General features: G+C 45.0%; 3 protein-coding genes across 8 annotated transcripts in view; 2 read left to right on the top strand and 1 right to left on the bottom strand.

The window, feature by feature from the left end:
- The window catches only part of adarb1b (adenosine deaminase RNA specific B1b), a 110944-nt gene extending 88613 nt beyond the window's left edge, over positions 1-22331 (top strand). For both annotated transcript variants that reach the window (XM_079731595.1, XM_079731596.1), the window contains 9 exons: positions 771-839; positions 3976-4919; positions 9084-9198; positions 10634-10802; positions 11201-11352; positions 14078-14246; positions 17665-17846; positions 20082-20260; positions 21521-22331. In XM_079731595.1, coding sequence (XP_079587721.1) covers positions 812-839; positions 3976-4919; positions 9084-9198; positions 10634-10802; positions 11201-11352; positions 14078-14246; positions 17665-17846; positions 20082-20260; positions 21521-21697 — 2115 coding nt within the window. In that variant the 5' untranslated portion in view covers positions 771-811 and the 3' untranslated portion in view covers positions 21698-22331. The remainder of the gene's footprint in view (positions 1-770; positions 840-3975; positions 4920-9083; positions 9199-10633; positions 10803-11200; positions 11353-14077; positions 14247-17664; positions 17847-20081; positions 20261-21520) is intronic.
- An 8177-nt stretch (positions 22332-30508) lies between these two features.
- Positions 30509-35083, bottom strand: agr1 (anterior gradient 1). Of its 2 annotated transcripts, none has more exons than XM_079731212.1 (8): positions 35020-35083; positions 34441-34556; positions 33997-34060; positions 33573-33625; positions 33231-33307; positions 32803-32866; positions 32099-32182; positions 30509-30877 (listed from the first exon to the last, which is right to left on the bottom strand). In XM_079731212.1, the coding sequence occupies exons 2-8, from the start codon at positions 34544-34546 to the stop codon at positions 30828-30830; spliced, it is 498 nt and encodes a 165-aa protein (XP_079587338.1). In that variant the 5' UTR covers positions 34547-34556; positions 35020-35083; the 3' UTR covers positions 30509-30827. The 2 variants fall into 2 exon arrangements, with proteins under 2 accessions (XP_079587338.1, XP_079587337.1); XM_079731211.1 differs by lacking the exon at positions 35020-35083 and adding an exon at positions 34716-35008.
- A 794-nt stretch (positions 35084-35877) lies between these two features.
- Positions 35878-61682, top strand: traf3ip1 (TNF receptor-associated factor 3 interacting protein 1). Of its 4 annotated transcripts, none has more exons than XM_079733455.1 (16): positions 35878-36081; positions 39145-39213; positions 42373-42534; positions 44378-44512; positions 45951-46418; positions 46949-47020; positions 47365-47385; positions 47802-47877; positions 48219-48239; positions 48434-48521; positions 49081-49170; positions 49791-49926; positions 50131-50167; positions 50276-50352; positions 58472-58689; positions 59185-61682. In XM_079733455.1, exons 1-16 carry the CDS (start codon positions 35959-35961, stop codon positions 59348-59350), a joined length of 1959 nt encoding a protein of 652 aa, XP_079589581.1. In that variant the 5' UTR covers positions 35878-35958; the 3' UTR covers positions 59351-61682. The 4 variants fall into 4 exon arrangements, with proteins under 4 accessions (XP_079589581.1, XP_079589580.1, XP_079589579.1 ...); XM_079733454.1 differs by having other exon boundaries at positions 49078-49170; positions 49791-49923; XM_079733453.1 differs by having other exon boundaries at positions 49078-49170.
- The last annotated feature ends 10407 nt before the right edge of the window (positions 61683-72089 follow it).

Below are 72089 nucleotides of genomic sequence, written 5' to 3'. Positions count from 1 at the left end.
CATCTCCGCAGATAATCACCTCTTTAATTCAGACCGTTTTCCGTACTATGCTTGGCCACTTAATCCTGGTTGAGTGTCGCTAAATCACCAACCTGGAATGGATGTTTTTCGGTCACTGCGTGGACATTGCACCAGATATTTCCTTTTCTCCAGTGGTCTTAAGAAGTGTTAATCCTTCCGGGGCTGTTTTGTGGATTGAGCCACCGTTGTGCCGGGTTGTGCCTCCAGCTTTGATGTGAAATGTGTTTGAATCGCATGTTCATTGTGCAAAAAAAGGTCTAAACTCTGTTGAACTGTGAAATATGTGTGATGTTTGAAAAGCTCTTTATAATACCTCTCGTGTGTTTGCGTGCGTGTGCTTGCTTGTGTGTGTGGGTGTGGTTTCTATGAAATGTTATTCATGCTGATGGAGGGAATTTGCTCATGCGCATACTGAATAAATATATACTTGTGAAGTTTTTACATGAAACTGTGTCCGTGTGGGTGTGTGTTTGTGGGCGTGCGTGTGTAAGCTCTATAGAGAGCAGAGGCTGAGCCATGTGTGTGTGTGTGTGTGTGTGTGTGTGGGGGGGGGGGGGGGGGGGGCTGTGTCAGAGCCAGTATATCTCTGAGCAGGGGAAATGAGGTCTAATAGGAGGATATTAAAGTCACAATAGACTGCTTCTGTCAGTCTGGATCCCTCACCTTGAAACCTCAGCAGCCTCAAAATTACTCAATATCCGTGCTCTCTCTCTCTCTCCCTCCTCCCTCTCTCCCCCCCTTCCCTCCAGGTGGAGCAGCAGCCGGGCCAGGCCAGGCCAAACCCTTCACCATGGATGTGGACGAGGAAGAGAACATGAGTGAGTGTCTTCTTCGACTCCTCTTCCTCCTCCTCCTCCTCCTCCTTCCTGTCTGTTAGGCTGCATGTCTTCCCGTCCGGGGTCTGTGTTGGTTTGTCACTCAAGTGTTTGTGTTTAAATGGTTGTCTTGGCTTATCTGCCCGCCTGCCTCTCTGCCTGTCCTTCTCCTCCTTTACGTCTATCGCTTTCAATCCGTCAGTCTTTCTTTCCTCTCTTTCTCTCTTTCTCTTTTTTGTCTTTCTTTTCTCTGTCTCTCTCTCTCTCTCTCTCTCTCTCTCTCTCTCTATCTGAATATTTTATTTGCTGTCTATGTGTTTCCCTCCGACTTAAAGATTATTGTATTAGCATAATATAGCTAGAAAATGCTTCATTGTTTGGCGTGTGAATTCACAATGTGCGAGTAAAACCATAAATGCACGTGACTCTGCTTACAGTCCTTACATGAACCTGAAACACGTGCACACACCTATAAAAACACACACACTTTCTCTCAAATGCAGACACACACACACACAGGGAAGCATAGGCCACTTATATTCACACAGAAAGCTGAACTTTACTGTGCAGAAACTTTTATGGAAGAACTAATTATTTTATCTGAAAAGCAGCAGGTCAAACAACTTACCTTCCCCGTCTTCCTATCTTCTTCCATTCCTCCTCCCTCCCCACCCCCTCCTGTCTTCTGGGTGTATTGAGGTTTAATTGGATGTTCGGGGTAGGATCCCCTACATCAGATGAGTAGGGATCAGGGAAACCGTTCTTTCAGGACGAGCTATGATTTCCCCCCCCTAAGGAACCACCATCTTCAGTTCTTATTGAAACATGGCTGACATGAAGTCAAAGGGAAACGTTTCTATTGAAGCTTTGCTTCCTCGGTGCTGAGACTGCAGTGCAGTGTGAGTTTAGTCATACACACACACACTTTTTATGGCAAAAAAAAAGGTAATCTTAGATTTTGCCCCTCATACAAATATGTGAGGGATTTCATTTGCCAGACCTAAAATAAATGCTGATTATAAAAAGGCAAATGATCAGAAATGCCAGAGCCTCAATCCACTCCGAAGTATGATTAAGAAGCTTAAACTCAAGCTTGCTGCTGCAGCTTTGATCTAAAGGCAATAGCAGGAAAACTGCTGAATATTTTAAGGAACCTTACCTAAAGTCGCAATGTGTGACATTTCAACAAGCGTTGGGCTTAAAATAATCTTAACAGATCTGTACTCAGTGCTTATTGATAGTGATTTCCATAATGTAATCAGTAAAATCACATCATATAGGTGATCTAATATGCTGGTCAGCCCATACTGCAGTCTTTGTTTACTACAGCATACCTGTCTTTGTTTACAAGAATCATACCACCAAACCCCTCCCACTCTCCCCACCAAGTCAGCCAAGCTATGCTAGTTCACGTCACAGTTTACCGGCCAGTTGGAGGAGACAGAACACTGTTATAGAGTTTTTGAATTGTGAGAGTCTCCCAACTACTATGTTGTGGGGGCTCAAAACGTACACATTGCAACTTTAAGCTATTTATTCCAAAATAATTAATAATGTTTAACTGGAAAATATATTTTTTTCTATTCATGATCTATGATTTTTAGGATCATCTTCATTTTTAGCTATCAAAAGATTTTTTAGAATGAACAGATTTATTTGTAATTTCTTTATTGGTCGTAGGAATTGAATCTGCAAACATGAGCATGCTCCTTGATTTTCTGTCTGTCCTGTCAGCCCTGTCATTGGTTTCGTTATCAGTTGATTGCTGTGGCCTGTTGGTGTTGGCATTCTGCTTTTTTTATACAAACCAAACAAGTTTAATAACCTGACATTTGTTTCTGCCAATACTCTCATATCAGTTATATTAGCATAAGTGGTAGTAATAGTTTGCCTTTCCGCATTGTCAAATGTCCTCCTCTATGATCCCTGGCTGGCCTGTGCATTGACTGTATGACTATGTTATCTTTCATGACACTTTCACGACAAAAGTCCAATTTAGAATAGACTCGACTAGTTCATTCTGGGTCTTATCTCTGATGGCATTCAGAGGGTATGGGCTTGCCAGTGCATCGGTTTAACTACCGCATACGCGACGTTCAGAGCTTAAAGATGAAGGAGGGGAGGCTCTGTGGCCCATCACCATTAGATCAGGATTCTGTAGTCCTCCATGGATGTCTGGGTGGTTCCTTGGCCTGGAAACAACATCATGTAACAAGGGTTTGCCAGCACGTTGTTAAACACCTGAACCAAGTGGCCTGGTCGCTCCCAAGATCTTCTTCTTTGGTGGACGAAGGTTCCTCTCCTGTCTGCCTGGTCCTCGATTTCCTTCACCACCTCCTGCACTCCTCCCCATGCACCCACCAACCCTCCTCCTCTTCCTCCTCCCACGAACCCAAACATCTATCTAGGGCACCCCCCAACCCTCCTCCACCCCCCTTCTCCCTCGAGTACCGCAAGGAGTAACCTATTCAGTCTTTGCTGAAGGATGTTATAAATGGAAATTTTTGCACCACTATTCCATCCGCTTTGTTAACTGGACCTGGTGATATGTGTTTCCTACAATCTTAATCCTGAGTTAATATTCAATGCATAGTTATAGAGAACCTTCATTTGTACATTTGACTTTCATTGAGAAATATGCAAATTTGACAGTCAGGGAGAATTTATAGTATTATGTTATTTTAACTTATAATACATTTATTGTGCATTGTTTACATGCATGTTACATTACAGTATTTATTTAGATAAAGACATGATTACTTTTCCCAATGTTTTCCCCTTCTATTAAAAAGCTAGAATTTACCAAACTAACCCTAATTCTTGTTAAATCATAGCATATCCTCACTCACTTATTTACATGAAAACCCGAAATGGTAATCTATCCTCTATTCCTATTAACATGACAAAAGTGGTCAATCATAACTGCAATTATACCTTTTAGCGGTCCAAGGGATAAAGATTAGACTTAGAAAAAGGAGAGACTAATGTTGGCCAAAATCTAAACCTGGCTCCTTTTCTTATCATGAAGAAACACAAATCACTGGTTCAGTTCCAAAGAGTGATAAAGGAATCCATAAATTTTGCATTTACAAGATCCTGCAACGAAGGCGCTGTAAGTTACTCTTTCTGGGCACCGCAGGTTCGAGCAGCACCGAGGTTAAGGAAAACCGTAACCATGACAACGTGTCCTCCAAAGAGGGCGGGGCCGGGGCCGAGCCGCTCTCCAACGGCAGCGGCGGGGGGGGCGGCGGCGGCGGCGGCAGCCGCAAGCGCCCGCTGGAAGAGGGCAGCAACGGACACTCGCACTCCAAGTTCCGCGCCAAGAAGCGCAAGAAAACGCCGGGGCCCGTGCTTCCCAAGAACGCCCTGATGCAGCTGAACGAGATCAAGCCCGGCCTGCAGTACAAGCTGCTGTCCCAGACCGGCCCCGTGCACGCGCCCGTGTTCGTCATGACGGTGGAGGTCAACGGACAGCTCTTCGAGGGCATGGGCCCCACCAAGAAGAAGGCCAAGCTCAACGCGGCGGAGAAGGCGCTGCGCTCCTTCGTGCAGTTCCCCAATGCCTCCGAGGCCCACCTGGCCATGGGCCGCACGCTGACCGTCAACACGGACTTCACCTCCGACCAGGCGGACTTCCCCGACATGCTGTTCAACGGCTTCGAGACGCCGGCGCCACCCGACGACGCCTTCTACCTGGGCTCCAACGGGAGTGGGCCCCTGAACTCGCTGGGGGAGTACCCCCTGCCCGTGCCCCCCGGCAGCGGCCTTGCCCAGGCGCCCCTGCCCCCGCCGTCGGCCTTCAGCTCGCCCACCAGCGGGAAGAACCCGGTGATGATCCTGAACGAGCTGCGGCCGGGACTCAAGTACGACTTTGTGTCGGAGAGCGGCGAGAGCCACGCCAAGAACTTTGTGATGTCGGTGACGGTGGACGCGCAGACGTTCGAGGGCTCAGGGCGCAACAAAAAGCTGGCCAAGGCGCGGGCGGCGCAGGCCGTGCTGTCGGCGCTCTTCAACATGCAGCTGGACCAGACGCCGTCCCGCCAGCCCATCCCGCGAGAGGGGCTGCAGCTGCACCTCCCCCAGGTAACGCTGTCGCTCTATGCAGTGATCTAATGCTTTATGTACTGTTACACTTGTGATGCAGGGTTCCCTGCAGAAAATTGGTTAGTTGCGGTGGTGGGGCCTGCCGTCAGACTGGGTGGGTTATGAAGGTGATGGTCGGTTGCTTTAGAATATGAGGTGCGTTCGGGTTTGATCCGAAACCAGGTGATTCGAGAGCTTTCGGTGTGGCTGGTTAGGATCAGACCCGACCGTTATTGTCTTATTCTCTTTAGGTTAATTCCAATTTCATCTCTGTGCTTCGCTTTCACATTCTGTTTTAAGGATTCAGTTGAGACAAGCTCTTTAATTTTCAATTATATTCCCGGTCCTGTAGAAATGGAGCAATGAGATACTCTGTTAACCCTCACTGGACTCGAAGCAATCCTTCAAAATTAAGACGACAGTCTAGTATGACTGAAGATTTAATTAAGGGAAGATTACCTTTTAAAGTAGTGCTAATAGTTTTTGTAATTTGAAGTTCAAACTCAAAAAGTTTTCCATGGACGCTGCAAAGGAATGTTCGGAAACTAAGGAAAACACAATAAAAAAAAGGAATTTCTGCACAACCTTCCTTTGAACACTTTTTCAAAGGGACATTCTGTTAATGTTGCGCGTTGGCAGAAAAAATTTTACCTAAATATAGATTTGCACATACATTGTGGAGGAAACCACAGCATAAAGGGCCAGTTGCTCTTTTCAAAAGTTGACTGTTGGCCCGAGAAAGCCTTCGTGTATCTGTGTGTTTTCCTTCCCCCCTTGGACCCACAGACATGCAGAGCCGCTCAGTGTGTGTGTGAAGTCCTCTCTTTTGACAGCTCTTTTCAGTAAAGTCCTCATCCCGCTGGGAAGGGGGGGGGGGGGGGGGGCAGGCAGGTGTCTGCGTCTGCCCACACACTAGAGGTGATGGTCAGGGACGTGTCTCTGTGTGAAGCAAGATAATGGAGCTGGCGCAGGCAATCAGCGAGATGTACTGTCAACGGCGTCCCCACCAAGCTTGTCCGGCATTCCCCGTCCTTATTTACTTACGCTCTCCAGAGGTGCAGGTGATTTATTCGACGATGGTGACGACTCCCCCCCCCCCCCCCTCCCGTTTAGCGATAGTGCCAACACCCCCCTAACTAATTTCCCTTATTAATTCACGTCCGTTGATATTTACTTAATGTGTGTAAGTATTCTGGCGGCGGGCTAATAGGAGGAACTGTTTAAGTTAAACTGTTTCTACCGTGCTGTTCCATGTTCGCTCACGCTCTGTGTTTTAATGAATTCATCACCTAATTGTATTCCTGATAGTTTATGAGTTGAGTAGGTTTATTGTGCCCATACCTAAAAACCTTAAAATTATGTTTTAAAAAAGCTGGATTTTGACCCATCCATTAAGGTAGATGCAGTTGTTTTTAGTTTAACAACAAAATAAATACGCAATTTTAACCGACACATTTTCAACTGTTCACCGTTGACTAAAAGCATCTTAAAACTCATTTCAACTAGGAATGTGAATAACTCAAATTTTTCATGGTCGAATAATCGGTGGGTGGTATGAATGAATAATCGATTATTCGATGTGTGCCGAAGAACAAATCGAAGAAATCACTTAATATCTTAAACGCAAAAAAACAACTACCTGCTAAGTAGTTCGAGTCAAATTGTCTGTTGTGAAAAATGCATTAAACTGTGATCAGAAAACGCGGTTATATGCTATAGACCCTAGTATCTGTGGTATAAAGGCTGGGACGAATTTCAAATTATAAATATGTACACTTTATGTTGAAAGTATAGACCGTCGCGATCTCCATTGAAACGAATGGCGCCGTGATTATTCTTCAAAACAAGAGCTGGTAAATTGTGAAAAATGAATTAAACTGTAATCAGACAATGCGGTTATATTCTATAAACCCTAGAGCAGGGGTCAGCAACCTTTTCAACGTGCAGTGCCAGTTTGACATTTTCTCGTTAATGAGTGTGCCTTAAGCAACAATATATTAAAAATTAAGCTGAATTATGACACAGGGACCAAAAACATTTCCAGAAGACCTGGAATTGTACTATTTCCACATAGTCCACAATCATGCATCAACATTTTAAATGTTTTTTTGGTTGTTATATTTGCAACATGGGCTTACAAATTATACTTACATATCAGAAACATTCAGAAACTCATTCAAAAACATATTTGCACTGTGAGAAATGTAAAAAACGAGAATATATGAGAATGTTGGAACCATCCACATCAATATCTTTAAAACATGTACAGCTTTGCAAAACCATGTGAAGGCAATGCATACAGGCCACTTGCAACAATATTTTAAATATTTTATTCTCTATTACTCACAACATAGGTTTAAAAACTTTTAATTGATCCCATTTCAGAACACTGCTTTCTGTAACTAATTTAAACATATTTGCACTGGGAGGAAATGCCCAAAACAGAATAAAGTGCAAAAAAAATAAATGGTAGCAATGATTATGCTGCCCCATTGTGCTGTGAAATTTTTTAATAATAATCAAAAAAAAAAAATATATATATATTATTATTTTTTTCAAGTGTGCCAATGATTATGCTGCCCCGTGCCAGTGGTGGCAAGCGTGCCTAGGGTTGCCGACCCCTGCCCTAGGGTATCTGTTGTATAAAGGCTGGGATGAATTTTGAATTATAAATATGCATAATGCATAATGTTAGCTCTCTGGCTCATAGTTGAGCGGACTAGAATACCTCCCGTTGCCAAGTCGTAGCTAAGGTCCGTCCTATTTACTGGAGGAGTGAACAACGTTTACGTTGCATAAGAACCTTACGGGAAGGTAATGAATGTTCCAGGTATTAGTCATACCCTCAGGTGTTACCAGGGAAACAAAGTTATGGCTTGTGAAAAAAACTATATTTGAATGGGGAAAAATGTTAACGGTCCAAATGTTAGAAATCGATTTTGACCCTCGGGAACAAATAATCGAATATTCTGACCCATCCCTAATTTCAACTTAAAATGCAGGCAGATAGATAATGTTTACACGCATCTTACAATAGAGAAAACAGAAGGCACATACAACAGAGAGAGCCACATTCAAATAAAACTGACCCTAAAAGAGTTAGTTTGGGCAACTCAACGTACACAATCCTGCCCATTGATTCGCTGGCTAGTTGGTCTCCCAGTTGCCTCGCTAGAGGACAGCAGTAGCTCGGGAGTGAGTTGGGCGTCTGGCACCCAGAAGGATGCTGGTTCCCTCCCCGGCTCCTCCTCGCCAAGTGTGGCAGTGGTGTCCCTGAGCAAGACACCTAAACCCCTCCACCTAAACCCCTCCTTACGCGCCGGCTGCTACGGTTGACACCACACTCAGCGTGTGAACGGGGTGAATGCGGGGGCACTAATTGTGCCGCGCTTTGCGTAAAGCACCGTATTAACGCAGTCCATTTACCACCTCCGATTCAACGTGCGTATGCCACAAAGCACTTCGTCACAGCAAAGGGCTTCTGGCCGAGATTGTTTAATAATAAAGCTTAAACGTTTTTTAAAAGATGTGTTCGGCCCGGACCCTGTGGTTAAATGCACCATCGGTCTGCGACCTTGGCAGGCCACAGCGGCGCGGCGTTGCCGGGGGGGGGGGGGGGGGTCTCTGCTGATATCTCACTAATCTCCCTAATTTGAGGCCATCGAGCCGTGCGGTGCTCTCCCGCCCGTCATCATTTCCACCGCGTTAGAGGTGGACGCCCGGGGACAAGGTGACTGACCAGGGAGACGCCGCGGCAAGGAGTGGCTCGTTCAGTGTCTATGTGTGTGGGGGGTCTGTGTGTGTGTGTGTGTGTGTGTGTGTGTGTGGGGGGGGGGTGCGTAGATGGTTTTATGTGTGTGATTCTTTGTGGAGGCACGTGCGTCTGTCAGTGTTTTTGTGTGCTTGTGTAAATGTTTTGATGCATGTGATTTTCTTTGTGAAGGTAAATGTGGGTCGGTTGTGTGTGCGTACGGTACGGGTGCTTGTAAATGGGATGTGTGTGCGTACGGTATGTCTTGTGTATAATGGTATGCGTGTGTGTAAACGGTATGTGTGTGTGTGTGGGTGTACGCTATTTGTTTTTGTGTACTGTGTGTTCGTACGCTATGTGTGTGTTAACGGTGTGTACGTGTGTTAATGGTTTGTGTGTGTGTTATTCCCCAGGTGCTTGCAGACGCCGTTTCCCGTCTGGTGGTGGATAAGTTCAGTGAGCTGACAGAAAACTTCACCTCCCCTCACGCACGGCGGAAAGTCCTTGCGGGGGTCGTCATGACAACAGGTAGATGACAGGCATGCTGAAATGAGGCGTGTAGGAAGGTATTGACCTAACGTGTAAGAAAGTGTTGAAGTCGCCCCATGAAATCCTTTAGTTCATCCATCAGGGCTAGGACAGTGGACTGGTTCGGGTGTGACCCGGTCCCCCAATGTCTGCAGACTACCTGTACACATCCTGGGGGGATGTGTACCTCAAACCCCTACCTGCTTCTAACATGGATATTAAAAGAAATGCCTTTCAAGTCAGTATAGATAAAAGCATCTTCTGATCACTAAATAGTAAATATTCCCCTGTTTAACTCATTGATCCATCAAAAACACTTACAATTGTTATAGAAAAAGATTCCCTCTTGTTTTTAACCGTTGAAAGATGCTTTTGGAGAAGCCACTGGGATAAAGGCCATCAATCATAATAACAGTGTGGCACTTTGCTTTAAGTACAGGGGTTATATTCTCCTGGCATTAAATCTAAAACACCAGGCCTTGTACGGACCGTTAAACACACACTAGGTTGTCACTCTACATTATGAAGTTTACAAAAACAAAACTTATTTTTCAAATGCTTCCAAAGTGGTGCTTGTGGTTCCTATAGGTCGATATAACACATCTACATCCAGCACATACGGGTGTATTCAAATGCTGTAACCGATGGATGATATAGTTTGTTTTGCTTAGAGAAATTAGGTAGGTAGGTAGATTGATGAATGTATATAACTATATCAGTAATGAAGTGTTATATTTTGCTTGAGGTCTTTTTTCTCTTTTGACGTTCTGTCCGTTCTCTTTGAGGTTCTGTTTTCTGGACACATTATCAATATGTTGAGCCCACATGGATGGTTGAGATCCCGCTCAGTTCAGGAGGCGTAGCAGAAGCAGAACAGAGTAGCGTAGCAGGACCATATGCCCTGCTCTTCGCTTCTCTACGCTAGGAAACACTAGCTGGGGGGCAGCGCCGAGTAACTTTACTATTGATCCGAACCTGTGGCCAAGATACGTTTCAATATCACTACTACGATATTTGTCCGTTAATGTGAGAAAACTGGCTTTTTGATAGATGGATGGATGGATACATATTAAAAAAGTATGTTTGAGCCTTTTATTTGCGTAGTACATTTTAGCTCTTTTAGCATCACTAAAATCAAATAACCTGTTGAAACACACACCAGCAGACAAACTAGCTCCATCATCGATGTATATGAATGTGAATAGTAAAACACATCATTGTGTGTATTGCTCTGTATCACCATGGGGTTAAGGGGCATTCAGACTATTCGTCTGAATGCATTTCACACATAAACACTCACTGCCCATCACCAGATACAATGAGCGACCACGCCTCGTCTCTCAAGTCTGCGTGTGTGTCTGTGTGTGTCTGTCTTCGTGTGCGTCTTACTAACGTCCTTGTTCCTTCACCCCCGACCCCACCCGACTCCCCTCAGGCACCGACGTGAAGGAGGCGCAGGTGATCTGCGTTTCCACGGGAACCAAGTGCATCAACGGCGAGTACATGAGCGACCGCGGCCTGGCGCTCAACGACTGTCACGCTGAGATCATCGCCCGCCGCTCGCTAATCAGATACCTCTACACCCAGCTGGAGCACTTCCTGGGGTCAGTCTCTGGCTGTGTGTGTGTTTGTGTGTGTGTGTGTGTGCGTCTTAATGTGTATGTGTGTGTGCATCAAAGAGTGTGTGTGTGGTGTCACGGTTTTACACTGATCGCATAGAAATATATGTAATGAAATGTAAGGGCGAATAGAGTAGGTGCACGCGTAAGTGTCTGAGTTTGAGTGTTGCGTTTATGTATGTTTTTGTTTGAATACGGGAGTTTTCAATCAATAGTCTCATTTGGAATATTTAGAACACCTTCATTCTGTAGCCTAAAGAAATTTGGACTTGGACGTGGGACTATTCAGAATACGAGCCTCATATCTAACCTGCTTTGATCTGCTTCGTCTCCACCACCCCCCACCCCCACACACACACACACACACACACACACACACACAGGAACAACCGGGAGGAGCACCAGAAGTCGATATTCCTCCGCTGTGACAAGCGCGGCTACCGGCTGAAGGACAACGTCCAGTTCCACCTGTACATCAGCACCTCTCCCTGCGGAGACGCACGCATATTCTCCCCCCACGAGGCAGCAATGGAAGGTATGTGCACACGCTCACACACACACACTGACGACACCCCCGCACCAGTCAAATGAGACACTGGTTCAGTTTAGTTAAGAGATTTACAACGAGTCAGGAAGCAGACTTTGTTTGGAGCTCCATCATTAAGGTAGGGCTTTGGGCGTCTTGCTCAAGGGTGACGGCAGGTTAGACTGCAGACATTTGGGAATGAAACCCTGAACTTCACGGCTGGGAGGACTAACACCCGTAGCACTGGGCTGTCATGCCCCGCGTTCCGATTGGTTTTCAGCAGGGACAGAATAGTGTAGTAGTCAGAGTTTTCAGCCTCCAGCCAAAAGGTTCTGGGTTTGTTCCTGAATGTCCACAGTCTACCTTTAGCAAGGATGCTCTTAACGCCTACCTGCTCCTGTAGGACATATCTGAACTCCCAATGGATAATAGTGTTTGTCTACTAAATGGCTAAATAGTGAACAGCGAGTAGCTTCAGATAAAAGCATCTACTAAATGGCTAAATAGTAAAGCAAGTGGCTTCAGATAATAACGTCTACTAAATGCCTAAATAGTAAATAGGGAGTGGCCTCAGATAAAAGTGTCTACTAAAATGTTGTAGACGCTTTTATCTGAAGCCACTCGCTATTTTCTATTTAGTAATTTAGTAACTAAATTACTAAATATTAAATAGGAGTGTTTTCAGATAAAAGCGTCTACTAAATGGCTAAATAGTAAATAGCGAGTGGCTTCAGATAATAACGTCTACTAAATGCCTAAATAGTAAATAGGGAGTGGCCTCAGATAAAAGCGTCTACTAAAATGTTGTAGACACTTTTATCTGAAGCCACTTGCTATTTTCTATTTAGTAATTTAGTAACTAAATTACTAAATATTAAATACGAGTGTTTTCAGATAAAAGCGTCTACTAAATGGCTAAATAGTAAAAAGAGAGTGGCTTCAGATAATAACGTCTACTAAATGCTTAAATAGCAAATAGGGAGTGGCCTCAGATAAAACCGTCTACTAAAATGTTGTAGACACTTTTATCTGATGCCACTCGCTATTTTCTATTTAGTAATTTAGTAACTAAATTACTAAATATTAAATAGGAGTGTTTTCAGATAAAAGCGTCTACTAAATGGCTAAATAGTAAAAAGCGAGTGGCTTGAGATAATAGCGTCTACTAATGGCTAACTAGTGAATAGCTTCAGATAAAAGCGTCCACCAAAAATTTTGTAGACTTAATCTGAAGCCACTCGCTATTTACTATTTAGTCATTTAGTATATAAATGACTAAATAGTAAATAGGGAGTGGCTTCAGATAAAAGCATCTACTAAATGGCCAAATAGTAAACAGTGAGTGGCTTGAGATAAAAGCGTGTGCTAAATGATTAATACTAAGTAGCAGAATCACGTGGTATGCCGAGTCGCCTCCATGAAATTTGTACGATGTGCAATTCTGCCAATTTGTGGTCTGTTACGTGTCACAAACCCGTACACACATGCACATACACACATGCACAAACACACTTGTACATACACAAGTGCACATTTTGCTCGTGCGATTCAACACATTCTTGATAAGGGGCGTAAAACAAAGTCCCCATACAGTGGCTCCGCTATTATTCATAACCCCTTTCTGCTCCGTCTCCCCCTCCTCCCCACACCCTCTGACTCATTTTTAATTGAATCTCAAATTCAATATCGACATCTGTTTATTTTCATTCAATTAACTCTCTGTTTCCACTTTCTGTGCTCCGTTTCATTTAATTAGAATTGTGCTCCGCTGTCCGAATGCGCTTAACAAACACCTTTCAAATAAAGCTGAAGTAATTAGCATGTTTTGTCTAAATCTCTCTCTCCCTCTCTCTCTCTCACTCTTTTATCCCAACCACTCCAACTCCCTCCTGCCTCCATCTCTCTCTTTCCCTCCCCCTCTTTCTCTTCCATCCTCTCCCTTTCTATCCCCTCCCTCCCTCCCTCCCTCCCTCTCCATCAGTCTTCCCCATCTCTTGTGATTAACCACCCTCCGCCCCACCCTCTACAGTTTCCCCGTCCGTGCGTGCGGTTTGAATAGCGGCTGCACTGAATTAGTCGTTGTAGAGATAGCTGGCTTTGTATAGCGCCGGGACACATTAATAACGTTCCGCTGAATAATGGCTCCTTCTGATACAACCATCAACTTGTCTTTTTTTTTAAAAAAGATCAAATACGATTAGCTAATAGTTTTCAGGCCGCTGTGTCGTCTTGCGTCTCAAGGCTTGATTATCAGTGGTTATCACTGAAGCCTCCTTTGATTTGACGTAGTGTAGTTTCAGCCTAGGGAGTCCATCAAAACCCTGCGAGTTTCTCTCTACAGATCATCATATTAATTTCAAAACCTTAACCTAATTATATCTGGAAGGTCTCACAAGGCTATTTACTTACAGGCGATCATTAATAGGTTTGATATTTTGCGATATCCATCCATCATTATTGTAAAATGTATTGGGTCATCGTTTTTGTTTGTATGGACCGTCATTTCTGGACCAACAAATACATTGTTATTCAATTTAACCAAATTATAAATGGTTATTAACGGAACCAGCTTGTGTCAGGTTAACAGATTAAACCTTTTGTGTGATGATGCAAATCAGGTCTCTTCTGCAGAAGAGGTTAGCCTAAATGAGACCTGACCCTTATAATTAAATACAATTATTACCGTAATTATTAAAGTGGTTCAGGTCATAACTGGTTGCCGCTGTGCTTCCAGACCAGGGCGACCGGCACCCCAACAGGAAGGCGCGGGGCCAGCTGAGGACCAAGATAGAGTCTGGGGAGGGGACCATCCCCGTGAGGTCCAGCAACACCATCCAGACCTGGGACGGGGTGCTGCAGGGGGAGCGCCTGCTTACCATGTCCTGCAGTGACAAGATCGCACGGTAGGTCCAGTCCCATGGCTCCTGGGTTCGCTTCCTGGTTCCCCTCCCAAAGGTTTTGGTTTCATCCCCATCCCAGAGGTCCAACCCCATGTTATAGGCCCTGAGTGCTAACTGAAAAGGTCATGGGTTTGATCCCCCTCCTAACGTTCCTGGGTACAATTCCCGTCCCAAGGTCCTGGGTTTAATACCAAAGGTTGTCGGATCAATCCCCATCCAAAAGGTCAATCCCCATTTTCTAGGTCCTGACGATCTTCGTGCCGAAGGTTGTGTGTTCCATCCCCATCTCAAAGTTGTTGGGTGCCACCCAACAACGGTGGTTTGATACCCATCCAAATGGGTTGTTGGTTTAATCCCCATCCCCTTTCCAAAGGTCCCGGGTATCATCCCTGGCATTGGTCGGCTTCTGACTCAACCAAACTTCAGCACCTTTTTCTATTTCATTAGGCAGTTTGTTATTCGGATACATATATATTTTCTTATTTATCTGAAATTGATCAAAATTAGATAATGAGATGTCCTTTCAAAATGAATAAATAATTCTGCCTATTTCAGGTGCTTTGATTAAGCCCAAGTACAGGATAACTGAGTCTATCTATTTCTGTCAATTAAATGTGCCTCCTTCTACTCTACCAAATAACTAGAAGTTTGAAAAGGAACACTTTTCCAAACCAAAAACAAGAGTACAAGTAGTCCGTAAACACATCTATTTTTAATTAAATGAAAGAACGTCTGAATGTCTGAACGTTTGGATTTAATTCAATGAAAGACGTGGGCTCGCGTCTGAATGCATTTCACACATAAATCATTCAGACATTGTAGTTTTGTGTTCATTCCTCATTCTTTTCCCCCTCTCGTCACAAGGTGACATATTGCTTTACAGCTCCGGCACACACAGACACAGACACTCAAACACCGTCCCCCTGCGGTGTGTTCTAGCCTGGCAGGGACGGACCAGATTGATAGGCCCTGGGGTCCTTCAGGCACTTTTACAGGCAACTCATTGCGCCTTCAGTATCTGTCCATGTTCAAGGCAACGCTGTGTCTTACCTTCTGATGGGGGGATAAACGCGTCTCATAACTCCTCTTCCCTCACCACCTCCTCCTCCTCTTCCTCTCCTGCCGGTGAGTCTCCAGTCACACCCGGCGGTGACGGAGCGCTTGCTGTAGATCTCTGAAGAAGGTTCCTCTCAAACTAAGACGGTAGATCAGAGTGTGTTTCAGTACTAGCTCCCTGTGTCACATGGTACTGTGCTATAATAAGGGGTTTCTCTATCTTCGGTTCAACTTAAACTATGAGTCCAGGCACATTTTCAAAATACATTTTTGTAAATATGAAAAATGTACTTGAATTGACTACAATTCGACAAACATATACTCATCCAAATAATTTTGGTGCATCATTTCTTCACAACACAGTGAATTGAATGGTCATTATTGCAATCTCTCCCCACCCACAGCTGCGAGTTTGTTCAACCAGAGTGGTGATGGGACTACTTTTTAAGATCTCTCCCAGTAAGAGTTCCTGTTACCTGTTGTAGCTGGCTTAGGGAGGGTTGTGCAGTGGTGCAGCAGCTGTTTGGGTGGAGGTGATGGGGTTTGCTGTTTAGCACAACAACAATGTAGACACACCCACCCTTGTGTGTGTGTGGAGACGGAGAGTGTTTGCCGGAGACGAAATATATTGTGACGTTCTTTGTCATACTATACTAACTACCTAGCTTCAATGCCCTAGAGAGTGAGTTGCATTCTCTCTCATGGTGCGTATGGAATATTATTATTGGATGCTTCAGTTTGGTAGCCCCAGGTCTACAGGGCCTCATTTCCACTATCTACGCAACCTCTATGTTATTAATTTCACAATTTCACACACTCTTAGACACACAGGCACAAACAAACTCTTACACATGCAGGCACAAACACACTCTTACACACACAAGTTCAAACACACTCTTACACACACATGGCACAAACACACCCTTACAAACACTGGTTCAAACACACTTACACTCACAGGTTCAAAAACACTCTTACACAGGCGCAAACAAACTCTTACACAAACAGGCACAAACACACTCTTACATACACACATGGGCACAAACACACTCTTACACACACAGAGGCACAAACACACCCTTACAAACACACACAGGCATAAACACTCTTACAGACAAAAAACACACACAGACAAAAACACAATCTTACACACACACTGGCACAAACACACTCTTAACCACACAAACAGACACACAAACAAATAGAAACACCGACAGACAGCACAGCCTGGAGCCTGACAGCACCGAGCTCCTCATCAGTGATGTTTGTCACTGTCTTATTTCTGTTGCTCAGTAATGGTATTTTAGTGCTGCCTTTCCTACTCCCCCACTCTCCTCTCTCTCTCTCTCTCTCTCTCTCTCTCTCTCTCTGTAACTCCCTGGCCCTCAGCCTCTCACCTGCACTCAGTCAGTATCTCTTTCAAACTCCCCTATCTCTCCCTATGCTCTCTCTCTCTCCCTGTCTCATTCGTTCTTTTTTGTCTTTGTATTTTGCTCTCCCACCTCCCTCTCCCCCCCTCTCTTTCTTTCACTCTCTCTTGCAACCCCCTCTTTCTTTCCGTCCCCCGTCCCCCTCTCTCTCTCTCTCTCTCTCTCCCTCTCTCTCTCTCTCTCTCTCTCTCTCTCAACTCCCTCTTCCTCTCCTTCTTTCTCCTTGCTCCTCTATCTGTCTGTCTGTCTGTCTGACTCCTTCTCCTTCTCTCTCCTTCTGTGTGTGTGTGTGTGTGTGTGTGTGTGTGTGTGTGTGTCTGTGTGTGTGTGTGTGTGTGTGTGTGTGTGGCCGGTGGGGCTCCACCCGGGCCCAGGCAGGTGATGCTCCACAGAGCGTGTCAATGGGTTGGTGACTGGGAGGAGAGATGCTTAATGACACGGCCTGGAAATACACTGGAATGCCGGAGAGAATGAAATTGGATGCATCCCTGTGTACACGTGTGTGTATGTGTATGTGTGAGTGTAATGATATATTGAAATAGCTTGTGTCGCTCCGTGCGTACGTACCTTCTAGCCGCTAAAGGCAAAGCGAACAAACATCGGCAAAGGCTGGTTCGTCTGCTAGGACAGACGGCCTGTCCCTTTAACAGGCGGAACTGTGTCAGTTGATTGTATTTGACTTATTCACGCTTTCATTTCACTCATTCACACTTTGGAACCTGTAAAAATAAAAACGTGCAACGACCAGGTTTATCATCGCGTGGAAAAAGTGAACTGAACGACAACACGAGTCGACAGCCTCCCCCCCGCCCCCCAGTGGAGCGGGACGGTGCAGCGAGTGTGGAGGGGGCTGGTCCCACCACGGAGGGGAGCGCGCACGAGCACGAGTCCGGACCGCCTCGTAACACCCCTCCTCTCTTATCTCCCCCGGCCAGGTGGAACGTGGTGGGGGTGCAGGGCTCTCTCATGAGCTACTTCTCGGAGCCCATCTACTTCTCCAGCATCATCCTGGGCAGCCTGTACCACGCCGACCACCTGTCCCGGGCCATGTACCAGCGTATCTCGGAGATCGAGGAGCTGCCCACCCAGTTCAGCCTCAACAGACCACTGCTCAGCGGTCAGTGTCCCAGGCTCAGTATCTGCTGTTGTCAGTGGTTCCTTGGGAGTGGAGTCCCGGTTCAGCCCGGCCAGTCCCCCTTCAGACCGCACAGAGGACCTGATGTGATGAGATTGGATAAGGGGAGGGTGGGCTGGGTGAAAAGCGTTACTGCTCCTACTTTTAGAGTTCTACGATCCTTCTCTACTGTACAGTAGAGTCGTATTAGCTTTGATGTGTGTGTGTGTGTGTGCGTGTGTGTGCGTGCGTGCGTGCGTGTGTGGCTGCGTGCGTATATTTTATAAAATAAATTGAGGTTATATTAGAGTTGTTTGTGGTAAATATTAGGTTGGGAGTTTGATTAGGGAAGGAGATAAGGTTATGTCAGGTATTAGCCACAATGCATGACTGGTTCACAGTGGCTACCAGGAGAATAGATTAGATTACTTGAGAGCCAGGTGCAAGGGAATTTTAATCAGACGTCCAGACGCTAACAGAAGTTAATATTTAGCAGATTTGAAAAAATAATAATGCTTCAGATTATATACTCTGATTATTATACATTTTTATTTTTAAATCCATTTAGTTTGTTATTTTGACTCCAAATTATGCCTTTTACCTTTTTCGTTTTGGAATTATTTTCTCTTTCTAAATGTTCCACAGTGAATGGCTAATGGCCGTTAGATGGTCAGTACTCTCTCCAGAGCGTTCCCATGGCCATAGGAGACCGGTAGTGGTCCATGGTTGAACTCATTGATTAGCGGTGACATTTACATACTGTGACTGAGATGTGGTTCAACATGTTGGTTTATGCAAATGGTCAACATTTGCAAAGCGTTGTGTAAATGGTAAAAGGTAAATGGTAGATACAGGAGACAAGACTTGATGTCTAGATATGTCATTGAAGGCTGTTAGCTTATGTTAATTGGAAAGTTAAAGAACACCTATGTGATAATATAAAATAGTAATTATCTAAACCCTTTAAGAACATCTCAAATACAATTATTTCCCCCAAAATTGGAAAGACAATTATATAAGATAATGTGAAGTAGAGTCATAAAAAAGCGGCTAAGATTATATACAATGTAATGTGGATTATGAATATCTTATTAATTATTCATTATAAATTCTTAAATATGTACGAGTTATTAATATAATATGTGTGTTCATATGAATTAAACACCACATGAATGACCATCTACAAATGGAGGCCAGGTGAGCCCCCACTCTAGTCGTGGTCTTGAGGCGACCAGCCAGTGGACTCCATCAGAAGGAACCAGAGTTGAACCTCCCAAGGACTGGGGGGGGGGGGCATAAGAGAGTGGGCGGGCTGGGCGTCCTTCCCGCGTGGCCTGTGGATCTGTGGGTTGTTCGGGGATAATGGCGGGGGAGGTCGTTAACCTTTTCCGCTTTAGAGGGTTTCAGTGGCGAAGGGCACTGGCGTAGCGCTCCATCCTCTCCTCGTCCTCCTCGTCCTCGTCCTCCTCCTCCTCCTCCTCATCATCATCTGTCACCTCCCCAGCTAATGGAGGCAGAGGACTGGAGCCGTACTCACATGCATGCCCGCCTCTGTCTCGTTGAGTGCGCACGTACACATACATGCGTATGTATGTGTACGTGCGCACAAACACACACACTCGCTCTCTCCCTCCTTCTTTCCCGCACCATCTCTTTACTAAAATGAAGGAAAGGAGAAAAGACTAAATCATGCGCAACATTTGTTCCAGATGACATTGTCTTCTGCCTGAATGGTAGACAGATGAACCTGAGTCTCGCTGCCTATTATGAGGGCTGAAAGAGTGGGATGGATGCTGGATGACTGTTACTTTGACTGTTACTGTTACTTGGACTGTTCTAAAGGTTCTCTGACTGATCGCATGGTTCTATGACTGTTCTCTACCGTACCAGACTTTTCTCTAACTGTTTACTAGCTGTTCTCTACCGTACCAGACTTTTCTCTAACTGTTCTGTTTACTATCTGTTTACTAGCTGTTCTCTACCGTACCAGGCTTTTCTCTAACTGTTCCGTTTACTAGCTGTTTACTAACTGTCCCTCACACTTGTTTTCAAACTCTTCTCTGACTTTTTTCCATCTGTTACCTTCCCTGACTTGTGCTCTTAACTGTTCCCTGACTGTCCCTGACTTGTGCTCTAACTGTTCCCTGACTTGTGCTCTGACCTTCTTATCACACTATTTCTCAACTACTTGCCTCCTGTGTGTCTGACCACTCTCTGACCGCTCCCTCCCTCCCCCAGGCATCAGCAATGCGGAGGCACGTCAGCCGGGCAAGGCCCCTAACTTCAGCGTGAACTGGGCGGTGGGCGACCAGGCCCTGGAGGTCATCAACGCCACCACGGGGAAGGACGACGTGGGCCGCGCCTCTCGCCTCTGCAAACACGCCCTCTATAGCCGCTGGGTGCGCTTGCATACCAAGGTAACAACCCAAAACCCTCCCGCACCCCGCATCGGACCTGGACCTCAGCAGGATTTAGCATAGGGATTACATATTGAAGTCTTTGAGCAGAGGCTTTGTATCAGAAGCCGTTTAAAGTGAATACCGATGCAAGGCCAATAATATGCAGGCAGGGGTAAGGTTATCTTGTTTTAAGACGCTTAAATGTAGGCTGCAAACATTGGGGATTGAACCCGGTACCTTTTTGTCTAGGAGAGTGTACCTGTATGTCTTTATCTTTCTTTATTTTAAACCTGCTTGAACCTACAGCTGTGTCCCTCAATGGATACATACACACACGGAACACACACACACACGTACACAAAACTCAAACCTTTGAATCTTCTTAGTTTTTATTGCACCATTTTCTGTTTTATTGCCAAAACGTGGGAAGATGAAAGCATCTAGAAAGGTCTATCTATTTATCTATTATTTATCTTTCTATTTACATATTTTGTGTACACATTTCATTGTCATCAAGTGTGAAAAGTTGAGTTTAATAAAGTGAATTTAGGGGTTGAAACATTTTTCAACTAAGTTTAAATTTATTGTTTTCGTCTGTAAGACATTGTTGACCGGTTGTAAAATCCTTGAAAGAAAGAATGCAATATGTGATTTAGGAAGCAAAAAGTTTCCAACTCCGAGTCTCACTGTAGAATAGATCTATATTAATATTTACACCCCCACAGAAAAGAAGGAGACAGAATGCCAGATTGAGAGGAGGCCAGAGTGGGAGAGACGGACAGAACGAGTGAGAAGGGGATCAATTGTAAGATAGATTGGCAGAAAGTGAGAGGGAGGGACATTGGAGAGACAGTGCTCGGTTGAGGCCAGCTTTTCTGTTATTCAACAACTCCTCCGTTATTAACTGTGACCGCCTGGTTTTTGTCTTCTCTCTCCCTCTTTCCTTTCCCTCTCCTTTCCTCCCATCTCCCGACCTCTCTCTCCCCCACTCCTCCCCCCTCACCCCCCCTCCCTCTCTCTCTCTCTCTCTCTCTCTCTCTCTCCACCCTCCTCCCCCCATCACCCCCTCTAACTCTCTCCCCTCCTCCTCTCTCTCCACCCTCCTCCCCCCATCACCCCCTCTAACTCTCTCCCCTCCTCCTCTCTCTCCCCCTCCTCTCCTCCCCGCATCACCCACTCCCTCTCCACCCTCCTCCGCCCATCACCCCCTCTCTCCTCGACCGGCTCCACCTCCTCCCCCCTCGCCCCCTCTTTCTCTCCCCCTTCCCCCCCCCACAGCTGTCCTCCACGCTGAGGATCAAGGTGTCCAAGCCGGGCTCGTACCACGAGGCCAAGCAGGCTGCGTCTGAGTACCACGACGCCAAGCAGGCTCTGATCAAGGCCTTCCACAAGGCCGGCCTGGGGGCCTGGGTAAAGAAGCCCATCGAACAGGACCAGTTCACCCTTACCTCCTGAGTCCCCTGGGCATTGGGGAGCAGGGGACCAGGGGACAGGATCTGAACCCCACCCCTTCTGGAACTCACAAACTTGTCCTTCACACACACACACACACTAACACACATGAATACACGCTCAACCCACCACAACAAACCCACACCTCTTACCCAGGCCTGAATGCGACCCTCCCCCCCCCCCCCCCCTTCCCATCGACCTGACCTGTGTGTGTGTGTGTGTGTGTGTTAGTGTTTTTGTGTGTGTGGGGAGGTGGGGTGCGTGTGTGTGGATGTGGACTTCATACACATTGTAAATATGTGTGTGTATGTGTGTTTTCACCAACGATACCCCCTCCGCCAACCTCATCTCGTTCTCATTCCTCATAGAACATCCTCAAACGTCATGCTGTTTTTATTATTGTTGTTTTGTTGTTTATAGTTATAAATCAACTTAAAACTGGAATTTTAAATCGTTTGAGATTTTTTTATGACGTTTTTATCAGATATTTCCTTATTGCATTCATCACTCCTTGTTTTTTTTGTTTTTTTAAGTACAGACATTATGTCTATTGTGTGCGAAATGTAGTTTTTACCTAGAAAAACAGGCTGATTTATTAAGTACCTTTTATTTTTTCATTTTACTTTTAATTTAAAAGCGATGCGTACTTCTGAAGGATGTAAATCTAGTAGAAAAGGTTAAATATAATAAAACGTGTATTAGTTGTGTTTTTTTCTTAGAGCCTTTATTAAAAAGAAAGACCTGATCCTAAGAGTTGTGGCCCTCAATTATTCTAATTATTATATTCCTTTTATAATTGGTATGAATTATATTTTGTATTAATTACTATGAATTATAGTTTATATTAATTACTATAAATTATTATTTGTATAAATAACTAAGAATTATATATTTTTAGCAATGAATTGATGATAATGAATTATTTTTAATCATTTCTATCAATGATTCATTCATTCCTCACCATTTGATTCCCAATATTCCCCTCATTCTTGTATATGTGTCTTTTAGGCGTCTTTAAGGCCATTGTCATTTCATTTTTATGAAAACATGAACCATGGTGAGAGGCTGATGACACCCCTCCCTTCCTGACACCCCCCTACCGCCCACCCCTCCCAGTTTTGGCCTGTGGTTGGGGTGGGGTCAGAGGGCAGTAGGGGGCAGGTGTGTGTGTGTGTGTGGAGGGGCTGCACGCCAGGGCTTTGCATGGGAACTGAACTTGGAGGAAAGCCTTGAGCTGGAACGTTGTGAATGAATGCCAGCATCTTGCTACTCCACAGGCAGCTTTGAAACCTTCTCTCTCTCTCTCTCTCCTTGCTCCCTTTTCTAGATGTTTCTGTGTGCATTTGAGTTTGAATGATTTTGTTTGATTTCGGGGGGGGTTTTGGTTATTAAACTGGGTTGTGTTTGAGTAGATGAGGATAAGGTGAAAAGGTGGTTCCCTAATTTGGGACAAATGGGAACAGCGCTGCAGCTAGGGTTGTTACAGCAGACACCAGGAACCCTAGAACCCCTTGAGGAATCCACAGTGTGTCCACCATGCCACCTTTTCACTCAGACCAGGAGATGAAGATGGCTAGGCCTCCAACTCCCTCTATAGCAGGGGTTCTTAAACCTTTTCATTTCAGGACCCAAAATACCATTTCTTTGAGTCTGTTGGACCCAGCCCCCGCACACTCAGAAAATGCTGAAAACATCAGAATTGGCAATCCTTTTCTTAAATGAAAGCAGTACAATCCTGGCGTTTTCTGCGTGTTCTGTGCGTTGTCAGGCACCGCCCACCTCCAACTGCATCTCGACCCATTTTGGGTCCTGACCCATAGTTTAAGAAACGCTGATCTATAGACACATTCTCACCCCTGGAAGTTCTCCCATTTACATTGCCCGCCCTCCCTACCTCCCTTCCTCCAGATAGCGATTGTAGCTCTTTCTCCCTGTACATCTAAACTCTATTTAAACTGCAGTGCAGCATATCATCAGAGGGAACTCACTCCCAAGCCGCGAAACCGGTTCCCCCATTGTTGAGAAGCTCCACACACAGCGGTTGCACACCACACCACCAAGCATCACAGTGTGCTTGCTTCTGGAAGGACTTCCTGTTCAGCTCATTCTGCAGAGTTTGTACACTAACATGGGTTCTATGCCAGAAGGGGTTCGGGAAGCAAACGCTCCAACCGCTAAACCAAAAGATGGCAAGACGTTCTAAGGGCGTCGAGAGTGAGGTTTGCCCAGGAAGACCCCTCAATGTCAATCAGTTACACGGCCAGTAACGATGAAAGACCGTTGGAGCACCATCTTTGTCATCTCACCGTCTCTCGTCCTCTCTCTGCATTGTTGCTGCAATATCAGCTCCTGAACATTGACCTCCTGAACGTTACAGCCAGTGAAAGAGCGTCGCCAGCCGATGGCATTGGTCGCGCGAGCAAAGCGTTCCTCTCTTTTTGTGTTTTGGTTCTGTGAGCAAAGGTTGTAGAATCCTCACCAAAGATGCTATCCCTGTGTGTGTTTCCCTGCCATAATTGCTTTACAAAGACTTTGTTTTTCTTCTCCAAATCTCTTTTTAATCCAGATTTGTTGGCATTATTTTTGTTTTTTTTTGGAGGGATCTAATGAACAATGCACTGTACCTGATTGATTTGTACAAAGAAAAAAAAAACGGAAAGAACAAGGGAACCCTCGTCTTCAGGATACCTTCAGAAAAAACCTGGAAACACCTGTACCTGTCAGTTGCTAGGTGTACAAATTGTAAAGATACTACATCTACACCTAAATGTCATGTATATAGCCAAAAACCACAAACAAGCTCTGACCTTTGTAAAACCATTTGCTCTAATCATGTAAAGAAAAAGAAAAAATGTAAAAAAAAAAAAAAAAAAGAAAATCTATCCATACCTGCACTCTTTACTGTCAAACTGCTGGGACAGTGAGTGGTGATTTTATTTTGTTCCCGATCTGTTGAAGGGATTTAATGTGAAATGCAATGGCTCCACTGGGCTGACCCAAGCTCCAGGTAGCATTCTGGCTGGGCCACCCAAGCCTACATTATATGCACTCACGGAAACAATGAGGTGACTGGGTCGTGGCATATGTTATGTCACACTCCTTTTTTTTTAATATATATATATATACACACATAGATATTAATATGTATATATGTGTGTGTGTATATATCTATCTATATAGATATATAGATATGGATATATCTATATAGATATATTACCATATGATGTTTGAACTGTGTGATGCATTGTAAATGTGTCTGCGATGCCCTGTGAGTTAGGTACTAGCTGGAGATTGTAGTTTTTAGTTTCACTAGGAAGTGACATATGCACACAGAGAGAGTATAGCCCCGGATTCCCAGGAAGTAGTTTTTCTGCCCCGGGAACCAAGCCGACCAACACAAGACATCACCTGAGAAGATCAGTAGAAGAGAGAAAAAAACAACCCTTGTTTGATTTGGATCACATCCCTGAAATCTGTGGGACCAAGCTCTCTCTTACCAGGCAGAGTGATGACCCCCATCAGAAGCAATACCCCCTGCCCCTCCCCCCGCCCTATGACCCCTGGTGTCCCCGCAAACTCCTTCCCACCAGGAACAGGAAAAGGTTCCCCCACCCCCACCCCCGCTTCAATGCCCCCTCTCGGTTCCTGCTCTTTTCTGATGTACTCTCTCTACTATATACTTCTAGTCTTCTGTCTCTGTCCCAATAGATTTCTAGATAAATTTCCTGTCTCCGTCTCCCGTCTCACTGTTGAGACGTTTTTTTTTGTTCGTAAAGACTGCCTGCTTCTACTTGTATTTATCTTCTTCCTTTTTTTGTTTCCTTTTTTTTTTGGACTGCACTAAAGATGTCAACTGATGATGTCATGATGTGAACCATCCCCCGCGCTGCGGATTGGATGGTGACTATTATAGCAAGAATTGAACTGCTCCCCCTCCCCCCATACTCCTCTCTCGCTTTCTCCTCTTCGTCCTCAAAGAGGGCTAGTCCCCCCCCCACCCTGGTTGCAACTGTGGTGGGAAGGGAATCACCATCGGACTGACGAAAAGGGTTGCGGGTGGGGGGGGGGGGGGGGTTGCTCTTGTACGTTGGGAACTCCATCCTTGCCCCAAATAGCTCTCTCTGTCTCTGTCTCTGTCTCTCAGTCTGTCGTCTCTTTCTCTCTGGCTCTCTCTCTCTCTCTCTCTGGCTCTCTGTCTTCGTTTCTCTTTCTCTCTCGGTCTCTCACCTCTCTGTCTTCTCTCTCTCCCTCTCTCTCTCTCTCTCTCTCTCTCCATCTTGGCGCCAGGTGTGTGTCTACCTCGGTCGCCCCAGCCTCCTTGCATGACCTATCCACACTGAAGCTGCACCTCGCATGATTAGGAACTCCTAAAGGACTTCTGTAGAAATACGACAAACGGAAACAGATGAAAATAGATCTATGAAAATGAAGAAAAAATAAATAAAAGAGATCCTAGTTTACTTTTGCACACGGTTGCGGTTCTTTTTCCATCTGACTCAAAGCTTTCTTGTTGTGTTCTCCTCTGTGCGTCTCTGGCTTTTATTTCTACATGAATTGAGAAGAAGTGGTTTGGTTAGGTTTCGGGTTTTAAAGAAATAGTTCACATTCTAAAACAATAACAAATCCCAGGTTGCACCACTCTTCCCAACCACAATATTTATAGAACTGTAGCCTACTTTGAGAGTTAATTATTCCTTTATGGATAACTATGGTAAGGGAAGGAATGCTAGGGAAGATGATTGGAGGTGATCTTAACCTTACTAAAGTAGCACTAACGACGTATGCATTTTAAAGAAAAGACCACTCAACTGCAGGAGAAAATACTAAATGTGTGTTTCCGAGGCCAAGAATTGAATAGTGGTCGGACGATTGATAGCAAATCATATATACACTCAATCTTTCTTCTCCCAGTACTCCACGGACTAGATAAGTAGTTTAGATGTAGTAATGATGCCACGAAACAATAGCCGACATCTCATTATTTCAAAAGCCAATACTTCCGGTATGTGGGTTTTATCTAAGCACCATCTTGTAGAGTTTCTTCCATATGAAATATTTGTATGATTTAATTATATTTATGATTGGCAACAATGACTAACCCGCATTTCTTGCTTTTAACCAACCTTAAATCTACGCATCATCTAAATGTATACTTCAACCTTACAATCTTTGTTGAAGATACTACCACACACAATATTCTTGCTATTAATAATCATACCTCAACATTAACATTTGTTACCTTGCACCGTAGATTCATGTTCTCAAGTTGTACATCTACATAGGAAAGTGAAAGATGTCTGCTACTTCCGGTTTAAAAGCGTTTTCAGAAAGGTGTTCTATTGGCTGTGTACACTACCTCGAAAGAGTGTGATGTGGGTTTAGACCAGGCCTCTTGCTCCTATGGAGCCCAATGTCTCTGTATTTTCCAAAGCCTTTACACCTGCTAATATGGGAGTTTACTCTCCCCTTAATGTCACCAAACCTTAAGAAATATTTTTGATGCATCATTTCTGCAGCTCTTAACCTTATCCAATATCCTTGCTGCTAAACGTAGGAGATGATAATAGACAGTAAATAAAATAGTAGGATGGTTTCCACTCAATACAATTATTGCTCATTGAAAATTGTAAGATCCTTTTGCAACAAGGAGAGGACCGTCCTCAACTGTAGGTGACAGTTTTTCAACCAAAACCACAACATCCAAAACAGGTTTCAAATGTTAAACATTTAAAAACCTGTGTGTGTGTACATCAATGTGCATGTATTTGTTTATGTGTCTGCGTTTGCATGTCTCGCTCATGTGTGTGTGAGGCAAGAAGTGTCCCTGACAGAGATGACAGGTCATTAGGAGCTGGGGGCGGGGGGGGGGGGGAAGAAGGAAGGAGCAGGGTTACAGATGGGTAAACCAAGGATTCAAGGACCATATTTCCATTTCAATTTTCTGCTCAGTGGACTTGATGTATGTTAGCCAATCCCACGATCCCACCACCACACCGCCTACCTCATTGGTCAAGAGGATACCCTAGCACCACTACAATGGGTTTTATTTAATTAACTATTGCATACAATTAATAATCATTAATTATTGTTCTTCACGCAGTCAAAAGATCAGGGTTGACAAGTTCTACAATTCCTAAAATTCATTTCCATGGAAAAAGAAATGGGGAAAAACCATCCAACCATTCATTGATGGAGCCATTCACACATTCATTTACCAGAGGGCCATAAAAACTGACCCTAACACTGATCCGATACAACCTCTCGTAGACCGGTAGTATCTGGTTGTATCGGGAATTTACCGCGCCCTGGTCACCTGCTATAAAACTGGCAAACCGTTTGTTTGATGTGCATGGTGTGCATAACTGTGTGCATGATCTAGTCTCACCATGTCTCCTCTCTACAACCATTGGTTGGTTCTGGGCTACTGCAGAAACACGGCGGTGCCATATGGCGGGCTCCGGGGATGGGGACCTGCTCCCCATGTCGCTGTAAAGGGCTCATTCTAAGGTGACCAAAACACAATCCTTCCAATGGGATTATACACTAATAAAAAGATCCTTACGAATATTATATTCAATTTCTGCCCAGTGAATAAGTGATCAAATTCTACAAACTGCACCTTTAATTTCAGGATTGTGTGTGTGTGTGTGTGTGTGTGTGTCTTCAATAAAGACAGTGGAAGGTAGAGGCTAATAAAATTCCAAGAGAGACGAGAGGCTTGGAGAAATAGAAGGAGAGAGAGATAAGGCACATTTTGAGGGGAGAGAGATTTATGGCGTATTACGTGGCCAGCTCTTCATTAAGGTCCTGTTTGGCAGCCAGCTCCTCTATTTGAATATCTAAACTGTCCCCAACACTAATGGCCTTGTGTCCTTGTCACAGCCCCGCTCAAAGTCAAGTGTGTATGTGTTCCTGTGTGCGTGTGTGTGTGTGTTAAAGTGAGTCATGTGTAATTCTTAATGTGTTGTGGAATCTTTTCTTAGTATTAAGAACCACAACAAACCACCTAAAGGTATGTTTCATGAATTGGATTATAATAATATAAAAATATCTGGAAGAGGAACAATGCAATAATTGTGATCATCAGTTGAATGAATAACAAGTGTGCTTTGAAAGAAATTAATGTTCAACTTGACCAAGAGTCTAGTATTGGAATGATTGATTGTTTTGTCATCCTGAAGAGGGAGTTCTGAGGAACCCATCTCCACGCACTAAACCCTCAATTAAAACACACACACACACACATACGCACACACACACAGACAGACACACACACATAAATCCACAAAAACATTGAAACAGACCCACATTTACCTTTCACAAAGAAAATCACACGCACACACACACACACACACACACACACACACACACACACACACACACACAACTACACGCACACACACACACACACACACACACACACTCACACACACACACACACACACACACACACACACCCCTGTCCTTCAGATGAATATGGGTCTAACTTAATTTGTAATGTAGCTGTTGACCATCCTTCAGAGACTCTTATTGTCTGGCTGGGAAACTTCCTCTGGAGTTAGCTTCTACTGAAGGTTACCGCTTCAGTGTCAGCAGATTCAAACTTGGGCAATTTTTCACACTGGCCCGGTTTGAAAAATGAAGTAATTATGAAAGGTTTGGGAGGGATCCTTGACATTATGGTAATTGTTTTGCACATTGTTCTGTTTTCTGTTCATGCAAAGGAAGGCATTCCTATTCATTCATGTACTGTACATCAACTCTCGGGTCTTTGGTGTGTGTCAGTGAGACAACAAGACTAGAGTGGCTGTTGCTTCACTCTCTGCAATGTTCACTGTACTTCATAGCTTAAAGTGAATACATTACAGCTAGAATCTCTCCTTTTTTATTATTAATATCTTCTCTTTTTCTTTTGGGCTTTTTCTTGAAATTATTATTCAAATTCCCTGTTTGGAATACGCAAGCATGGGGAGTACACTGTCTCTCCCTTATTATTATTATAATTATTATTATTATTGTTAATTATTTATATTTTCTCTCTTACCGTAAGGCATTTCATTCAAATCACTTTTAGAATGTTTCGATATGAATGTGAGACTATGGACAAGGGCTGCTTTCCTACACAAACAAGGACAAGGGAGTTTGAATTAACATCAAAGTAGACCTCAATTAAAATATATATTTAAGTGAATCTCTTGAAATGTATCTAATTTCTGCCCATTATTAGACTGAGAACTACACTCTATGAGGAGGAAGAGGAGAAGGCGGAGGATGAACAACAACAGAGGTGCGGTTGAATACTCAAGGGGTGTAGAAGAAATGTGCCTGGTTGAAACTCAAACCGGACGATAGGAAAGAGGAAGGCAAATAGGACGAAGACAAGGAACAGGCGAGGTGAATAATTCATTTTTCATTGACTAACCTACGTAGGGGAAATTATCTAAAACATAAAAAACATTACAATATTTCTTTGAAGACTGACTTCCTCAACAGAAATTTTTGAATAATGCATTAAAAAAGTTTTTTAACGTATTAGTTGGAACCTTTTTTCCGTATTTTAGGTTGCACAACCTGAATATGAAATGATTCCGTGCTGCGGGATTTTTAACGCTCACTCGCTCTCTCACACAGGCAGCATAGGGTAGTTGAGTTATTTATCTATCTATGGCATTGGTTATCTTTAGTATATTGCCACCTAGTGGTAGAATATTGTCGCTGCCTGTAGAAAGTTTGAATTAAAAAAAAGAGAAAAAAGATAATCATAAATAGTATTTGTAGATTACACATATTCAATGATCGCTGAATTTTAGAAGATTTTAAAAAGATTTCACCTTTATTTGACTTTTAAATCATGGTTTTGTTTCTGTTCTTCTAATGCATGAAGCAATATGAAACTAACAATATACTATTAATTATTGTAAGTCTATTAATGTATTTATTCATGTTGTTAATTAAAAGCACATATGTTGTTAATGCCAAATAGAATGTGTTTGAAAACTGTTTCACATCGAAGACTTTCTGATATTCATAATTATTAGGGTGATTTGTTGACCTTCAGTAGTTGATCAGCTGATCTGATCAGTTAATTGTTCATTTACAATCATCATATTAACGGTGGAACCCAGTCAGCAGGTCAAAGTTCATCTCGCAGCAGAATCTTGGCTTTCCTCATGTTCTTCACCACTGAAAACGTTTAAAGCAGAAGAAGATGAGGATTAGACTCACACACGGATGAAGATAACGAGTACCTTCTGATGAACTCAGCCTACTTTTCAACACAAGACAATATGCACCATACCCAGAGGTCTATATACAAGTCCTCATCAAAACAACGTACTCAATGAAAATGTTAGGGAATAATCATCTCCCATTGTAAATGTATAGTTGTTCAATCCATGCATCAAAGGTTTCCCATTTATATTTACAGTTTACTTCAATTTTATGAGGACATTAGCCACTTTTGTCCGGGGCAGTCAATGATTTCACCCCTTTATTTTCAGGAACAGGCCATTAAGAAGCAGGTGGGGGTTTGCTAAAGGGTGCCCAGGTAGGCTGCCGACATTGGAGATTGAACCCAGAATCAAAAAGCCCTAACCCCTAAACAACCCTGCCCAGTATTCCTCAGAGTGTCAACTGTATATTTATGTTCGACTGATGAAGGTTAAGTTGAGTTCTTCAGCCTCCGATTACAGCGCTAATGAGTTTCAGCGATAGGAGTACGGCTTCACCTTGGCCCGGTCAAATGCTAATGCTCACCATAACCGCTCAAAACAGAGGGGCTCAATCAACTGATTTTTCATCAGGGGATTGGAAACATGGGTAAAATGCAACCCAATGTGTAAGGTGTCAAATGGCAGCGTTCATCAGACACAAGGGCAAAGTGCTCGACATCTTTTGTACAATCAGCATTAAGGAAAAGTGTTGCTAGTACCAAGGCTGAAGTAGTAGTAGCAGTATAAGTGCTTGTACACACACACACACACACACACACACACACACACACACACACACACACACACACACACACACACACACAGTAGTGTTCTGTCATTCTTTTGGTTAGGTATGGTTTTTCTTTGGATAACTCCTCAGGGCACCTAGAATTCATGACATAGCAAATGCAGCAGCACCTTTTCAGATGCGTGCATGCCTGTGTGTATGAGGGCCTGCATATGTTCTCACATATACATCGAGTGTGTGGGCATGTATGTGTGTGGGCATGCATTTGTGGGTATGTATGTTTATATATTCCTGGCTCAGTCCCACTGGTTCACAATCTTGTTTTCCCCTCTGTATGTCAACTACTTTGAAAATCATTTGTAAAAACAGTACTATGAAGCATATACAAAAACAGTAGTAGGAAAGGAACCTTAATAATACAGGATGGATGGGAGAATTACTCACAGTAAGAGATGTCCGCAGGCTCGTAGGTGAAGTATCGGTTAGTGTACCGTCCCATGAGGTCCGCTCTCACCTTCATAGACGGGTCTGCCCCGGGACAGGAGGTAAGGGGGGAAGGGGGGAGAGAGACCACAAGAGATTTCAAAGTGTTACGTTTTGTAAAGAGGAGATGAGTAGAATGTACAGAGATGGGAAATAATGAAACAGATGAGCAGATGATGAGATTACTTAGCTTTTAAATGTTGCATGTATAACTGATGTTATACCCTTCGATGTAATGATCAATTCATGTCATAACACCGATTGATTAATGCGTAGCCAATGATCATACTATAATTATCAACATGACTTTATACTAACCAGTAGGCTTCTTAGTGTTACTCATATAAATAATACACACCACTCATCCATATTCTTAAAGTAGGTTCAAAAAAATATAATTGCTGCTGTTAGCCAGCCCAGGACCAACCATTCATGTTTACAGCTGACCAACAAAGGCAGATAAGGCTGGTAATGTTGGGACTAAATAATAGCATCGCATAGCATTATAAACTAATAAAAGCCCAATGCTAAAAAGCTGTAAAAGGATCAATTCGTGTCCTTATTACTGATAAACACATCAGTTATAAGGGCAAATTGGTTATGAACAAGTCTGTGTGCGACCAGAGAATTGATCCCAAACGGGGGTTGGAGGCAGCCATTATTACCAACAAAGAGGATTCTGGGAACATAATGACCGTCCGGAGCCAGGTTGGGGTCTGTGGTCTCGTGCTTTAGGAGGAGTTACACATGGTTCAGTACAAAAGTGAGTATTGCTTACAATCAGAGGAGGAAACCCAAATTCAGCCAGTAGAAACTAACCATGTACTTGTGCCATCCATGGACTACAAGTAAGGTGTCTGATTTCACAAATGAGTGGGTGCAGAAATGCATGGTTAGTACGTTTGCTTTCTGAGCTGGGCCATCCTCCTCTGCTACATTCACCACTTCATTACTCATAGGTCTTTGTCAAAAACACGGTACAGTAAATGCATTCAATACGGTGACTAATTTAAAGAATGTGTTACACACACACACACACACACACACACACACACACACACACACACTGTACCACATATATATGAATGCTTACCACCAAATTGAGCATAATAAAATCTTCTTTCGCCATTTTTTGAACTGATTTATCAGCAAGAAAGACTTTCTTCAGTGCTGTGGAGAAAAGGTTGATGTTTAGTTCCACTGCTGACGAGGCTACAGGAACCTAGTGCAATAGTCTACAGGAACCTCACGAAAAACCTAAAACACAACAGTTGATGGACCTAGGCAGTTAATATTAACCTGCAGCCGCAGTTTAATTGCCTCCATAGACAGAGGTGATTAAATTGCCCTTTTTCATACAGACAGTACAAGACAATCAGGATCCTGCTTTTATGCTAGTAGGTATTTCTATGTTGCTCTGTATTCCACGACATACCTTGACTATATGGGCAATCGTCTTGATGGTGGATGACCATCAAAGGTTTATTACTGTAAAACACAACCACAGGCTGAGCCAACTGAACACATTCAACATGACAATAGGTACTAGGCTAGGCTGTGGGAAGCTGGCCTAGACTAACCTGTTCACCAAGAATTATCTAAAGGTGTAGCTTGGCAAGGCATACTTCAAAGACTACAAATATCTAATGTTATATTGTTCAAAGCATTAAATAAGATTAGGTTTATTTTGTAAATGTTAATATGCTATGATTGTGTTTCTCAGAAACATTAGCATTGCTTTTTTCTCTCATGCCACATAGCCAAGTAGAATGGCTTCCAAACCAGATAAACAAGCTCATTGAACATAGGAATTCAGCCTTTTATCCATTGGATCAGATCCAGAGTTATGGTTAACGTACCTCGCCTTCATCTTAGTCAGACCTTCTTCATAGGTCTGCACCCAGGTGATCCGGTCTCCCCATCCTGAAGAAGAAAAACACTATTTTCTTAAATCACTAATTCTCAAAACATTGTCAAATCATTCTCTAGCCCTTATCAAAACCTTCATAAAGCATTCTAATTTATGCATTTTCTAAAATACATTACCTCTCAGATAATTATTTGATTTGCGTCTCTGTACTTTTTTGCTGCCGTAACACATGAAATTCCTTTTATTGATTAATACCTTATTATATTAAAAGTGTATGTTTTAACTGTGCTGTGTTAGCCTAGACATCTATAAAGTACATATCCAAATTGTAATTAGTGCAGATATCTGAATGCTGCTTCTGAGAACGTGAATACCATCGTGGACGATATTATCATCTATACCGGCTGGTTGTCAAACTATCAGAAAGACCCACCTCTTGACAATCTCTGTGGCTTTAACTTAGTTTTTTCCTTCAATGCCACACTGCTACAGGCAAACAGGAGCAGTGAGAAGGCAGTCCAAAACACTGTGCCCGGCATCGTCTAGGTTCTGTGGAGAGAGAGAGAGAGAGAGAGAGAGAGCAAGAGAGACCGTCCAAGTACTTGTTAATGGTGACGTTCAGCAGAGCGTTTTACTAACCCTTCTTTGTTTGGTGCTTAACTGACTGATATTGCAGAGTTAAGGCAGCTCTTTGCTGTATCAACTCACCAAACCAGATATACAATCCTTTCAGACTTGAGGGAGCAACCACAAAACCAGCAATGAATCCATGCTTAAAAGCTTTTTGAAGATGGAGCTATTGGTAGGTTTTCCCCGCTCTAACTTTTGCATCAGATTTGTAATACTGGCAGTTAGGTTTAAAGAAAGATACTCAATAACTAAAGATGCAGCTATGGAAATGATGATGTAAAAAAACCCCACTAATTAGAAATACTAAAACATCATTAAAAAGCATCATTAAAAGCCATTTAAAAATCAAAGCAATCCTTGGCTAAGTACAAACGTTCCTTACCTTGAATGGTGAGAAATTAAACATTAGCCCTTCCTGTTCTTGATAGTATTTTCTAAACTCACCAAACAGGCATCAGAACATGCACAGACACACCCACCCATTTCCACACACCCACACCCACCCTCCCCCGACACACACACACACACACACACACACACACACACACACACACACACACACACACACACACACACACACACACAGTTTGATGTTGTCTGTTTTTAATTTATATTTTATATGGAACTATATGCTGCTGTCTTGGCCAGGACTCCCTTGTAAAAGAGATTCTGAATCTCAATGGATTATTCCTGGTAAAATAAAGGTACAATTAAAAAAGAAACACGCACAGGCACACACAAACACAAACTCATTCTCAAGGTATATTCCCTCTGAGTTAGGGGTGTTGTATATAATGTATATAATAAATGGGCCTGCAAAGCTTTGAGACTGTAACTGATTTGGGGCTAATATAAGTCAATTGACTTGACTTGACATTAGGTGATTACATTATGTACTTTAATACCACCGTGTTATGACTATACGTTGCCTGCCCATAATTGGAGTATTATTTTGCTTGCCATGCGTTTCTTTTTGCTTTGCCATCATGTCAATTATGGAAAATTACTTTATGCATACATAATTTTTGGGGGCAGTTAAGTGTGTTTGATTAAGCAATTGATTGCTACAATAAAAAGGTTTTTTTTATATGTTGGTATATGTCTATGTTTAACAGTTATGTCTGTATGTCCCCTGCCCTCCGTGGCTCCACTCAGAATGTTAGCCGTTGCCATTGGCAGCGGACCCTTCGCGCATGCGCGTTCCCTCGGGTAACGATGCACTGTGGGGATCTAAGGGCATAGCAACAAACCCAGACACTCACTCAACTTTAACGCCTTGATAAAGTATCAATCGGCGGGTGCATCCGCTTATACTGCTGCCATGAACGGGGCGGTGGTGAAGAAGACCCAGGACACGCTGGGTAAAGTCATCAAAAAGCCTCCTCTGACCGACAAACTGCTCGGCAAGCCGCCGTTTCGATACCTCCACGACATCTTCAGTGAGGTGAGGCTAACATTAGCGCTCCAGCTAATAATAATAATAACCATAATCCAGGTCGGAATCAATGTTAGAACACGGCACCATTGTGTAACAGCGATCGCTATGTTTACTTTATTGGTGTCTTTAATTCGTGTCTCGGCCCCCGAGCTAACGAGGTAATGCCAACTAACCTGCAGTGCCATGCTAGTAAGTTAAGCTAAGTGGGCTCATGTATTAAAACAATCTAGCAGCAGCTACACTATGATTATCTATCGTCTATATCGTGTCATTTATACTGTTGGTTAACCGGTGATTGAGATGGCATGACGGTACGGGTAAGCTAGCGGCCATCATCGTAGCGTCGTCTCGTTGCTAGGCACGATTTTAACCTTTAACCTTCTTAACCAGCCTAGCCAGGTGGGACCCTAACGGTGCCCTGGGGCACACCTGCGTGTGTCATGTGCTCCATTAGACGTAACAGATAGAAAAAGCTTACACGCCTAATCTAGATATCCCCTATTCACTATAATGTGGATAGGGGACATTTAGGAGATTGGTTTAATGCTCACAAATCTTCCAAGCCTTTCGCTGACCACAATGTCATGAAATGGGACCTTCAGCTGGTTGACAGGGAGGTTTATGTCCGTGATTGGACTCATGACAACACTGGAGTGCTTTGTGTATTTGAAGGATCCTTTATTTAATGTTTTGTCCATTAAACAAATGCCTCAGTTATATTATAAAGTGTTGCTGAGAAGAATCACAAAGTCAATCTAACAGAACTTCGATTCTGGCGTTTCAAATGTTCTAAATGGGACAATAGTTTTTACAGTATGTAACAGTAGGCTACAATGAAATCATAGTACCTCACTACCATTCAATTTTTAATGTAACATGCCTGGGCGTAAAATGTATGAAACATTTTTAAATCATCATTCCCTATAGTTTAAATGGTGTGTGTGTGTGTGTGTGTGTGTGTGTGTGTGTGTGTGTGTGTGTGTGTGTGTGTGTGTGCCTTAGCCCTTATTGCTAGCACCAATAGCTTAACACATCATCAAACCCATGGCATCTGTTGATGGCTTCCCTTGTTAACATACCCATACGATTCAGGGTCCACTCTGGCCGGTGCAAGGACAACAATTTAAGAGAGGATTTAAGAGCAGCACCAAGTGACCGCCAGAAGCTTTCTTAGTATTTGTGGGTGTCACGTTGAGATCATGCGAAGAAGCTTGTCTCCAAATGGGTTCGGAAAGTCTTGAACAATAATCTGTCCATTGAAAAGGAATATTATTATATTTGTATATAGCTGATCTTAGCTTCCTATCAAGGCTATATTGCTGTTTTATGATGTAATGTAATTATCCTGAATCATATTAATTCACACGTACTATATTCGTCTGAAATTACGAATTATCGTAATCTAAATGTTGTATTTAGTTGTTTTTAGATGTTGTTTTTGTTTTTGAGCACAGTTGGTAGTCCCAGTAAGCTGTGATTAGCTTATGTTTTGATCTGGTGATGTTTACATTCAGATTGGCTACATATCGAGTTGGTAGTGGACTAGTGTCCAGATGTTCTGTCACCAAAACCAACAGACAACATTCCGCCAAGATTATCCCCAAAACAGCCTAGAAGGAGCAACTTGATAATAGGACCAGAGCAATACAACTACACCCCACTGACTCTGCTTCCGTGGTAACAACTGCCAGGCTTTTACGATAAGAGACAATGTGGAGCCAAACTAAACACTGTCCTCTTAACTGTCTCCTTCAAAACACAGAGTGATCTTCGCCTCCGTAGAATTTGTCATGGATGCTGTCAAGTCAAGTACATTTTATTTGTACAGCCCTCAATGGGGCCATAATCATTAATATTTTGCCCTACAGAAGTCCATATATCTATGACACCCTAGCCCCCCAAAGGGCAAGAAAGAAACTCCCTTAATTATCAAGGAATGCAGAGTGGGGATAATATCTTCCAGGGATGGTTAGAAGGGCGATGGCACATTAATTTAAACTGTTATGATTGCTGAACTTTTAAGTTTGGATTGGAATGTTTCAACTCAGTGAGCCTCCCTGATTACAGGGGGGAGAATGTCGCACAGAAAATCCAAGCAACCTATCCTGTTGTCTTGGATTCCGTAGCCTACTATGCTATCAGGCAGAACTTCTGGGGGGAGACGGCACAGAGTCCGGCCCAGAAGCCAAAAATCTAAAGTGGTGGAGATACACAATGTTTCCTGTTATGTTACTGAGACGTTCTAATATTAATTTGCTGGCCCTCACCCCATGATTGAGGTTTATCTCAGTTCATTGTTCTTGCCTCATAAAAACTTCAACATTGATATTCAAGAACAACAAATCTCATGCTCTATCTATCTTGCTCGCAATCTGCCCCTACGTATAGCAGGGGTCAAGTGTGAGGGTAAGCTTAGCTTTTCGCTGACACCAACGAGGTGTCTGTTGTCCCACCGTCTTTGGCCTCTTCTGTTTCCCTCCATGTATATTTGATGGGCAGAAGATAGCTTGTGCCGGAGTCTGTAGGGAATGCAGCGTCACTTCACACCACGCACATTGCGTGTTGACAAGTTGCTGGTTGTTTTCAAGGCCACTGGTGTCTTCAACTCCTTGGCTAGCGTAAACGACTTAAATGGATAAGATTCAGTTACATTCTTCTTATTTTCTTTTGTAATTCCTACCGCCATAATATCACTCTCTTAAAGAGTACCTTTTTTGTATTTACTGTCCAAATAAAAAAAAAATTCTTCAAATGTTTGGTGCTCACTTTGGAGATACATTTCTTGACTGCCATTTATATCAAAACGGTGATACAATTTTCACTATTGCAACTTGCTGGGGGTATACTGAGCGTTTCATCTGTGTTTTGAGTTGTGTTGTGTGAGGATAGTATGGTGGTTAGGGCTGTACAACTCTCAGCCAAAAGGTACTAGGTTCGATCCCCCGTGTCTAGAGTGAAATGGGCCCTAACCCCTTCCTGGTTATTAATGACTTGTATCTGAACAATGTCGTTTTGGATACATGTGCCTGCTGTATGAAAATAGTAAGCAGTGTTGTCATTCCTCTCTAGGTGATCCGGACCACAGGCTTCATGAAAGGTCTGTACGTGGAGAACGACATGAAGTCGGACAACGTCAAGGTGAGCTCACTCAGAGGAGCGGACAAGCTGCCAGTGCATGCAATGCCATTTTGTATTTCATTTTGTTCAAGATGGCTTTGGCAAGGACATAGCCTCCGCTGGCTTCAGTTTTCTCAATTCTGACTTGAATTTTTATTCTTAAAAACAGACATTGTAAATATGAGTGATAAAAAACAATTGCAATTTAATTTGTGAACATAACTTGTATGTAAAATTCTTATCCACGCCAATGATATATATTTTTACACAAACAATACTTTTGTCATCAATTTATGGATATAGAGTGTCTGTGAAGCTTTAAACCAACATTTTATAGACTGCCCACTGTAGAAATAAAAAAATAATCTCCATCTTGCCACTTAAATTCCTTTCTCTTTGTTAGAATGTCTCCATAACAAAAACAGGAAACATTGCATAACTCAGCCCTGTTTGGGGTCTAGGCCAGGCCCAGTGCTGTCTCCCCCTATAGGTTCTGCTTAAACGTAGTAGGGCTGCTGGAACTAGATTACAGTATGGATTACTTGGATATCCCTGCAGTATTACCACAGATTTTCTTTTGGACTTGACGTTGAACTAAACTGTTGAATTGTTCCCACCAAACAACCCCGTAGTCCTAAACCTTTCAAACGTTCTGAAGCCTCTGGTCTGGTTACCCCTCCTGCTGCTCCAGGCTGGACCCGGTCCAAGTGAACAAACTCCGGGCTCGCAGAGGGCCCAATTCTTCTGGAACCGCCATTGTAGCTAAGCTGTAGGTCTCTATCCTAGACGTCACCGCCGTAGCCTCCACCATGTAGCCTGCACGCACCTCGCCTGGTGCACCTTCTGTACTACGGCCCGCCTTGTCACAAGTTCAGACTCGTTGAAAGCTGGAGCAGATGAGAAGGTTTGCATTTATCTCCAGCAGTGCGGCACATCAACCTCACATCATAAAGATCACCAGAAGTCACCGAAATCGTGACTTTTGGCAGACTACGCTCAGAATTACAACGCAAAACGCTTGGACCGACAAAGGGAACCACTTCAGGCTTATCTACGGTGGCCATTCAAGGCAAAGTAACACAGTAACAATGTGATGTTGAGCACTGCGGTACACAGAGCCACGGTGCTCATCTCTATAGTGATTCAAGGACCATGATGACATCATAGTCAGTTAAGCCCATGCTTTGCATAACAACAGTGGAACCGAGACATCCTTCTGGGGAGATGGGAGGTCTCTAGACTAGTCGAGTTACAGTGGATAACTCACTCCTCTCTCCTTCTCTCTATCTCTCTCCCAAGACCGGCACTGCCTTAGAGTGCGATAGAATCTGAAATATGTTTCCAATGTATATTGTGATATTCCGATATAGTCGAATATATATATATATAGATAGATAGATAGATAGATAGATAGTTATATGTGTGTATATATATCTATATATATATATATTAGGGATCGACCGATATGGATTTTTGAGGGCCGATACGATACCGATTTTTTAAACCGATACGCAGATACCGATTTTTTTTTTTTAGCTGATATATGGAGCCGATACTACTCTGGAAATCCAGAGTTCTCGCGAGAGCACAATTTGAATTTGCTCAACAAGTCACTCTGGGAACGAGCAATATACTCGTGTATATTCTGTGCCTCCCCTGGCCCAGAACATTAATCAATCACATCAATGTATCAATATAGGCGGGCCAAAAGCGTTGCTGTTTTACCAACCAGATACGGCAAGAGTCTTATATATTGGTTAGCTCCACTGGTCTGGATGCGTCACCCCTTGTAATTCTTCTGATTGGTCCTAGTGTTATCCAATGTGTGTAACAAATGTTAGAATGCCTCAATTTTAAAAAATGAACATTTATTGAACTGTCTGTAAATCATGCCAAAAAAAATAAATAATCGGCCGATACGATACACGTAAAAAACGCTAATATCGGCCGATCACTAGTGTGTGTGTGTGTGTGTATATATATATGATTGATATATGATGACCTTTTCCATAATCGAGCAGCCCTACCAATATGACATAACAACAAATGGCATTCAAGACGCAGTTTCTGTTCATGTTTGCACAAATACACTTTTCAGGCTGCAATTTGTAGCCATCCCACCATCTGGATTTTATAATACTGTTGCTTCTGTTCTCGATAGAATATGCTGCTTTCTATAATGAAGTCACTCCCGTTACTGTTTCTCTTTATGCTTCCTGCATTTAGTCCAAAGCCATTCATGCATTCTTTATTAGAAAACTTAAATGGTAAACTATTTTGCTGTCAATATTTTGCGACAATATTTCTCCCAATGACAATAACGACAATGGAACAACGGCGGAGGGTGCAGTAGGGTCATGTTTGAAATAAGTTTTTTTTTAAAAGCCATTGCATTGCGAGCGGCGACTATAATCAAATATTATTATGAAAGCTTTTGCATGGCTGATTGAAGTGGCACTACCAATCTAGTGGTGGCCCTGTCTGAGCCACTGCTGAATGCATGCAGGGGAAACACTGCTAGTCCCATACTACAAGCCTTGCCTGGGAAGGATTCACATTGCTGGTCCTGGTGGCTGGGTCTTTTGAGAAACACCATGACAGGTCATGATGCAGTTCTGCAAGGCCCCAGGTCTGGGAGAATCTGTGCAGAAAGTCTTGGTTCTGGTCTAGGCCGTTCCTTTGTTGGGGACATGAGCACCAAGTCATCAGTCAACAATTGGTACTCTACCTCGGTGTCTAGTAACCCGATGCCAGGTGTTCTAGAGTCCTCGTCAGTTCCTTGATATTTATGTTGAAAAGAGGTGGGACGGTGGCTGCATCCCTGACCCATCCCAAGGCTGTGGGCAGGACGTAGGTGTCTATTTTTGTACATTTGAGTTTGCTTACACCACTTTCTAACTGTCTGTCTGTCTGTCTGTCTGTCTGTCTGTCTGTCTGTCTGTCTGTCTGTCTGTCTGTCTGTCTGTCTGTCTGTCTGTCTGTCTGTCTGTCTGTCTGTCTGTCTGTCTGTCTGTCTGTCTGTCTGTCTGTCTGTCTGTCTGTCTGTCTGTCTGTCTGTCTGTCTGTCTGTCTGTCTGTCTGTCTGTCTGTCTGTCTGTCTGTCTGTCTGTCTGTCTGTCTGTCTGTCTGTGTCTCTCTCTCTCTCTCTCTCTCTCTCTTACTCCCCCCTCTCTATCCCAGGAGAAAGACTCTAAGATCGCCTTCCTTCAGAAGGCCATAGACGTGGTGATGCTGGTGAGCGGCGAGTCGCTGGCGGTCAAGCCGGCGCGCATCGTGGCGGGACACGAGCCTGAGCGGACCAATGAGCTGCTGCAGGCCATCGCCAAGTGCTGCCTCAGCAAGGTCTGCCTCACTGGGTCACACACACACACACACACACACACACACACACACACACACACACACACACACACACACACACACACACACACACACACACACACACACACACACACACACACACACACACACACACACACACACACGTGATACAAGAGTTCTCTATGATGGGACTATAACTCTTGTTCCCTGCTACGATGGATTTCAGTCAGTGGTTAACGATCTCTCGAGTTAGAGGCTAGACCCAAGCCAGCTCTGTGCAAGATCTCAACCAACCTCACTAGGTATCATTGTTCTATAACAGTCGGGGTAAGAGCCCTTACATCCCTGGGAACCCTTTTGTAGTGTTACTATTTTGTGCACAAGCCAGTATTGAGTTTCATCCCTATGGTAAAGATGAGGTATTTTTCTTATTTCTTCTTGTTTACAGCTTGTTTTTTGGCTATTTCTACTTTAGCGAGGGTGGTTAAGGACAGAAAATTCCAGAAATATCTTCAGTCCAAGTCCTTTGGAGAATGGATATTTATTTCAATAACATATACAATTAAAAAGAGATTAAAGAAGTTTTTCATGAGTCTTACATGAAGAAAATAAACCAAAAAACAAAGTAAAATGTTCATCTTCTGCTGAAGGGAGCTGGCATCTTTTATAGGGGAGATCTAGTACCCTAGAACCGCCTAAACCAGCTGTTAAAGTCTGGTCACCTGGGCCAATTACTGGCGAGCAAGATGCCCTGAACCAAGCCCTACCTGCTCCTTAATGACATGTGTCTGAAATTCAAGTCGCTTTGGAATACATTGCCTGCTTAATGAATATATACTAAATAATAAATGGTCATAGTAAACACAAGGCCATTTATTTACTACAACATTTAGAAATCGATACACGTTTAGCATCTCCCGGTGGAAAACTTGAGTAGAATGAGTATGAACAGGAAGAAACCTCCTTCACAGTTCTGGCTGTTACTGTATTCTCCCTGGCCAAATGTGTATGATACCATGTAGGTGTCTATTGACGATCCAGTGTGTTGTTGGGAAAAGGTTTGACACTGGAGGAAGGAGCTTCTGAATCGTTTTAATTAACCCCAAGGAGACTGTGGTGCGAGATGTTTGTGACTGTGTCCTAGGAGCGGTCCACAGGGAAGATTTATAAATCTTTATGTAAATATGAGTGTTTGCTTATTTCATTATTTAGTTTTGTTTGGTCCAAACATGGAAACAGGAGCTTCTGAATGCTTATTGCCAAGTCACATTGTCCTGACTGTTGCAACAGCATTTCACTTTTGACAAAAAGTTAACTTTGAAAATAACAGCTTTGTTGAAGCTTTTATTTTGGTTTAATGGCGTTGAGAACGCAGGTTGCCAGTAGACGAGGGCTTATTGCCAAGGGGAAATGTCAGGATCTCAGCTTTGTTCCTGAAGAATGTGTGTCTCATTTGACGTAGTCTGTAATAAAAATTGCTTCGCAGGTTGCTGTTCTCGCTGCTGTCCAGGGAGCTTGTTAGTGTGTTATTTTCAAGTCTTTCTCAAGTCAAAAAAAAAGTTCTTACGGAAGGCTTTAGGAAATTCCCCTTTGTCCCACGTTACCATTCTTGTTGCTTCTCATTATTCCCGGAAGATGAAGAAGGAATCAAAGAATAAAGATACAATTTCAGCTGCTTCTTGAGTTTGGAAAAGCTCTGCAGTGCACGCAGTGTGTGGCCCCAGGGGGGGGGGTGGTCTGATGTTGTTGGAATGTCTCTCTGCTCATTACACCCTACCTGTCACAACACCGGCTGTCTGGAAGCCCTTAGTAAGATGCCGCTCTTCTCCCTCTTGTTACTGGTCCCGCTGGTACTGGGGTTCAGATGTCCAGCGAGGACGCTGTGAGGCGGGTCCTAGCCAGGGAGAAGGCTGACCCAAAGTCCAAGGCCTCCACCTCGTCCTCCCGCTCCCAGGACAAGGAGAACCGGGAAGGACGCGAGAGACAGCCCGACCGAGAGGTGAGTACCGGCCCAGCACTCCTTTATTTATTTATTTATTTATATATATATATATATATATATATATATATATATATATATATATATATATATATATATATATGCACCTTAATGTACGTATCGCAAAGAGATTTCATATGCATTGTTAATGGCTGTGTTGTCAACTGAATTTAATTAAAGAACAGTGGGGCAGCGTTGTTAGGGTGTGGAACAGTCCTAACAACGCTGCCCCGCTAGTACACCCTACCCTCGCCACACACTAGAACACCATACCCTCGCCACACACTAGAACACCATACCCTCGCCACACACTAGAACACCATACCCTCGCCACATACTAGAACACCATACCCTCGCCACATACTAGAACACCATACCCTCGCCACACACTAGAACACCATACCCTCGCCACACACTAGAACACCATACCCTCGCCACATACTAGAACACCATACCCTCGCCACACACTAGAACACCATACCCTCGCCACATACTAGAACACCATACCCTCGCCACATACTAGAACACCATACCCTCGCCACACACTAGAACACCATACCCTCGCCACACACTAGAACACCATACCCTCGCCACATACTAGAACACCATACCCTCGCCACATACTAGAACACCATACCCTCGCCACATACTAGAACACCATACCCTCGCCACACACTAGAACACCATACCCTCGCCACACACTAGAACACCATACCCTCGCCACATACTAGAACACCATACCCTCGCCACACACTAGAACACCATACCCTCGCCACACACTAGAACACCATACCCTCGCCACATACTAGAACACCATACCCTCGCCACATACTAGAACACCATACCCTCGCCACATACTAGAACACCATACCCTCGCCACATACTAGAACACCATACCCTCGCCACATACTAGAACACCATACCCTCGCCACACACTAGAACACCATACCCTCGCCACACACTAGAACACCATACCCTCGCCACATACTAGAACACCATACCCTCGCCACATACTAGAACACCATACCCTCGCCACATACTAGAACACCATACCCTCGCCACATACTAGAACACCATACCCTCGCCACACACTAGAACACCATACCCTCGCCACATACTAGAACACCATACCCTCGCCACATACTAGAACACCATACCCTCGCCACATACTAGAACACCATACCCTCGCCACATACTAGAACACCATACCCTCGCCACACACTAGAACACCATACCCTCGCCACACACTAGAACACCATACCCTCGCCACATACTAGAACACCATACCCTCGCCACACACTAGAACACCATACCCTCGCCCCCTACCTGACCCTTGAATGACCTTCTCCAAAAATGTCACTGGGTCACTTTACAGAGAACTCTTGTGTAATCCACCTAGCTTGCTTTCCTGTCGTCTGAGCTCCAGCTTTGTCTACAGGAGAAGAGAGAAATCCTGGAGCGGAGCGGGAGCCAGGAGCATAAAGACCCGGAGCAGCCCATGGAGCCAGAGGTGCGACAGGACACCAGAGAGAGACAGAGGACCCGGGAGAGGCGAGGCAAGGAGAGGGACAAGGAGAAGGAGAAGGAGCCACACAAGGAGAAGGAGAAGGAGAAGGAGCCACACAAGGAGAAGGAGAAGGAGCCACACAAGGAGAAGGAGAGGGAGAAAGACAGGGAGCGGGATAAAGACAAGGAACGCCATCGGGAAAAGGATAGAGGCCGGGAGAAAGACAGGGAGAAGGAACGGGAGAAAGATCCAGAACGAGCAAAAGATCGGGATAAGACGAGGGACAGGGATTCCCACCGGGAGAAAGAGCGGGACAGGCGGAGAGAGCGGGATAAAGAGCGGGAGCGGCCCAAGGAGGGCGAGGAGAGAGGGAAAGCTCTAGAGAGAGGAGATAGAAAGGTGGGTTATGGTTCTACTCCGTAGTATAGTACACTTTTGTACATCGCATGGCCTTTACCATTTGACTTTACTGGCCTGGCTTGACTCGCTTTGAGTCGGCTCGCTTTGAGTCGGCTCGCTTTGAGTCGGCTCGCTTTGAGTCGGCTCGCTTTGAGTCGGCTCGGCAGCCCAGCCGGCTGGGATTTGTAACCGGAGTTGATGCTTGCGTCGATAGCACAAACGACACACTACGGCTTATTGTAGCCTATTAAGTTGTATATTATAGCCTACCGTATCATTTGAATGATTTGGTTTGATTCAGACATACTGAACACACTGAAATATATTCAGCGTTCAATAGGCCTATTCGCCCCTTTTTGCATCCTTATCTCAGCAGCTCATGGAGAACAGATTTATTTCAGGTTGATTTTGTTTACTCGGTAGAAAATGTTTCACACATATTTCCCCCAGTGGTGCAAGATGAACTTGATGTTAGGGAGAAAAAAATCATTTTGTTGTGTGTGTGTTTATGTTCTTGTCTATCCCTTTAGACCAAAGTGCCTGAGGACCCAAAGCAGAAGTCCCATCCAGAAGAACCCAGCAGAGCAGCTAAAGCAGCGCCGGTAAGTCATCTCCTCCCCAGACTTCCAGGGAACTAGGAACCACAGTGTATTCGCCATTCATCTGGTCCATAGTTGCGGCCATACAGGCTAGGTTAGCTGAGGTTTCGGATATATGCTAGATCTGGGTCAACGCTATGACCAGGACTATAAAAACAGCCAGTATCCACAGTCTACCTGTAGGCCTCCTTGAGCCTACATAAACTAACTCTACCTGGTCTTAATGGCATGGATCTAAATTCACTCTTAATCACTTTGGATAAAAAGCATCAGCTGAATGACTTTATATAATGTTAGGCGCATACTAACACCTTCAACCCCTTCTGTCCCTGACCTCTGACCTTCAGGCTGAAGAGGATGCCCCTGAGGTATATTTCCTTTAAGCTAACAGGCTGGCTAACCCTGTTTCTCTGCTTGAGTGCTTCCTTATGCAAAATGCTTCCTTTTATCTCTTGGTTGGATGAATTATTCAATTAAATAATCAGCTGCTTTTGAAGCGCTGTCGCCCTGCAGCCCAACCTGTTGACAGCTAGCCCTAGCAGACAGGGCTTTGCTAGTCTTCAGTCTGTAGTGGCTTAGCCCGGTGCTAACGGTGGTGGTCAGCTTGGTGAGGGAGTGCTTGCTTAATAGTTAACCCAGTTCTCGTTCCTCTGTCTGCGTAGCCGGCAGAGCTGACAGAGGACCAGGTAACCGCTTGGTGTTGCGACTGACTTCTCAAAAACAAAACAATCAATATATGTATGTTGTTAGTTGGATTCAGTTGTGTCTGTTTTGTTTATTCAAGTCAGAAAGTCCGGCAAGAATACCGCGGCCCTCGTCTGCCAAAGGACAGAGACGTAGGCCAAAGGTCACAGGTCAAGGTAACTCCCCCACTACTTATCCTTCAGGAGCTGCAGACTAGAACCGATTGTGTCTGAGTACTCCATGTATTTCCTTAGAACTGGTTTTACTTTTTGTTGTGGTTGTAGACTTCACCAGGTCTTTTTTGTCAGGTTGATTTGTATATGAAGGTGGGTAGATTGGCAAATGTATAGGTACTTCAGTTCTAGGCTGTTCTAGTTGTTGCTTTTGATACTGTTGAGTAACTTATAATTATAATGCTGTACTCTCCTTGGAGCGTACCGTAATAATGTTATTGTGATGGCTCACCTTCCGCTTCCTGTCTGTTTTTTCCACTTCCTTTCTGTATGGTCCTCTCCAGATGAATCTGACAGTGAAGGAGGTCAGTGTTTCATTCTCCCTCATAACATTTCTTGACCTTCCGTTTATACTTTGTGCTGCTTCCCCCGTTGTTCACGTCCATGGTTTGAGCTTGGTGGCGTACGGCCATTTCTACTGTGCTAGTGTTGGTGTGTCATTACAGGTCTGGCATGTGGCTCAGGTGCTGGTGTCTCATGCTGCGTTCCTCTGCTTTAGAAGGAGAAGCTGCAGCAGCAGCAGAGAGAGCTGGAGCCCCTCAGGAGAACGGAGACGCTTCGGACCCCCCAGCCAACACCACCCCCAGGTTGGTACGCACTCACTCACGCACGCACGCACACACACCCGTGGCTGTGAGACTTGACCTTTGACACGGTACATTTCTGTAATGAAACTGATTCTAGTTCGATGCCCAATACAAAATATATGGTTCCGCAGCTTTTCAAAGGGCTTGTGTCATGCCACCAGGTGTGGGTGTGATTAGCTGGTACAAGCCGTTTGGCACAGGGAAGGAAAGATTTTCATAGTGATACCACAAGTGAGCGTGTCCACCCAGATGTACACTGGATAGATCAGTCTACCAGCCTACCCAGTGGACTGTAGCAAACTTTGCTCATCTATCCTTCATATATCTGGACGGACACGCCCACTTGTGATGTCACTATGAAAATCATTTCTCCCCTGTGCCAAACGGCTTGTACCAGCTAATCACACCCACACGTGGTGGCATGACATGAGCCCTTTAAACATTTTCCATCCATGGTTCTTCAACAGGAACCAATGCAATGGAATCCAATAATGTCTCCACTCTTGTATCCTAACACCACCACTATGTTCCGCATATTTCCCCCCCCCCCCCACAGCAGCAGACAGATCCCCCGGCCCAGCAGCGCCCGCCCGGCCCCTCCCAGGGTCAAGAGACAGGATGGCCACCCTGACGTCCCCCCGCCTGAGAGGTGACCTCACCCCCCCCCCCCCCTCCGCTCACACCACACTCCCACCCTGTCCACTCGTAGTCAGCCTAAATGACACCGATGGGTTGCATAGCTGTCGTTGGTACTTTGTCAAATGTCACAAACACAGTGACGTCTGGAGAGGTTTCGAATGTGAAGATGATGTGTTGATGAAGATACATAGGCCAACGGCCTTGGCTTCTCAACTATCGGTATCGGAAAAACGTAGCAGGGATGGCGAACCGTGGGTCTGACGCGTAGTTTGATATAAACATATTCTTTAAGAGTTTATATTATAGACCCTACTCACGAAGAAGCCATTTTCTAAAGGTTAGTCGGGGGCTGCAGACGCATACGATTTGTTTGGTTGGTAATTGGTTGCCATGCTACCCCATCCCTGGTAGCATTTAGAATGCATTACCATTCAGTTCGCCATGATTTTAGAAGGGTCCCCCACCCAGCTAGCCCTTTTGGCCTCTTGGCCTTAATCACCACGCTAGTTGGCTGGCTTTTAGAACCTAGATGGAACCAAGATGGCCGCTCGGTGAATATGGCCTATAAGATGAAATTGAAAAGATAATTAATGAATTGATTAATATGAAGCCTTGATGTGATCCTCCCAGGCTGGCCAGTGCAAAGCCCCCGGCCGCTGTCATCATGGAGGGCAAGAAGCAGTCGGAGGACGAGGAGGACGAAGATGAGCAATTCCTAGTAGAGGAGGCGGCCCTCCTTCCACCCGAGATGCCTGACCTAGAGGTGGTGAGAGTACAGGGAGAGCCTTCAGAAGAACGCTGGTCCATTACCAACGGCATATATTTAAATTGAAAACACTATTGTATATGTCGATTTATTCATTTATTTAGTTATTCTTTGTATTCATCACAATTTCCTTTTTGTAGTTTGTAGTATGTGCAAAAAGAAAGGATTTTCGAGAAAGCAATTCTTGTATTTAATGTATTTCAGGCAAACACAGTGGAGCTGAATGGAGACGAGAAACACGGTATGCAATAACTTCATGATGAAATCGAACTACAAGACTTTTGAATTCAGGTCTGATATAAAAATCCTGATCTGCATTATCTCCCCCCCGCCCCCACTCCTCCTTCAGGTGGACTTGTGAAGAAGATCCTGGAAACCAAAAAAGATTATGAATCATCGCCATCGTCCCCCAAATCCAAAGAACAGGTCAGTACAATCCGTTGTAGTAGTTCACACACCCTCCACTAGAGGGGAGCGTCGGCTCACACTCGGTGCTCATAACCTGCCTGCTGGTGTTACAAATATCTATTTTTACAAGCTCTCAATGCATCTGGCTGTTTCACCCAGGCTCCAAACCATGAGAAAAACACGCCTGTCATTGTTATTCTTGTGTTGACAAATGGGGTGTAAAGTTGTAATTACATTGCTTTCCAAAACCACAAAGACGTAGAGATGAGGTGAAGCATAAGGAGTATTAACAACCAAACAAGCATGGCGTCACACAAGGGATAGAGCACAGATAAGGCTGTTGTTGGGGGCTTGGACCGCGCTGAACACCGTATCTACGACACGGCCTGCAGACCTCCGATTACCGCTCTAGCCGGAATCCACTTTCCTTTAATCTCCTACGTCTGGGGACAGCCGGCCCAGAGAGAGCTCTGGTTTGGTCTGTTTACGCCAAGCGTGGATCAGGGTGATCGCAGAAATGAAAAGCAAAGCCTTCCAAAGGATCACAGTTGCCATTGTTAAAAAGAAAAGAAAAAAAAAAACACTTGATGTTTTCTTTTTGACGGCAAAAAAATCCCTAAATGCCCCCATTGCACAGCGAGGGGGTTAAGACATCCTGCTCAAGGTCGCCTCTTCTGGGATCCAACCCAGAATGAGTGAAAGGACCTGCGTGGAAAACAAGAGAGCCTGGCGTGTGATGTGTGTGACGTGTGATGTGTCACCCGATCGGCATCTCTCCTCCTCCTCCTCCTCCTCCTCCTCCTCCTCCCCCCGCCGGCTGGTGATCCGCCCTGTGTATTATTTATGACTCTGAACGCCACGTTCCCCGACCGACCGTCCTACCGAGCGGCCATCTCTCGCTCCACCGCTACCGGCCCCTGCTCCGCTCCGAGGCCAGGCGTAGCCCCTGCCCGCCCGCTGGTTCCACCCGTTCCCCTGGCGATGGGGGGGGGGGGGGCGTGTCCCGGGTCACCGAGAGCGCCATCGGCCATCGCTCATCGTGACTGTTTTGAGAGCGAGTCGATGTGAAGCTTGACGTCTGGACGGCCGCGCCTCAGCTCGGTCGCACGCTGCAACGCCACCGCCGCCTGCGCTGGGTGGTCCTCATCGTTGAAGCGTACCCCCCTCTCTCTCTCCCCCCCCCCCCCCCCCCGTTCGCTCCTTGCTGCGGCCTGGGCCTGACCACCCTGGCTTTGTGTGATGGACTCACTGTTTTGGCCTGTCACTCGTGGCAGAGGGACACCCTCACCCCCACCCTGGTCTGTCCCCCTCCTGCCCCCTCCCAAACTCCCAGGCTTCATCCCTCACTCGGCTGGTGTCAGACCCTCCGCTGGTCGATACCTCCGCTTCTGAACCCCCCACACACACACACACACACACACACACACACACACACACACACACACACACACACACACACACACACACACGCACACGCACACGCACACACCCAGAGGTCCTGACTGACATTCAGTCTGGTTTCACACACCCGCTCATCTCTCTCTTTCTCGTGCCCCCCCCCTCCTTATTAAATTGACCCCTGAATGATTGATGTGATTTTTCATCAATCTACCACCGACGACAGCCTTGTGTTTGCCTGGTGGGCTCTGTACTATTTGGACTGTTCTTCCAGTGTAAACGATGAGACTATGCCTGTAAATATTGTCAAAATATTCCTGCGAATGATCTTCGATATGATAAACGATGCTAAACAACACTTAATGACTGCGTCTGGACGTTCTCCTGTTCGCCCTGCATGTCAAGTCGAGCTAAGTGGTCACATGCGCTAACTAATGGTAAACGCGCTCTGGTCACACTCCCAAGGTTACTGCGCATTCACAGGAGAGGTAAATGGAGGAATTAATGACATTTTAAACAACTCTGTGCACCACGTCAAAGATGGGAAAACAGTGGTCCTTTCTAACATACCTGGGATTCTTTGGTGCAATCCAAGCACACCCTACTGGGGTTTGTTATAATGAACTTAATAAAGGCCTTCTCAGATTCCTGGGGATCTAAGCGCTGACTTCTAGCTATCCTGTATGTATGGTTTGTGTATGCAGCTTGGAGATCTCTCTCTCTTTCTCTCTCTCTCTGTCTCTCTCTCTCTCTGTCTCTCTCTGTCTCTCTCTCTCTCTCTGTCTCTCTGTCTCTCTCTCTCTCTCTCGATCTCTCTCTGTCTCTCTCTGTCTCTCTCTCTCTCTCTCTCTCTCTCTCTCTCTCTCTCTCTCTCTCTCTCTCTCTCTCAGCACTTTGATTGGCTGTGCTTTATCAGCTGTAGGAGCCACTGTAATGACTTCCTTCCTCAGGCAGACGGGGGGTGGGTGGGTGGGTGGGCGGGGGGGGTTGAGGGTCACAGTAATGGAGTCCCTCTTCCTGTAATCACACTGAATCACACCGGGTTAATAGTGTAAATATTGAGCTTCGTTATCCCACGGGGTGTGACAGGTCTGAAGTTTCAACAGCGTTTGGGGGGAGGGGGTGCCCTGTTCCTTTTTCATACGCTGACGTATATCAAAATAGTCCATCGGTCAATGTGTCCCAGATCCACTTTTTATTCAAACCTTCGGTGAAGAAACAAAACAGGCCTCATTGTTTGTATTAAAAACACACTGCTTGACCCCAGATGACACACCTAGCTCTCCTCACCTGTTGTAATGACCTCGCTGTGCACCCTCCCCTCTTTTTTTCCCCTTATGTAACACTTTCACATCTTCTTGATGTTCTTTGAAGGGGTACATCTTCTCCTAGAACTCTTCCCCTGGTCCTTCTCTGGTTCAAAATCAGCTCTGTCTCACAAGTCGGGCCCAAACCTTTTCAGCCACAAAGAGGATCCTACGGCTCTGGCTAGGATGACTCCTAGCCGTTTCGAGGAAGTCCAACGCGAGGCCCATTCCCGCCTGGGCATCTGCACCGTGTCACTCACGAGACGTGTTTCCCCGTCAGAGCCGCCGCCAGCGTGTATCGCATGGCGATACATATATCTACATCACCGGTGTAAACAAGGAGGGTTGTTTTTTAGAGCGGTGTGCGCGATTGATTCCAGTGCGATGTGTGTGTGTGTGTGTGTGTGTGTGTGTGTGTGTGTGTGTGTGTGTGTGTGCGACTGAAGAATTCGGTGTATATTTATGGTCCCGACCTTCCCCGGCGACCCTGCGCCGCGTCTGTTTATTATTCCGAGATACTTTCTAGAAGGGTGTCTTCTGGTATTTACACAGAATCTACCCTCTGTGGCAGCAGCTGCGTTTTTATAAGAATTTTTTGGTGCACCCCTCTCTCCTCCATCTCCCTCTCCCCTCCTCTGCACCCCACCCTCCCCCCTCCCCCTCCCCCCATGCCAAATTAGCCTTGATGAAGGTTTGTGGCGTATAAATAAACCCCGCGGAACACAAATGGATGGCCGTTGAGTGAGGGTCACAGGGGGAGAAGGGGGTCTGTACACTCGCCGCGGAATCGGCAGGAAAATAAATACTCCTTCCCTGCAGGCCTGCGTCTTCATAAACATCCAGAGCCCCCTTTTCTGTGTGTGTGTGGAAATGTAAGGAAATGACCCCATGGCGATCCGCTGGCTGTATTCCCTGCGCCTAGACTGTGTTGACATATCGGAGGTATTTAGCAGGGGGGCGGGATGGATGGATGTATGGGGGATGGGGGGCGGCTTTGTTGAAATACTGGCACGAACTAGGGACAAACCAAACCTTTGCTTTTAAGACGGCTTTGTGGCCTTTTCGGACTATGATCACACAGATCCTCGTGATCCCGGTTGTGGAATGGAAAGTACAACGTTTTTAAGCGCATTTCTCTCCAACAATAGAAAGGAGGATTTCCTTCTTCCTCTGATCCCTGCTCACAACCGAAGATCATAACGATGATGAATGCAGGACAAACAATTTCTATATAATTGTTTTTTTTTATTAAACCTCATCCAACGATGAAAGCGAAAGCTTTCAGATGATCCCACCTCACGGTAACAAAAACGGCCCCCCGATTGTGTCCAGGGCAGAGGCCGGGGCGGTGATCTCGGTTGATGGCTCCCCAGGGCCTCACCGTGCCCTAGTAACAACATCCTGGTACCCCGCCCCCCCTCTCCATGGACCTCCCTCCTCACCTCACTGACTCCCAGTTATTTTTATGATCCGGCTGTGTTTGTGGACATTCTTTTATGAAAACGAAGAAAACTTTTAGAGGAGATCTTTGTCCCGGACCACCCCGACACCCTTTTCCGGGAACACCCCGTAAAGCCCCACAAGGTGCTGACCTGGAGACATGCAACACCAGGAGCCTGTCCCCCCCCAGACGCATTCTCACCTACACGTCATCAATGCATCCTCCAATAAATCATCAGTCGGCGTATTTTGGTAGCAGTGATGTTTTGAGCATCAATGTTTTGAGAGGGAAGGTTTCAGTGAGAATTCACAGATCTCCCGTCAGCCTAACTCAAGGTAGAGGTTTTATTGAGTCCAATTCTTTGTCCTGTAGACCCTCCAATGCTGAATGGTGTGTGTGTGTGTGTGTGTGTGTGTGTGTGTGTGTGTGTGTGTGTGTGTGTGTGTGGAGATGGCTGGTTTAACTGGTGCACATTGAGTGCTCAATGTGCAACAGGTGTGCAGCCTCTCCCAGCCCCAGAGTCCAATCAGTTGCACTCGGGCCAGGTGAGGCTGCTTAAACCAGCCGTCGTCCACACACACTCCCATACACTAACCTAAAGAAGAACCGTCACGCTCGGCTATTTTATAGTACGAAAGAGTACCGCTTCATCCGCATGTTGTCAACACGAGATCTGAAGCATCCACTCAGTTTCTGAGAAAAACAAAAGTTGGACCCTTGCCGTAATTTGTCGTGATGGACCAATTGAGGATGCACATTCCGGACTAGTGACGGTAACGGTCTCGTCTTTTTCTGCGTTGTTTTCTACGGAACCAGAGTTGATGTTGCTAATAGTGGAGCGTGACCATTCCCCTTTAATTAATTGTTCTTTAATGAACGATACCCCAGAGATATGCCAGTTGTATTTTTCTTATTTTCCTCACTCTTTGAACAGTGTTTTTCCTCCCGCCACTCCATTTATCATTTATTTGAACGTACATTTTCCTGATTAGGCTGATTAGGCTTCTGAGAGCAGGATGCGTTGAAAGTTTTGGATCGGCTTCAAGCTTTTTTTCTGCTGTCAACGCCCTGAAGTATTACAGCTTGAGTGAGCGGTAACACTGAAATGTCCAACCTGTGGCTTACACAAAAAAAACCTCCCATCCATGAAGATCAAACGGCATAAGGATCAGAAAGAACAACAGCTCTAAGATCACAGTCTAGCGCCAGCGTGTTGCTCCAGCCAAATGGAACTTATTTCGGGACGGCCTCCTGTCTCCCAGTGCTTTGTTTAGCGGTCCTTCCGTCCACATCAGACTCGGCGTTTCTGCCTCGCGGTTTTCGCCGGACAACACCTGCTCCCGTTGGCGTCATCGCTGGGCATGGGTCCGTTCTCAACCCCCCCCACCCCCAACACCCCAACCCTTATTCTGTCCCTTGGCAGGCTATGGGAAAACCTGCCCTCTGTTTCCTCATCGCTCACCCCCCTCAACCCCCCTCATCTAAACAAATATTGTTTTGGGCTCGGGGTGAGAAAAAGGGAAAACTGGGAGCCAGCGGGGGGATGGGGGGAATGGGGCAGACGTGCGGACCTGGGGCCCCCCTATAAAGTGGTGATTTATGAACACCAGGACAGAGTGCACACGAACTGGGGGTCATGTTTTCTCTCCTGGATCGTTCCCTTTTTTGTAATTTTCCGAGAGCAGGGCTATAGGTGCGGTGGTGGTGGGAGTCGGGGGACATCGGGGGTCTCGCTGCGAGGAAGGGGCCCTGCGAGGATGACACATAGAATAAAGCTCCAGGGCCCGGCTGGGGCCTTGGCGGGCCGCGACCGCAGCCTGGCACGCTGGAGGCACTGGAGAGTGTTTGTCTAGCTGGTGGTCTCGCCCGCGTCCCGGCTGGGAATGCCACCCACCTTGACGGACGGGAACCACCGGGGCGTGTTTAGGTTGTTCTTTCGGTCTCACACTAGACTAAAGAGGGGGGAAAAAAAGAAATGGCCCCAGCTCTCTAGACCTGAGGTTTCAAGATCTTGTCTGGTATGCTCCCCGCTATCTGCCGGTTGGGGCGACCGGTTGGTTGTGGAGGGGATGGAGGGGGATGAGAAGTCACGGTGGTTACGGTGTTCGATCCCCGTTGTCCAAAGTCTAATCATTTCTCTCTCTAAGCGTCCACGATCAAGGAACCCTTACCCCTTATCTGTTCCTCACTGACGCGTGAACCTTAACCTCACTGCAAGTTCCCATCCAGTCCCTTGGATGAATGGGACTCACGGTTGCACTTTAAGATAACTGGAAAAGGCAGGGGGGGGGCTGTTCAACATAATTAGAGTCATCTAGCCCCCCCCCCCCCCCTCGCCGCACCACCCTGCATGACAGCCTGTGTGTTTGGAAGCGGAAGTTGTCAGTTAGTTGACCCTGTTACGAGCCCCCCGGTCCTGCCACTCCTGCGGGGCTGGGAGGGGGGGGGGGGGGAGGGGGGGAGGGGACCACGGCTCTGCGTGACATAAATTGGGCCGAGGTCTGAACTTGAAAGCGGGGGGCACAAGTGTAGTGTAGTCGTTACTCAATACTGCAGTAAAATAACCTCCCTGCCACAGTCTGTTACTAAAACAAACAGCGCTTCAGGGCCCTGTGTGGGGGGGCACTGTGTACGCATGTTCTCAAGGTGGTCATAGTGTGTGTGTGTGTGTGTGTGTGTGTGTGTGTGTGTGTGTGTGTGTGTTAACCCAGGTCTAGCGCGTCGTTTTATGCACACGGACAGACACCAACCCCTAACACACACACACACACACACACACACACACCAGCCCCGAACCCTTGCTCCGGGCCCAGCTGAGCAAACATCCCGGGGTCCGACCGTGCCAAAGGGGGGGGCCCCTCCCATCCCCCCCCACCCCCCCGCCCTTCATCACAGGGGTGATGGAGCAGGGATGCAGTGGAATCCCCCCCCACACACACACACACCACGCACACGATATAATGTCGTCTGCCATCCGTCCAGCGAGCCAGCCAGTAAGCCAACCATCCAGTCCGTCTGCCTCTCTGTCAGCCGGTCAGCGACCCAACCAGCCAGCCAGCCAGCCAGCCAATCAATCATCCAACCGTCCACGGGCCTCATCAAACGCTCTCTGTATAAACACGTGCGTCTGTAGGATTCCTGCCACACATTTGCAGCCTTGAAACCCGAGAGGGCTAAACACAGGCCCGGGTTCCTTTCTGCAGAGGCCTTGTTATGTTTTGGTCTGGGGAGACCCGAGTGATTTCTCGGTGCGTGTGTGTCCGTGTGTGTGCGGGCGCAGGTTTTATATACTTGTTTATTATTTATACGTGAGTGTAAAGCCAAATCGTTTATGTTCCAGGCTCCACTTTTAACTCGGTCCAAGGGGCCTTGTTTGGACACAGGTAGACAGGGCGATACCTCAGGAATTCACCAAAGCTGCTCTGGTTTACACCAGAGCTGTGGATGTATACGGTGATACATCATAAAGAATGGGGGTGGACTGTTTGCATACATAGATGCATATTGGACTGAGATGCTTGATTCTATAAGATGTATATGTGTCCTCCTAGACACCTTCGCCTAATTTATGTAAAGTGACCAGAAGCGGATGCTTCGCTTGTTCAGTGGGAGAAGATTAAAGAGAACTGGTGACAGTTTGGACATAAAACAACTGGACTATCTGGATCCAGTCTCATTTGTGAATCCGAGTTATGCATAATGTGTCTTGTTCCCTCTGCATGTAAAGCCCACGTTCATGTACGTTTTATCAGGTGCCAGACGAATAGTGTATTATTACTATTTTACAAATGTACCATTTAACAAAATAGTTTTCTCGAAATCTCGCCCATTATCCCAACCGATCCCCCGTTCTCACTGTAAAGTAGATTCTAGCGTAGGTTTTAACAGGTGCCCGTCAACTAAAGAATTAGTGCTTAATATTTTACAAAAGTACTGTCTAGCATAATAGTTTTCACAAAAGCCCGCTATCCCTAACGCTGGCTCCCCGCAGGGCCCGGTGTCGGACGCGGCCCAGAGGAAGGCCCGTGACCTGGTGGGCCGCGAGATGGAGCGGCTTCGGGGCTCGGTGCAGACGGTGTGCCGCAGCGCCCTGCCCTTGGGCAAGATCATGGACTACATCCAGGAGGACATGGACTCCATGCAGGCCGAGCTGCTGGCCTGGCGCCGGGAGAACCTGCAGCACGCCGCTGCCCTGCAGGAGGAGCAGAGGTCAGGGGTCGCACGCAGAGAAGAGTATACGTGGCGGTCGCGTCGACCTTTGGATCCTATGTCAACAAGGGAGCTGTGATAATTAGCACTATATTCTCAACAGATTATAATGATCCGATTTTATTGTCTTATTAGAATCATGTATGTGTTTTATACAATGTATTTATGTAATTTAGATACTTTTCTTTTTTGTACTTTTTGTATTCGAGTTGAACACACACCCTTGAAAAAAATGACTCATTGAAATCGGTTTAGAAATGTAAACGTTCTAGCGCTTTGTGTCCTTTAGAAAACGCACCACCTTCGTTTACATATATTTGTTTGGCATGGAATAGCTACAATACTGGAAGAGACTTTACTCTGTGTGTGTGTGTGTGTGTGTGTGTGTGTGTGTGTGTGTGTGTGTGTGTGTGTGTGTGTGTGTGTGTGTGTGTGTGTGTGTGTGTGTGTGTGTGTGTGTGTGTGTGTGTGTGTGTGTGTGCCCGTGCCCAACAGAACTACTGACCGGTCCGTGGAGCCCCTGCAGAAAGAGCTAGTGGAGCTGGATCAGCTGATCAGGGACCAGCAGGACAAGATCTGTGCGGTCAAATCCAACATCCTGAGAAACGAAGAGAAGATCCACAAAATGGTAACGAGCATCGGCCTATCCTCCCGGACCTGAGGGCCCACCGGACACTGTTCAATAAAACCACCGTCGGAACCTGAGGAGGTTTAGAACGTTCCATTTAATAAAAATACCTGAAGAGGCTTAGAACGTTCTATTATGTAAAACTACCTGGGGAGGCTTAGAACGTTCCATTTAATAAAACCCATGGAGAAGGCTTAGAAAGCTTGATTAAATAAAGACACCTCTGAACCTGACAAGGTTTAGAACCTTCCTTTAATAAAACCACCTGAAGAGGCTCATAACGTTCCATTCAATAAGAACACCAGAGGAGGCTTAGAACCTTTTCTTAAATCAAAGCAGCCCAGGATCTGAGAAGGTTTAGAACGTTTCATTGAATAAAACCATGTGAGGAGACTTAGAACGTTCCATTCAATAAAAACACCTCAGAACCTAAGTACGCTTAGAACATTCCATTAAATCAGACCACCATCAAGTATGAGAAGGCTTAGAACGTTCCATTCAATGAAACCATCACAACCTGAGGCCACTAGGAACGTTCCATTAAATAAAACCGTCAGATCAGGCTGGTTATAATTCTTTAATTAATGACACGCATGTAATTTAATCTATTGGCCAAAAGGGAGGAGGGGTGGGGGTTTCAACGGGTCCAGCAATCGAGCACTTGCTGGACGTCCGAGGAAAGACATTTTTCCTCCAGTTCGCCTTGACTTGTAGACCAAGTGGAAACTACCTGTCTGGCACTGCAGAATCACATTCTAGACAACCAGCCAGATGTTGAACGTTCTTATTTAACTAATAAAAATAAGCTTGAATGACGATGATCTATTTAGCTGTGAGCCGTCGCTGGCCAGCAGACGGGGAACGCTCGCTCCCCCGATCGGTAGACAACATAAAGATCCTCTTTTAGCGCGGAAAACCAACCAGCGCACCAACTGGCAGCGCACGCAGGTACAGTCTGCTGCACCAGAAGCTCTGCACATTTCATTAGTACTGACTTTGCTACAAACATTGATCTGCTTCACACAGCGCCGTCATCAGACTGACTGTTCTATTATTCCCATTATATTTGTACTTATTATATTCCCATTTACCCCGATAGGAAAAACCCACATGCCAAGTTAACCCGTGTCCAACCGACAGCAGTCTGTGGTAAATCCTTTTCTTATTCAGTGCTTGGTCTGCTGTGCGGTAGTTTGAGGCCAGCCAGGCACGTTCCGTCTCCATCCATCCTGGCTTCCATCAGGCTACACGTCACTTCAGACAAGCAAGCTATGATGGCTGAGGTGTAGCTTTAGTATACTTATGCTTTGTAGCATGCTTTTTTTTTTTGTTATTTTTTATCTTTAACTCTTCCCTCCTCCCTTTTGAAAGCAATACACGGGACAGCTACCTTACTGTACAGGAACTGTATCCATGTCAGTAGCACTGAGGCACTTTGAATGTGGTCAACCTGACAACGGTTATTGATTGTTTGTTTGTTTATTGAAAATTGTTTGGATGACGAAACAAAATGTAAAGCCCTTTTCTAGTAGATGATGAATTCGGGAACAGATCTTTATAGCAGGATCGTTTCTCGTAAGGAACCAGTTGTGGCCGGATGCACCTATCCGTGTCTGTCGACTCTAACAACAATGTCCCTAATCACCATGCGCGGAGCCCTGCTCCCCGAACCATGGACTGTACTGCAGGAGTTGCCAAACTATTTGTCTCTGTGAAGGACTAACGGTGAAGTACAGGATTGTACAACGTCTAGCTTGGCAATAGTTGTATGATTATTTTATGAGGGTAAGTGGAGCGAGTTTGTTTTGTTACTTTGTCAAACTTGCCTGTTGAGAAATTGTAGATTCTTCTGTTTTTCTTTTTTCTCTACAAGCAAAGCAATACTTGACTAGTTTACTGAAGTAAATGGCTGGTGATAGGACTGCGGTTTAAAAATCCAAAAATAGAATTTAGACATTTCCAATAATAATTGTATTACTTTCCGTCATCTCTGTACGCACAGAAGCCCTACCTGGAGGGAAACTAATGGAAAACATAAATGTTTGTCTCACAGTGATTCCCTTTCGTTGTGGTACGTCTCACAAAGGGTTCACGAATGTACTCAAGAATACTCTTTATTTGTAATGTCAGTATTATAGTTGGACCATCACACCAACACACATACATGTACAAGCAGACATTAAAGTAGAGCTGCACAATATAGATAATTAGACTTTATACCTGAATGCCGGCAGCTCTGTCTGAACGCTTTCTTCCAAAAATGAGTTTCTGTATGTTTTTTTTTTATGAAAGGAACATTGACAGTGTGAATTGTATGTACCATATCCCCATTTTGTCTTTTCAATTGTAAATGATGTATATCAAGAGTCTGTATCATAGTTCAAATAATTATACTTTTTGTAGTGGAGTGATATTAAACGGTAACATTTTAATAAGAATGTGTCTTGTGTCATTTAAAGAGAAAAAAAATGGTTGAAGGTTGGAAGTGAGGAGTGAGTGAACGAATGAATTGAGCGTCGTGGAAGCCCATAGCTAATGGGAGCTCGACCAGATAATGTCCATTTAATGAGCGGTCTGGATTGCCCACATTGTAGTACAGGGCTGAAAGGCATGATGAACGGCATATTTTGTACTTTTGACAAGTTCATGCACAGTCTCCGAGGCGTCTGGCAAGACTCACGCTTTCATCGCTGAGCGTTTCCTTTGAAGGCCGCTCCGCCAGGGCGCAAGAAAGAGAAGTTAAAAAGTTATTTACAACATCGCCGCTGACTTTTCCCTGGCAAGCCATGAAACAGGTGCAACGAGCACACGCACACACACACACACACTTTTACAAGTATTTGGAAACCCCTAAGTCTATTAAGCAAGTTTCAGACAAAGCATTTGGGATACAAGTTTAAATATTTATCTTGAGGCGGGGACACCTGCTTGCGGAGCTGGATTAGGCGGCCGGGCGGCATCGCGGGCCCTGTTCTCCAGCTGCGTTGAGCTTTTCACCCCAAATAGCCCACGGGGGCCCAAGAGCTGTGAGAAGGGTGCTGCGGTGGAGGACGGCCCGAACCACTTCACCTCTCCCAGAGGGACCCCAGTCAATATTGGCCTATTGAATTTCATCCTTGGGTCACGCTGCTAATGAGCGACTGTTTGACATGCTGAGAGGTGGCTTCCAACACACACATCGGCCCTTTGAGACCCCCGGCCCTCCGCGCTGCGCCTCTAATCCAGGGCGTATAGGCCGGGGCTGAAAGGGGAAATCCCTATTCAGCACGACTTACTGGGTCTGGGGGAGCAAGGTTCAACTGTGAAGGGCCACATTAAAAAGTGCTTTACACTTATTGTCATCAGATTATTGCTAATGATTGTGTATTTATATCTATATTTGAACACGATATATGCACATGTTTGAATTTGTCCGAATTAAGTGTGGCAAAATATTTGTATAATGTTGAGGATTTAAGGGTTAAACTCAATTAACTTAAACTCTTTTTAAATATTTTAAGTTAATTGAAATATTTAATATATATTTGTACACTGTATATTGTGATACCGTTGATTATAGTGCTAAACTTGCAGACTGTCTTTATGTTCCTCTGTGGTGTGCAGGTAAAAGGTTTAACTTTTATCTATATAGATCTAGATATATATGGTATGCCCATCTAAACTATAGATATCTATCCTGACCAGTCTACACTGATCGTCTCGGTTTGAGGCCTGAGGCGGCGGGGCTGGTGTGTCCTGGAGCCCTCCGCCCAGCTGCCCAGAGAGGGCAGGGGTCCAGCGGGGAGCCAGAGACACGCTGGGCCACGCTACACCCACGCTACACCCACGCTACACCCACGCAGAGTCCTGCTCGCTCCGACTAAACCGAGTCTGGAGCGGCGCTCTGAGTGGGGCTGGCTGGGATGTCTATAGGAGGCTCCAATGCTGCATCAGGACTGTTGTAATGTGTATGGGTTTTCAGTGTGTGGAAAGGTTGCCTCATTCCAAGGTATTATTTACAATTTCCATTATCTTCTTTGTGAATTATCTAAACTATTCTGAGTTTTTCTCCTTTCTTCTTTTTCACTATTTATCTTTATTCACATTTTATTTATAAAGCCAATTGTAGCCTTTGTTTGATCTGGTTCCTTTCTTCATCCCAGGTAGATCACATCCTTTCACCTGTATTGCAGTGGGTTCTTCTCTTTAGGCGCATCCTTAATCAAGTGTCCAAGAAGTAGTGTACTAGTAGCTACTGCTGGAGATAGATGATGTGACGTCTGAGCTTGAGGAACCCAGAGAGACCTGCCGAACAAGGACAGCTTCAGAGGGTGAAGAGGACTGTTGCCAGTCTGCACGTAACCTTAGGTTTGAGTTACTCAACAATCAGTCACTGGTGTTTTGTTATTTATTTTAGGTTATACTAGTGCTTCAGTTGTAGTAGTTGATAGCCAATTATTATGATTAGTAGTAGCTTTGTAAAAGTAGCAAAGAAGCAGAATAATACATGAACATATATTTCACATTTATCTATCTATGTTTCAATGCTGATGTATAGACTGTAACCCAAAATAACTTTGGAAGATATTCTTTTTAAGAGCGGATACCAACAGTGGTCCTACTACTACTACAACTTTGACACAATATAATTCTATTTAAGCTAAATAAAACGTACCAGCTGTTGGCACTAGCTGAAGTCTTCTAATTTCCATTTGTCTGGTGGTGTCCCTGCTCTGCTGCGGTGGTTTGTGGTCGACACGCTCTGTGACTTTGGTGCGCTTCGCTACTGAGTGACGGCCTCAAACCGGTCTCCCACATGGAGTGCCACAGACCGCCCCTGTCCCCCGTAACCCAGACCATATGGGGACCGCCTTCATCCAGCGACGCCTTAACCGTAGGTCTGCCCACACCACCAGCAGATACCTGCTCCTGGCCCTGGCTGAGTGGGGAGTTGCCTTGGATAATCATCAGGGGCTTCCTGTGAGAACCGTGTGAGCAAGGCCTTGTCAATGCATTGAATAAACATGATGGATGAAACGTCTTCTGTGGGCACCAGCCAATATCCATATAGACCTCTGAGCCAAGCTTGGTTAACAGCGACTGCATATTTCCTTTGATATGTTTGTTGTTTAGCAGCGGATTTATATAGCCTATATGTCGTTAGGGAGCAGGTCGTGGAATTATTGGATTAGGTTAACAGATTACAGAAATTGATTGCAAAGGAAATAGTTGAGAGTCAAATCGTTCTAATAGGATTTTGAATTATACTTGATATTTTTTTATGTGAATTTTTTGGTTTTGTTGCCTCTCTTAGTGTGCGGAATTTCCGAACCACACCAGACTGTTTAGAGCTCACACAGACACACACACACACACACACACACACACACACACACACACACAAACACCCGTATCATTTTAAACAACGGTTATTTCGCTCTTTAAAGTTTGAGTCAATGATTATCCAAATTTCCAGACAATGAGGAGAGACGAAAACACAATCCCATAGAACTACTCTTTAGGAAATGCATGCTTTCATTCTGCTCAGAATTTCTGACTGGTAGGGATTTAAATACAACCACATAAATGTCAACAGATACTTAGGAATAGGTGTTCATTGACAGCTTGTCATAGTATTGTAGTAGAGTGTTTAGTTGGCGAGCGATTGGGACAAAGGACTCATGCAAAAGGCCCATTGGCCTATAGAATCCGATTCTTCTCTATATGGTGTGTGATACATTTGAATTTATTTTGCTCATGAGTTGGATAACTTCCAGAACAGATTTGGCAAAAGAGCTATTCAGAAGTTTATTGAAGATATTGGAGAAACAGAAAGTAATTCTATAGCCCACTGGAAACCTTGTAAAGTGAAGAACTTGATTTATTTGTATGCTAGGTGGTTGTTGTGTATGTAAACCGGCGTCAGGTGTTCTGTCTTTTAAAGTGTTCAAACCTGATATTCTGTTTGTCTCATCTGAATGTGACTGTTGCATACATTTTATCTGAGTTTCCTGTTTAGTTTTCATCTCTTTCAGAGAAAATATAAGAACGAGTTATCCTCATCTTCTTAGGACTCTTTCCAACACACGTTAAGTGCCAGCACAGCTCAAATAATTGCATGGGAAAGTCTTTGGAACAGTGGTAAGGTGGATAAAAAGGCAGTTATGTGTGAATATCAGGCCAACATCAGCCGTGAAGGGATTTGACCCAACACACACCCACACCTTTCAAAGAACTTTAACAATTGTGTGCGTGTGTTAGAACATAAACGTACACAAATACACACACACACACACACACACACACACACACACACACATACACACACACACACACACACACACACACACACACACACAAGTCTAATCTGTCTCATTACAAAATGATTTGTTATTTAGCTCATTAAAATTTGAGTTCATTATTATCCAAGTTGAGATCTCCAGACTATAAGGAGAGAAATGGTTCAGAAATCCTGTCTGGCCCGGCCCAAGACCCAAACACAGTCCCAGGCTGTTTGGGAAATGTTTCCTTTTTTACATATTCTGCCCAGATTAAGGGAAGGTAGATTCAGAGCACCAAGCAACCAGTGTTCATTTGAAGGGTATCAGTATGCTTTCATCTAAAGTAATAGCTGATTTAATTGTATTATAAGTATAATATAATATATTGTATTTAAGTTGTATTGGTTAGGCTGGGTATATTATATAATTTGGTCTGCTTGAAAAATTGGGTGAGTTGGGTACAGATGAGTTCTGATCGAAGGCATATGATGACATTCAAACCTCTCTCTTCTTATGTTATACTTCTGTGTCTTTCTACACCATGTCTAAATGTCACAGATTTAAAAAATAAAAAAATTGACAGAAACTATATGAAAGACGTTCATAAAATACACTTGCTATGAATCGTTTAGATTAATCTAAAACTTAACAATTTCTGACCTGAAACCTTCACTACATGCAAGCAATAAATAATCAATAATCAATTTCAAACTTTAAGCTTTTACCTAAAAGAGCCTCAGCTGGATGCCAAGACTTGTATACCATTCAAACAATGCCGCAGGATTGGATGCGGATAACTCCAACAATAAACACAATTGTTTATGCCAGCACCACAATATCTTACCAGGTTAATGGTTTGGATTAAAAGTATAGATAGTAGTAGTACTATAAATTATTATTACTTTTTGGGATACCATTTAAGGTGTACGTTTTTGGGATCACTATTTGGGAATTACATTTCAAAATTATATGACGATATAGGATATACACCTCTTACATTTCAGTACTAAATTAAAACAATTTCTGTGTTCTGAGATGAATCTAAGGAATCCATTTCTGACCTGATACCTTCACTATGCCCCAGCAATAAATAACCTTTAAACCGCTTACCCCTTTGAACATTGTTTTCCTTAACAACCCTCAATTGTATACCGAAAGTCATTTATTACTATTTTGAGTTATACTTTTGGGATGTCGTTCAGTGTTCACTTTTTGGTTTTATTGAGAGCAATGTCAGTGGGTTCAGTTCAACCGATGAAAGGCAATGAACGATCTTCCCCCTTTAAACCCAAAGGCCATTCAGAGTGCTTTACATTCACAAGAGTTAAAGTTAAAATATATTTAAAGGGCAATCAATAAAATACAATATTATATATATATCTTTCTCTCTGCAGGCTAACATTCCCTGTTAGCCTGACAATGGAAATCCAACTCATGAAGGACTAATAATTGATTGGCTAACCCTGAATCCTATACCCAGCCAGCCTCTGTCCCTGGCTGGGATCTGCTGTTGTCGATGTTATTGAAGATGTTTCAGAACTGGCGAACGATATCAGACAACATCAGAACCAAGAACACTAAATTGTGGTGAAAACGCCATTTTGGGGATCTAGGGCCTGGGAAATGTCAGAGTTTGCCAGGAGAAACAGTTCCTGATCCAAGCAGACAGAGGCTCTGGAGAATGACTGGGGATCTGGACTCAAGCTAAGTTCTGAAACAAGGGGTTTGTCCCAATCCCCCTATCCCATGAAGAGCTGAGAAATTAAACATCAACACTTGGAAAACTAGATGTGAAAACCAAGAAGAATTACACACTGAAACTACCCTAGGAAATTGTCACCCTTGAAAATTACACTTTGATGGCACTACAACTTGGAAATACAGCTGTAGAAACCACAATCTGAAAACTACTGTACACCGCAAACCTCTCCCCACACTGCAGTACTACCTCCTCCCCTCCCATTTGGAGGGGACCGGGGAGAACAGAGGATGTGCCTATGTGTAACGCGCTTAAGTGTTGCAGGGGTTGGCTAAGCTCAGGAGCTGCAACGTTTTAACTCTCATCAGGGGATCCCCTGAGGTGTCCCCGAGCAAGACACCTAATCCTAAACTGCTTCCAACAAGCTGGCTGCTGCCTTGCATGGTTGACTCCGCCGGTGTGTGTATGAACCGTTGTAAGTCGCTTTGAATAAAAGTCTCTGCTTATGCCGTAAATGCCTGGTACACGTTGCATCTGACGTGTTACTCTAGTGCTGCATACTAGATGTTGTCTCTGATGTCAATAGATGGCACTGTGCTCCTTCCCAGCATGCTGATCCTCTCCTCCTCCATTTGTGTTATTATTTTTATTATTTCATTCCATCTTTTGTGCGGAAAGAAATTTCTTTCTGTAAACCTCTCCCTTCCCTCATTCTTTTTTAATCCTCTCCTCTCTCCAGCCACCTCCCCTCTCCCTTCTCTCCTCTTTTTGTATATCTTTCCCACCCCCTTTCATCTTCTCCGTCCCATCCAATCTCTCCTTTCCCCCTCTCCTTTAAATTTCTCCCCCCTCTCCTCTCCTCTCTCCTCTCCTGCTCTCCCTTCTTTCCCCTGACCTCTCCTCTCCCCTCCTCCTCCCTCCCACCCATCCTGGGACTTCAGCCTCTGTCCTAAAGAACCTCATCCCTTCACTTCCCATTAGACACACACACACACACTCACACACACACACACATTCAGGATGAGTTTCAGTGGCCTGGTGCAGAACGGGGCGGTTGGTAAACCACTATCTTCCCGTGGGGAGTTTCCATTGCGAAAGAGTTCTCTTTCAAGTCTCTCAAGTAATGGTTTTACCATGGAAGACAGCCCAAACCCCACCATTAACACACATATGCACACATATGCATGCACAAGTGCCCAGACACACACATTCAGCATACTACACACGCACACATACAGACACACGCACACACACACACACACTCACTCACGCACTCACTCACTCACTCACTCACTCACTCACACTCACTCACACACACACACACACACACACACACACACACACACACACACACACACACACACACACACACACACACACACACACACACACCACACACACACACACACACACACACAAGCGTGCACAAACGCACAAAATGATGTAGGCTTACCCAGTTGCAATACATGCAAAGGATTAAAACATTTGAATTCAATAAAAAATGTACGAAACCCATTTAAAAATCTGTTTGTTGTGTGTGTGCGTCCCCAATGATAAAAAGCCATCCGCCCCAATCTATGTTTAGTATGTCGTTAATGAATGAAAAATGAAGTGGATTGAGTCCATTTCCTCTGATTATTATTATTATGGAGGAAAGGGATGGCTTGGCGTTTTGCTGTTGCTTCGCCTGTTTCATTCAGACCACAGACTGCAGTAATCAAACATTTTTAAGAATCCTTTAAAATTTTGTGGTGGACCATATCTCAACAGATTGGTTTACCCTACTTAGAAAACACAGCAACATTTATCTTAGTAGGAAACGCCATTAAAACTGTGTTTTCCATGATTCTGGTGAAATCATACATGGTTCTGATTATGTTTATTTGTTTGAGTTGGTCGCTGTGTGTGTGTGTGTGTGTGGGTGTGCATGTGTGTGAGTATCACTGTTTGATCCAAGAGAGAGGGAGTGTAACATGGAAACGGAGAGGAAAATGCACAGTATTTGTTTGAAAAAAAAAGAAAGACGATTATTTGGTAATTCGTCAAAAGGTTACACTCCAACAGTTAGCGTTGACCTTCCAATCAGAGAGTGTTTCCGTCAGCACTTTTACCCTGGCGTGTGACACCATTTGCTAATAGCCAATTATTAATCACTGCTTTAATTGTGGAGATCAGCTCAGTCCTCAGGCATTCCGCAACTATTTCCTTCCCTTTTAACGACCGACCGCACTGCCATTGTGTTTATACCTCGCCCACGTACGCATACACATACTATATACATGACAAAATACAAATGCACACAGACATGCACACAGACACACAGACACACACACACCCAGCCACCCAGAAACACACATTCAGAAACATACACTCACACACAGACAGACAAACACACACACACACGTACACCAGTCTACAATGCGGTGCACGATTGCTAGAATACACAATTATGATCTGACATCGCCGACAATGAGTCACATTGGACAAACACATGTGGTCAGGAAATCGATGAAGCCGACTAATCCAAGGTAAGCATTCCCTTCTGTTTGTAGCTGATTCGAGTCGATTCAAAGCCTAAATTCGGTCTAAGAAAAAATATCGAGAAATTTTTCTGTGGTACTGTAACCTTACAATTGTGAATCACAATCGCATGGCAGGAAGTAGTAACACACCCCCACCCAGCACCCCAACACACAAACACACATATACACAAACAGTCTCTCACACACACACACACATACACACACACACACACACACACACACACCAAAAACACCCACACACACTAGCCGACGCCCAATAAACCTTGAGCGCTTCCACTTTATTGACGTAATTAAGATGCGTACGGTCGGAAATATCGCAGGAATCCCATCGACTAATAAATGCGTCTTTCTTCCTATTAAAAAAACCCCGGAGGGCCGTAACGAGCTGCAGGCGGCCTGTTCCCGAGCAGAGGATCCGGGGGTGGTGGCGTGCGGTGGAGGAAGGATGTGATGGCTTCTGTAATTACTGTCACAGTGTTTTAACCCGGCTCCCCGGCTTCATTAGCTGCCTTTCATTTCTGTGGTGACGCGCGCTTTAATGAACGCTAGCACTGAGGGCCTGCCCAGGGGCCCGCCGGCCCCCTGGGGAGGAAGGAGGAGGCTGGCACTGAACCGGAGTAGTGTGAGTTGTGTTCGGGGCTCGGAGTCAGGACTGCAGACTGCCAAAACAAGAGGTCGTGGGTTCGAACCCCAAAGCCCACATCCTTATCTAAGTAGGAAACACGATTCAAGTTGTGTATGCTGTACATTTGTGTCAGGGGGCCCGGGCGAAAGACCTCCGGGAACAGAGACGACAGAGAAGAGAGAAAAAAAGAAGTTTCTGTAAACATCCTTAAGCAAGGTGTGTAACCTGCTCCTTACCGATATGCATCAGAATTCACTGTAAGGCTCTGAGGATGAGTCAACAGTGAGTATCAATAAATAGCAGATACCTTCAGTATAGACGACTCAAAGTGTTTCCAATGATCTGTGTACCAGCAGGACAGCGAATCGGATGAGAGATGGGGGGACAGGGGGAAGGATGAGGGGGGGGAGGAGAGGAGTGTGGGGGGATAATGGAGGCACGACAACATACATTACCCCAAACTAGCCGTGCTTAATGACTTCCGCACGGCCCCACATGGGACGCATTTTCCGCGGCCGAGTAGATCCCAGCGGTCTGGAGGGAGACGCTGGATGGGCAACAAACGTCCGGAGCTTTGGTGGCCCAGGGATCCCAGGGAAGGGGTTTGGGTCTCTCCCACCGGCCCAGCCCCCCTTCCAACCACCCTCCCTTCCCCCCCCCCCCCCCCCCCCCCCTGCCGGGCATTTTCCCAAACCACTGCCCTACAGCAGGCCGGGCCGGGCGAGAGACCTCAGGAAACACACACGAGGGGAGCAAGAGAGAGAGAGGCAGAGAGAGAGAGGAAGAGAGCGATCGGTGGCCCACCACTGTGGGAATGTGGCAAGCAGTGCTGTGTCCGGACCTTGGGAATCTCACAGCAGAACTGGAACCTGCACTCATGGAAAAGGAGGTCTCCTTCCCCCCGCCCCCGAACCCTCCCCCAAAACCTCCCCAACCCTCCCTCCCCCCCGCCTTCAAAACGCGTTCTCCTTGGGGATTAGCATGGAAACGGCCATCGGAAACGGTTCAGCAGGAGATGCATAACAGCCAGGCCGAGAGAGATTGTACAACTGAGATATAGATTATTTTGATTTCAAAGAGCAGAAAAAAAACCAAAACTGTGGGTGGTGGGCTGGCGTTCAAAAGACCCAAACACAAGCATTGCTGCTTGGCCCGCCGTCGGGACGTTTCTGTTCCAGTTACTGTTGGACGTCCACTGGAAGGCCAATCCAAATAGATGTACGCTTTATGGTTCAGATGCTCGGGGGTGGTTAGTGTTTTATAGGTGGGGGATTGATCCAACACAAGCACTCCTAAGGATTCACGCGCCTGGCGGTTAACATGCGTAGCTGACTTCCAGTAGCGAGGGTCAGCGGTCGTACCGTAAACCGGAGGCCAACCGACAGCCTCTTGTGGTTGTGAACGTACCTCAGTGAGCTGGTTACCTTTGCTACAGGGGAGGGGGTCTGAAATGAGAGGTCAAAGGTCAGCCCCACATATTGTGAAAGGAACTAGGGAGGGACGTATCCTTCTGTTTAAGTATTTGGTGTGCAGAGAAAGAGAGTGTGTGTGTGTGTGTGTGTGTGTGTCCCACACACACACACGCACACACACACACACACATACACAAACACACACACAGAGTCATCATACTGTTCCAACCTAT

This window comes from Pollachius pollachius (assembly GCF_949987615.1).
Source record: "Pollachius pollachius genome assembly, chromosome: 3".
Classification (NCBI taxonomy): Eukaryota; Metazoa; Chordata; class Actinopteri; order Gadiformes; family Gadidae; genus Pollachius; species Pollachius pollachius.
The sequence above is the reverse complement of the archived record's forward strand: the minus strand, read 5'-3'. Positions and strand labels throughout refer to the sequence as shown.

Coding starts and splice junctions, on each gene's coding strand:
- agr1 (XM_079731212.1), bottom strand. CDS start 34,546: ATGCCGGGCACAGTGTTTTGGACTGCCTTCTCACTGCTCCTGTTTGCC. Junction 33,626..33,996: donor CTGACTAAGATGAAGGCGAG/GTACGTTAACCA, acceptor TGTGTTTTACAG/TAATAAACCTTTGATGGTCA. Junction 33,308..33,572: donor CGATTGCCCATATAGTCAAG/GTATGTCGTGGA, acceptor TTTTCTCCACAG/CACTGAAGAAAGTCTTTCTT.
- traf3ip1 (XM_079733453.1), top strand. CDS start 35,959: ATGAACGGGGCGGTGGTGAAGAAGACCCAGGACACGCTGGGTAAAGTC. Junction 36,082..39,144: donor TCCACGACATCTTCAGTGAG/GTGAGGCTAACA, acceptor ATTCCTCTCTAG/GTGATCCGGACCACAGGCTT. Junction 50,353..58,471: donor CCCCCAAATCCAAAGAACAG/GTCAGTACAATC, acceptor GGCTCCCCGCAG/GGCCCGGTGTCGGACGCGGC.